The 72,089-nt window shown below is 39.7% G+C and overlaps 1 protein-coding gene and 2 long non-coding RNA genes across 7 annotated transcripts; all 3 read right to left on the bottom strand.

Annotated features, from left to right (window-relative positions):
* Nucleotides 1-3,244: 3,244 nt before the first annotated feature.
* Nucleotides 3,245-5,365, bottom strand: LOC143413055 (uncharacterized). The gene is made up of 3 exons (XR_013093621.1): nt 5,229-5,365; nt 4,676-4,779; nt 3,245-4,191 (listed from the first exon to the last, which is right to left on the bottom strand). It is a non-coding gene; the product is annotated as an uncharacterized LOC143413055 (long non-coding RNA).
* Nucleotides 5,366-5,924: 559 nt separating this feature from the next.
* On the bottom strand, nt 5,925-6,660 carry LOC143412928 (uncharacterized). The gene is made up of 3 exons (XR_013093437.1): nt 6,475-6,660; nt 6,284-6,370; nt 5,925-6,010 (listed from the first exon to the last, which is right to left on the bottom strand). It is a non-coding gene; the product is annotated as an uncharacterized LOC143412928 (long non-coding RNA).
* A 33,744-nt stretch (nt 6,661-40,404) lies between these two features.
* On the bottom strand, nt 40,405-70,034 carry itgb2 (integrin, beta 2). 5 transcript variants are annotated; one of them, XM_004569853.5, is made up of 16 exons: nt 69,951-70,034; nt 58,550-58,601; nt 58,256-58,353; nt 56,475-56,673; nt 54,424-54,594; nt 53,727-53,968; nt 53,016-53,174; nt 52,677-52,772; nt 52,497-52,586; nt 52,246-52,380; nt 50,007-50,203; nt 44,243-44,475; nt 43,131-43,350; nt 42,785-42,999; nt 42,143-42,309; nt 40,405-40,952 (listed from the first exon to the last, which is right to left on the bottom strand). In XM_004569853.5, exons 2-16 carry the CDS (start codon nt 58,596-58,598, stop codon nt 40,884-40,886), a joined length of 2,340 nt encoding a protein of 779 aa, XP_004569910.2. In that variant the 5' UTR covers nt 58,599-58,601; nt 69,951-70,034; the 3' UTR covers nt 40,405-40,883. The 5 variants fall into 5 exon arrangements, with proteins under 5 accessions (XP_004569910.2, XP_004569909.2, XP_004569908.2 ...); XM_004569852.4 differs by lacking the exon at nt 69,951-70,034 and adding an exon at nt 68,393-68,603 and having other exon boundaries at nt 58,550-58,604; XM_004569851.4 differs by lacking the exon at nt 69,951-70,034 and adding an exon at nt 68,393-68,603.
* Nucleotides 70,035-72,089: the final 2,055 nt, after the last annotated feature.

Genomic DNA, 72,089 nt, shown 5'->3' with positions numbered 1-72,089 from the left:
ACTTAAATACACCCAGAGAACACAGGGAGATTACACGCAGGTGGGGAACACAGCTGGGAGTGATTATCATGACGAGACTAGGGAGGCAAACTGAAAACACTCACATAAGACGCAGACCTTCACAATAAAACAGGAAACACATACACGCAATGACATAACACACCAACTTAACACAGACTGGGGGACACAGAACATAGGAACATGAACAAAAGAATACAAACACCCAAGGTAACCAAAACCACAGAATACTAATAGACTAAACATAAACACGGAGTCACAGACTCCGGACCATGACACTATCTCTACTTTTAAGATCAGGCTTCAAACTTTCCTTTTTGCTAAAGCATATAGTTAGCGCTGGACCAGGTGACCCTGAATCCTCCCTTAGTTATGCTGCAATAGACGTAGGCTGCCGGGGGATTCCCATGATGCATTGAGTTTTTCCTTTCCAGTCACTTTTCTCACTCACCATGTGTTAATAGAACTCTGTGCATTGAATCATACCTGTTGTTAATCTCTGTCTCTCTTCCACAGCATGTCTTTATCCTGTCTTCCTTCTCTCACCCCAACCGGTCGCAGCAGATGGCCCCGCCCCTCCCTGAGCCTGGTTCTGCAGGAGGTTTCTTCCTGTTAAAAGGGAGTTTTTCCTTCCCACTGTCGCCAAAGTGCTTGCTTATAGGGGGTCATATGATAGTTGGGTTTTTCTCTGTATCTATTATTGTACGATCTAGTGTACAATATAAAGTGCCTTGAGGCGACTTTTGTAATTTGGCGCTATATACTGTAAGTAAAATTGAATTGAATTGAATTAATAATGTCATAAATCCCCTTCACATGTCACTAAATAACTGCAGAACCAGATTTATTTTTCTATGGATATTTATTGTCATGCATGTTGTTGTCTCCATGTTAATATTCACAAGCTGATTTTGAGAGCAGAAGGTTTTAAATTCTAGTAAAAGACAGAATGAGTTAAGAAAAGAGTTTTTGTCTGCAATGAACAAACTTACAAAAATACAAAATATAGTGTAAGGTCTATAGGCCTGGAGAATCCCACAGACTGACCTGTAAATACTCAGGGTTTAGTGAAAAATATTATCGAAACACTTGGATTAGACAGGAAAAGGATGGACGATTGACAGGATGGGATTGCCTTTATCTGGGGTGAGAGTAGTGGCAGCTAGTGCTCTCAGGCAGTCGCCAACACATCCTCAATAAGAGAAATGCTGATAAGTGTACTAAGGGTTAAACACAGAATCATAATTCATATGTGATTTTGCTGCAAGGTAATTATGTTTAATGGCTTAACACTGATCAGAATCCATCCAGGTATAAGTTTAACACACAAGAGTGAGATTTGTTGTACAAAATGTCAGCACATCAAAAGACATTAACACTCTTTTCAGCTGGTTTTTTTTTAACCCCATTGGTACAGGAATAAACTGTGACTCAGCAACACAGTTAAAAAATACAATAAAGCTGCTTAACAGGAAATGATTTAGTGATGCTTAGACGTTCCTCTTTTTTTTAACTTTAAATTTTTTATTGGTGTATATGTACATGTTCAAGGAATGAAAAATACATAAAAGACTATAGCGGAGACCAATGGCCTCCATGAAGAATCATTCTGACTTAATGGTTGTTTTCCTTATTCTTAGTTTACTGGAGTGGTAAGTACAATGCAGTCATTTTGCAAACATTATGACCCCATAACGAATGATATGCTTGAAATACAGAAGCCATTTATTTCTTTATTTGTAGGTACTAATACTCAAACACTGATTCTGTCTGAAATAGTGATTAAAAGGTCTGGAGAATCCCACGGACTGGTCTGTATATATTTAGGGTTTAGTATTCACATGTATGCTGCTTGGCTGAGCCACGATGCTACAATAGGATTGCAGTGGATTTACTTCAATAGTAGTAGCACCTCTTACTCTCAGTCAGTCCAGTGCTGATTTATCATCTCCTGAAACGACAGCAGTGACTGTAGCTGGATAAATTGTGCACCCTGAAGACACTACTGTGTATTACTGAACCAGAGACTCACAGTAATCAGCCATCATCCATCCATCTATCCATTCATTTCCTCTTATCCTTCTCAGGGTCGTGGCGGGCACTGGAGCCTATGCCAGCTATCTTAGGTACACCCTGGACAGGTCGCCAGTCTGTCGCAGGGCCTAATAAGCCATCGGTACAGCTGAATTGGAACCCCTCGGTGCCTAAACAATTATAACATGCAGCGGAGGAGGAGCCCTAATACCACTGATGAATTCAAGAGAATTTAACTATGAAAAAAAAACAGCTTTGTGAAACTTTTTTTTCCTGAAAAGAATGAGTCAATGCAAAACTAATGACTTTAGTAACTTGGGGTAAAGGTTTTTATTGAATAAAAGAAAACACTCTGGATTTTGTTTTTACTTTTTTTTTTTTCATTAAAAACAAATCAAACTTTACCCAATGACTGGCACTTTAATCCATATTTCTGTGCATTCTGTCAGTGTCCATCTGTAATCAAACTAAACTTCCTCCCAGACTAATATGAAGACTTGATATATTGCAGTTGGCTGCAGCAGAAGAAGAGAAGTAGATTTTTAGTAGCAACATGTTCTCAGTGGCTCTGCTGCTGCTGGGTGACTGTCCCTGAACAGAAACACTGACAACATGTTTTCTCTACATGTATAAAGTGTGACCAGCTCACACAGCCAGCCTCTGTGATTCTGCAGCCACTTTTGATCTGGACTGTATGTGCAGGAAGTGAATGAACGTCCATTACCATTTCGCCCCCTGGTGGCTGCATTCCCACTGGTTTTCATGAAAGCTGCTTGGCGGTGTTAACGTTCCTGCTCTTGTACATATCACAGGCCGGGTATATCATTGTTCTATGGGTTTGCATAATCATGTGAAAAGACACAGAAGTCAAACTCTTTTTCTGTCCACTTTTCTGAAGATGAATCACAATGTTATATCTGTCAAACACATGCTGAGGAAACTACATTTCAATAATAATGCATCATGAAAATGTATGTTTTTAATGATTAAAAAAGCTGAAATAACAATGGCAAGACTTCATCATTTTCTGCTTCAGATTTTTAGCAAGTAGAATGCAAAATAAATGCGTTATGTATGTAAAAGCATTTTTTTTCTGTAATCTGTACAGTAGATTAAAAAAAATAAGAAAAACACATAAGTACAGTAAAATGCCCCACACACACACACACACACACACACACACACACACACACACACACACACACACACACACAAACACACACACAGCAAGAGAAAATAATCTCAGTTTTTCTACTAGAATAATAACAATAAAGTGAAGATAACATTAGTTTAAATGCTTTCAGCAGTAACAATAGCAAGTGAGCACATTTGCAATATGAAATGCAAATGCAGTGCAAATTTCAACCAGTACAATCCACTGTGTGCTGTTTCATGTCTGCACATTTTAGCTATGTGTCAAACTAAAAACATTCTAATATTGTATGGCAAATTACTCGATATGCCCAAATGTTGCAGACTGAAATGTAACAATTTTAACAGTCCTCCCTAGATAAAGCTCTTAGGTCTAATCTTTGAGATGCCAAAACACTGTTACAACCACTGAAAGAATCTAAACAGAACTCATGCAACAAACCAACATTATCAATAAAAATACCACAGAATTATTCAAAACATGGTGACACCATTTCCCCAGTGACGGTAATTATTGACTGAAACCACATTGAGCACACTGAAGCAGGCCACAGTCGTTTTCTGTTTTGTTTTTTTTATGACAGGTACTACAGTCTTTATCTTCTTCCTAATAAGGAGCTGTATTTGATTCTCTAAAGTAAAACTTTGTGCTGCGACTGTATGTTTATAGAAGTGTTATCCAAATAAAATGGGTCAGTTACTCGTTACTATAGGCATAGTTATATTTCAAGGGTTGTTTTTCACTAAATCTTAATACTTATTCAGAAAAGGATATATAAAAATGCTAATGAAATAACTATCATAGCCTAATTTGAAAAATATGTACAAATCTAATTTTCAAACAAATTCAGCTGTTACAGTAGTTTTTCACAGACCCATTGGAGAGAATTTTCACATCTTTCATCATTCCAGGAAGTTCCTTGATATCTGATATGAGCACAGTGCTCTCTAAACAACAGGTTGTCAGGCTGAAGAGATGCCCAGTATCTGGTGAGTCAATAAAAAACAACATTAATATCTTTGAATTAGATATAAAACAATATGGGAAAAATGACTACTGATAGGATGTTTAACCCATTGTGAATTATGGATACATGCACAACCCTCTGTCTCTAATAATAAATTGTTAAGTTGTTAAGAAAATGGATGGACGGATGATAGGATTGACTGTTTTCTCCTGGGTCTGTTTTTTTTTTTCTTCCATTATTCATCAAAAAATGTTTAGTTAATAACAAGTCATGTCCGGATAAGGCCAAAACAGTCTCTAAGATCTTCAGTTCCTGGTGTCTAGGTTTGTCAATGAAGTTATTTTCTTGATGAAATAACTTCACCAAGGAAGTACATAAATTAAAAAACATTACTTCTTTATTTATATAAAAAATATATATTTACTTAGTAAATAAATATTATTTATAAAAATATTTGTTTATTACAAATATATTTAATATATTGGTTGAACTCAAAGACTTACTGCAGAGTCAGAGGCGTTCCGTCTACCCATTTCCACGTGCCCTCTTGTTCTATGTCACTTAAACCAATCCAAGTCTCTTTCTGGGTGAATGAAGCGATGAAGTTCTGTCCAACAAGCACACAAACATTTGTGTTATGAATCACTAGACTCTTTTTATTTCTGTCTCTTTGGCTACAGATTCTCATCAGCTTTATACCCAATGCTATTTCAGTGTAATGGGGGAATTTCCATGTTTTGTGTTTTTGAATTATTAATAGTCGTTGACTTCATTGTAATTCATAGTTTCTAGTCTCCTGGTTTCTGTGTCTGTGCCTTCCCTGTGTTCCTTGTGTCACATCTAGTCATGTTATGCTTTCATGTCTGTTCTTCAAGTGTCAAGTCCACGTCTCAGTCTGAGTCTCATGTTTGCTGTTTTATTTTGATAGTTCCTTGTTAAACTAGTCAAATGATGAAATTTTTATGGAAACATTTTTATTCAAATTGGGGAAAGTCATGTTCATAACAACGTGGGGTTTGAAAGTCAACATTCATTAAAAAACAATGAACTTTGTACCTGTTCTTCAGGGCTGTCTATCACCACCAAATCTGCTCCTTGGTCTGTGCAGTGTTTTCTAGCTGAATGCCAGGAACCAGAGTTTTCAGAGAGGAGATAACAGCTACAACTGAACTTTCTCCATCCTGTAGGGCAGGTTTTCTCTGGAAGAAACATCAAATAAGAAATATTAAAGATCAACATGGAACATTCAGCAATACTTTATTTGGTCTCTGTTAATTAACAGGAATCTATATTTTATAACATCTATATATAAAAGGCCTTGTGATCCTGACACTGCAATGCAGAGGAGATGCAACAATGATGACAATGATTCATGTGAAACATATCCATGAAGATTAAAGTTTGCTTTCTTAAATTTCTGTCAGTTCAAATCAAATCAAATCAAATCAAATCACTTTTTATTGTCACATCACATGTGCAGGCACACTGGCACAGCACATGCGAGTGAAATTCTTGTGTGCGAGCCCCACAAGCAACAGAGATGTGCAAACACAACAACACAAACGAGCAAAATACAAGAATGGCCAACCTGAAACTAATAAATATAATAGTGTATATATTGTTCAGTTCAGATATAATGAGAAAATATTTCCATCTATCACTGGAAAACGGAATCACTGAATTTCAGTGTAAATTTTTTACAAAGACACACAACAGCTCAGACAAGGACTCACTCTGGTTGAACAAACTCTGCAGTCTCTCCAGCTCTTTGGTCATTTCAGCGAGGTTGGCCTTCAGCAGGTCTCTCTCCTCAGTCATAGAAGAAAGTTGGTTACTCACTACAGAGACAGTTGCATTTAGAAGGTCTCTCTCCTCGGTTATTGAGGAAAGTTTGTTATTCATTGAGAGATATTCAGCTGAATCTTGTGAGGAGTTTTTGTCCGAAATACAGATAAATAAGTAAAGATGTTTTTGAGAGACAAAAGAACACTGTTGCTGATTTATAATCGAGCTAATCAAAAATAATTTGGAATTTTGCCATTATGGAATGAAACATGTTATATATATAACAGAAGAAAACAACAACAACAAAGCAACACAACACAACTCACAGTAGAAAGCAAGAGTGAGAAGTCCAGCCAGCAGCCCCAACGAGAGAATAACAACTAAATAAAAGCTTCTCTTGTAGCTTCTTGGAGCTGAAAAGTTAAAAAAAATAAAAGTGGTTGTGGTGAAGGGGGGTGATAATAGTAATAACAGATTGAACAATGTAAACTTTAAATATTTGTAATTTCTTTCTTACCTGTGGGTTTTTTTATAGATGGCTTGTTGGCAGGTTTGACATAGCGTTCATTGACATAAATTTCCTCCATTGCATGAAAGGATGTGGATTATTTCTGAGCTCAGCTCTGTGGCACAGGACATGTGAAGTGTGAGAATCTCACTGGTTTCGGTTGATTCTAAAGTTTTAAGTTCAGAGGAAGTCCCCTAGTCAATATGTGGTTTATGCAGCTATGCTACCACTGAAACTAGACCTGTTCTTGAGCTGTGTATATATCCATATGAAAAGACACAGTAATGAATAGTGTAGATTTCTGACTAAGACATTTAAATCTTAAACCTTTAAATACTGTATAGTGCTGTGAAAATGTATTTATTAATGGGGCAGAGTAAGGCTCCTAACTCTTCCACCAACATTCAACAGAAAAAATATCAAAAATGTGAAAAAAGACACTAGAGCTCATGATAGTTTGATGCAGTATATTTTATTTTTCAGCCAACCCAGGTCTGCACTCATAAAAGACTGATTATGATCACTTTTTATTGTAATGCAATGTCTCTGTTTTTATCTGTTTTTCGATCAAAGGAAAACTATCTTATACAGCACATCACAAACATACACTCAACAAAAATATAAACGCAACACTTTTGTTACTGCTCCCATTCCCCATGGGATGGACGTAGAGACCTAAAATTCATTCCAGATACACAATATAACCATCCCTCCCAAACAGTGGTCACAAATCAGTCCAAATGTGTGGTAGTGGGCACATCTGCTATATTGAGATAATCCATCCCACCTCACAGGTGTGCCACATCAGGATGCTGATCTGACATCATGAGTAGTGCACAGGTGTACCTCAGACTGCCCACAACAAAAGGCCACCCTGGAATGTGCAGTTTTTTGCGCTATTGGGGGTCTGGGGACCCAGAACCGGTCAGTATCTGGTGTGACCACCATTTGCCTCATGCAGTGCAACACATCGTCGCATGGAGTCTATCAGATTGTCAATTGTGGCCTGTGGAATGTTGGTCCACTCCACTTCAATGGCTGTGCGAGGTTGTTGGATATTCGTGGGAACTGGTACACGCTGTCGTATACGTCGGTCAAGCACATCCCGAACATGCTCAATGGGTGACATGTCCGGTGAGTATGCTGGCCATGCAAGAACTGGGACATTCTCAGCTGCCATCTGCCCTGAACAATGTGAACCATGATTCATCTGTGAAGCGCACACCTCTCCAACGTGCCAGACGCCATCGAATGTGAGCATTTGCCCACACAAGTCTGTTACGGCAACGAGCTGGAGTCAGGTCAAGACCCCGATGAGGACGACGGGCATGCAGTTGAGCGTCCCTGAGACGGTTTCTGACAGTTTTTGCAGAAATTGTTTGGTTGTGCAAACCAATTGTTCCAGCAGCTGTCTGGGTGGCTGGTCTCAGACGATCTTGGAGGTGAACCTGCTGGATGTGGAGGTCCTGGGCTGGTGTGGTTACACGAGGTCTGCGGTTGTGAGGCCGGTTGGATGTGCTGCCATATTCTCTGAAACGCCTGTGGAGACGGCTTATGGTTGAGAAATGAACATTCAATGCACGGGCGACACATCTGGTTGACATTCCTGCTGTCAGCATGCCAATTGCACGCTCCCTCATTGCTTGTGGCATCTGTGGCATTTTGCTGTGAGACAAAACTGCACATTCCAGGGTGGCCTTTTGTTGTGGGCAGTCTGAGGTACACCTGTGCACTACTCATGATGTCAGATCAGCATCCTGATGTGGCACACCTGTGAGGTGGGATGGATTATATGAATATAGCAGATGTGCCCACTACCACACATTTGGGCTGATTTGTGACCACTGTTTGGGAGGGATGGTTATATTGTGTATCTGGAATGAATTTTAGGTCTCTACGTCCATCCCATGGGGAATGGGAGCAGTAACAAAGGTGTTGCATTTATATTTTTGTTGAGTGTACATCATACTGAGTTTCCCCGGGAACATTACCCCAACTCATATAACCTTTACAGCATGACCACAACATACCAATGACAACACAGTTTGGTGTAACAGATAAGGAAAGAGGAACAATAGATCAGTAATTTAAAACAAAAAGAAAGAAAATACACGTATAAACTCACACTTCTGAGTAGTCTTTTAGTCTAATTCAGTTCCCAGTTTTGGACTGTTGAGGGGTTTGCATAATTATCTCTAGCTGAGGATAGTTCTAGGTACAGGATATCTAACAAAGTGTTCAGCCAGTGTTTCACCAAGAGTTCATGTGGTGGGAGCCACCTCTGAACCACTAGTTTTTTTGCCGCAGTTATGCCTGCCAACCATATTTTGCTCACTTTCGTTGTCATTGAAAACCTGGAGTTGTCAAGTATAAGATGTAGTAGTGGGTCAACAGCATCTTTATTACCTTGCCCCAGAATAAGAACACTGCAGGACATTCCCATAGAGAATGATGCAAGGCGCTGCTGCTTTGCTGTTTTCTGTTTTAATTTGTTTCTGTTGTCGATCTTGTGTGCCTTTGAACTGAAATGTTTAGGCTTAGATATGCTCAAAAACTCATGAAATTTTGCACACGCATCAGGTCTGGAGAAAAATTACTCATTTTAATGGTTTCAGACATGGACAGGGCAAAATGGCTCAGTAGCGTGGACGGAATGATCCACAGTACCTCCTAAAAATTTCAAAAGAGCAGCCCCTGCACTATGTTTAATCTATGAGTCTGAAATTTGGCAGCCTGGTGTAAGATATTAAGATGTGCAAAAAGTCTGATAGAGCCATATGCTAAACCCAGGAAGTTGGCCACTTTGAATTTAATATGTAATTTTAGGGACATTTTTCATCCTTTTCTGGCCTCGTACTTTAACAAAGTCCTCCTAAGGTTTTAATCAGATCAACATGATCTTTGGTCAGTGGAAACTAAAGGCCTTGGTGTAGTTAAATTGCAAAGCTTTTGGGGTTTTGTGTAACAGCATAGTCACAGCGACACGTAGAGTTTTAGTCATTCGCCAACTAGCACAAAACTGCTGTAACTCTAGGACACTTTATCCAATTTCTCCCAAACTTCACAGGCACGATTAGAGCCGAGCCCCGAACAGATTGATATGCCAATAGTATAGTCATACCTGCCAATAGTTAGAGCGCTGAGTAGTGGGAAGAGGAAATGCACACTAGATTATAATCAACATTGATCTAGATGAAATCTTAACTGGCCATTCAACACACAACGCGCATCTGTGTGACATTTGCTCAGATGGCATTCTCCATTGCCACCAAGTGGAAATAGGTGTTCAGCATGGCTCGACACACTGGGCTCCGAGGGCCCTCTCAACACTGCTTGCAGCTTTAATTGTGATTGAATTTTTAGTATGCATTGTTAGAAATGCATACTCCCAATTGAAGAAGCCAGTTAAGCCCAACAAAAAGCGGCTTCTGTGGGTTTTTTGTGCTTTGCATGCCTTGCATGTAGGCCAAATTGTGGTTTTATGTATTCACTTTTATTGGTAGAACACTATTTTTGACATGCTGCGTGGTTGCCTTACAAGCTATACTGTGTCATCTCAATGAGCATTTAACCTCATCTTTGTTTTAGTATTTGCTGTGTTTAAGTCATTATTTTGTTTTTGTTGTTTTTGTTTAGTTTTTATTACCCTACAGTTGTGGAAAAATAATTTGAGCATTGAAACCAAACCAAAGGCTCAGCCATCATGTGGACACAACCTTTGTCTATTCAGTGGTTGGGAGTGAAATTCTTAAGCCGAAGCTACAAATGTGAAGTAAAAAAGCTGGATAAAAACCTTAAGAGTGGAGCTGACAAGTTATGATTCACCTGTCATAAAAAAAAAAGTAAAAAATGAAATCTTAGTTTCTAACAATTACATTGAGATATGTTTACTGCACTGCATAATTTAAAAAAAAAAAAGAAGCAGGGCAACAAGACATCACCAGAGATGTGTTTTATAAGAAGTGAATGTTTTCCTCGTCTACACTGTAATAGTTCAAAAGCACAAAGGCCAAAAAAATGCAAATAGCTGCAATATGAGAAATCCTGTCATCTTTCCCATCACTCTCAGGGGAATGTTTATTTTTCTTCACCTTCTTCATCCTCACTCACTTCTTCCCCACTATCCATTAGACAGACAGATCTGTAAGACACCAGATTATCTTGATAATTGTGAAAACCCATTTGTGTTCATGACATGACTGCTACAGTTACAGTATGTTGGTTGAATAGGGGTAACAGCAGTATGTTAAAATGTAGTAGATTAAGTTAGGATTATACAGCATATATACATATGCTATGTCCCAATTCAGGGGCTGCATCCTTCGGAGGCCGTATTTAAAGGCCGATTGGATCACAGACAGGCAACGAAGGCTGCTCCAAATGCATCCGACAAATGTGTCCTCCTTTTCCCCAGATTTCTGGGATGGGTCGGGTGTATCCTTTGTGGCCCAACCTATCCCAGAAATCATAGCGTGGCCCAGCCAATTCCAGTTTCCGACAATGGCAGCAGCTACTTAGTTTTAATATTACTCTTTCTGGAAAAGTGCTCTGAAGTTTTTTGAGATATCCGTTACTCACCAGCTCAATAGCTGACTGGGTGGTCAAGGCTCACTAAAGCCGGCGACAACACCGGACTCCCGGCACATCGTTTTCAGACCCCACACGGTCTTTCGCTCTGAGGTTAAACATGATATATAAGTCACTTAGATAACTTAAAAATGTTATTGTTTGGCTTTTTTCAGTGTTTTATTTGTTCCTGAGTAAATCAGTTTGGCTGAGATTAAAATGATAGTTTTCGCACAGCTGAATAAACGTCAAACAGAAAACTGATTAAGCAGAAGTGTGACATGGTAGAGAATTTACTCCAATGTCCTGTTATATTTAAGATAGCAACAAGACAGCGGTGACGCAAATCTGAAAGCTAGAGTGTCCCATTTCCAACCTTCCTGGTCTTCGGAGAACCCGGCCCACGTAGACCGCAAAGGCCGGGTCTTTCGAAGGATGCAGCCCGTGAATTGGGACATAGCTATAGAGAGGTCTAATAGTTTTGTGGATGTGCTGGTTGATTTAGTAATAAGTGAAAACATTTGTATGAGTGTTCAGTTAGGTGTGCTACCTACTTCAGGATACTTAAATTAGAACCAGCAAAAGCAAAATAAACTTGAAACTCGTGCTGCTAAGTTTGGACTGAGTGATTGGAATAACTAACAGATATATCTCTGTTCCCTGTATTCAGTCTGTCCACGTCTTTGTGTGCTTCTCAGGTTTCCTGTTTTATTTTGATAGTCCCTAGTCCTGTTTTTAGTGTGTTCAGTTTTGCTTTCCCCCAGTTGTGTTATGTTTGATTAGTTCCAGCTGTGTTTCCCTCCGGTTTCCCATTCCTTCACTAACCTCTGTACATTTAAGTCCTATGTCTTCTTGTTGTTGCATCATCCATCTTGTGTGTTCCGTGTTCTTTCATTTATGCCAAGTCATCAGTTCCTTGTTTGTCATCTTAGTTTCTAGTTTATATTTTGTTTGTTTCTAGTTTTTCTAGCTTTCTGAAGAACTGCAGCTTGTGTTGAAAAGCTTCGAGTAATGAACCTTTTTTCAACGCAAGAGTCCTCTCTGTGACATCTGGTGGCCAAAAATATAAAGAGCAGCTTGAATCTACAAAATAAAATGAACTGCTTCATTATGACTGCCCACTCTACAGAGCGGAGTTCACAATTCTGTCTGATATTGGGCCACCGTTATGTTGCTTGAGTAAAAAAATTGTTATGTTTATTTGTTTAATAAATAATTCTCATCAATGAACTTTCCTAGTGCTCCGATTACCACTGGGACCACCGTCACCTTCACCCTCCACATCTTCTCGAGCTCTTCTCTGAGCCCTTGGTATTTCTCGAGCTTCTCGTGTTCCTTCTTCCTGATGTTGCTGTCATTCGGAACTGCTACATTGATCACTACGGCCGTCTTCTTCTGTTTGTCTACCACCACTATGTCCGGTTGGTTAGCCACCACCATTTTGTCCGTTTGTATCTGGAAGTCCCACAGGATCTTAGCTTGGTCATTCTCCACCACCCTTGGGGGCATCTCCCATTTTGACCTCGGGACTTCCAGGTTATACTCGGCACAGATGTTCCTGTACACTATGCCGGCCACTTGGCTATGGCGTTCCATGTATGCCTTGCCTGCTAGCATCTTGCACCCTGCTGTTATGTGCTGGATTGTCTCAGGGGCATCTTTACACAACCTGCACCTGGGGTCTTGCCTGGTGTGATAGACCCCAGCCTCTATGGATCTTGTGCTTAGTGCTTGTTCCTGTGCTGCCATGATTAGTGCCTCTGTGCTGTCTTTCAGTCCAGCTTTGTCCAGCCACTGGTAGGATTTCTGGGTATCAGCCACCTCCGCTATCTGCCGGTGGTACATACCGTGCAGGGGCCTGTCCTCCCATGATGGTTCCTCGCCTTCCTCCTCTTTCTTGGGTTTCTGCTGCCTGAGGTATTCACTGAGCACGCTGTCAGTTTGGGCCATCTTTGTGATGTATTCGTGGATGTTCCTTGTCTCATCCTGGACTGTGGTGCTGACACTCACCAGTCCCCGGCCTCCTTCCTTCCGCTTAGCGTACAGCCTCAGGATGCTGAACTCCATGCATGGTAAGGAGCTTTCTTGTCTTTATGTCAGTGGCTTCTATCTCCTCCTTTGGCCAGCCTATTACCCCAGCAGGGTACCTGATCACGGGCAGGGCGTAGGTGTTGATGGCCTGGATCTTGTTCTTACCATTCAGCTGACTCCTCAGGACTTGCCTGATCCTCTGCAGGTACTTGGTGGTTGCAGCTTTCTTAGCGGCCTCTTCATGGTTCCCATTTGCCTGCGGGATCCCCAGGTACTTGTAACTGTCCTCTATGTCTGCAATGTTGCCTTCTGGTAGTTCGATCCCCTCCGTTCTGACTACCTTCCCTCTCTTTGTTACCATTCGACTACACTTCTCCAGTCCGAACAACATTCCGATGTCATTGCTGTATGTCCTGGTGGTGTGGATCAGTGAATTGATGTCTCATTCACTCTAAGGTTAGAATTATTATTTTATTAATGTACAGTGGGAGTTAGCGGTTGTTATGACACCACTGGCTAATACCTGGGGCTGCAGGCCCGTTCTCTCTGTTGTTAATTGGCTGTGCGAACCAGTGTCTCAGATTAACTGGTGATTGTGAATACATGGATAGACTTCGTTTCAGGAGACACTGCCAACAAAAGTGAAATAAGCGTGGTGAATAATTCGTCTTTAAAAATTACTATTTGGGCTCGTTTGTTTGCATAACTAAAAACAAAGTCTGCTGCACCACTACGTTTTTGAGAAAAAAAGAGCATGTGAGTTAAAGTGGTAATTAATATGATGTCACTAACATTAAACTGTTCTATAGCTATTCTACCAGTAGTTTGATATGATTTGGTCGGCCTTGCCACGACAGTATTTACTGTAGTTCACAGAGGCTTTTTAGTCTGATTTTGCTACACTGTCATTATGACCATCTAATCAGATTAACCTGACACAGCTGCACCTGGATTCAGTCTGCTAAACAGTCATCTTAGGTGCATGTCTTTTTTTGGTGGTGGGGGTGGTCAGTTTTCCTTTAGGTGATGCAGCAAGACTAAACCAGTGGCTGGCTAACATGAGAAGGAAGGACTGGACACCTGGGCCATCATCACGTCTTTGCGGTGCTCATTTTGAAGAAAATGACATCATCACAGACTCAAAGGTTAATAAAATCTATAACTATTCCTATGTAATATTATAAGAAAAAAACATTAAATATAAAGTTTCTCATTCTTTTTTTTTTGTGCTGCTTTAGGGAATCTGTTGCCTCAGCAGCACAGCAGTTCCAACAATTTTCAGTTTTCCATGTATTCAGGTGAGGTCAACTGGGAGAGGAGCAAGACGTAACATTTTGATAGGTACTGGCACAGAGGTAAGTGGCTCTCCAGGTTTATCAAGCGATGTGTCAGGGAACAGTAATGTTGGTCAAACACATACAAAATTCGACCACAACATGACACCAGGAGACCATAGTTACGCGTTATTACCAACCACATTAACAGAACCAGGCTGTATTCAAGAGGATCACTGCTACAACCTTGAGTCTCCAAAGTCGTTAAAGCGTAAAAATCCGGCTTCAGAAGAGATGCTAACAAAATACAGGAAAAAGCTGAGATTGCAATGCCAAAAGTCTAGGCGTTTAAAGACAAAAGTTTGTATCTTAAAGGATGTCACCAAAGTACTCAAGAACAAGCTCTTGATCTCAAATCAGTGTGCATCTTTGCTTGAGTCAATCAATGAAGTTCCAAAACACATCTTGCGTAAAATCCTTGATGGGAAAAAGTCAGCTAAATATTCTGAGGAACTGAAACAGTTTGTCACCACACTTCATTTTTACTCCCCAAAAGCACATGAGCATGTGCGTGAGAATTTTAATAAAGCGTTGCCACACAGTCACACCATTCGCACTTGGTACAGTAGTGTCTCAGCTGATTCTGGATTTACCGTAGCATCTTTCAGAGCACTAACAAGTCACGTGGAGGCAAACAGAGAACAGGGAAAGGAGACGGTGTGTGCACTAATGATGGATGAAATGTACATCCACAAAATGACTGAGTTTGCAGGTGACCGGTTCCATGGCTATGTAGATATAGGCACTGGTGAAATTGACAACACACTTGCCACCCAGGCCTTTGTCCTCATGGTTGTGGCTGTCAATGAGTCATGGAAAATTCCCATTGCGTACTTCCTCATCGATGGTATGGATGGATCAGAGAAGAGCCAATGTCATTCGGGAAAGCCTTAGCAGGCTTCATGAAGTTGGTGTTAAAGTTGTCTCCCTTACGTGTGATGCCCCTACGAGTAACTTTGCCATGATAAGGGAACTTGGCGCAGAGGTAAATATCGACAACATGAAGCCCTACTTCTTTCATCCAGAGAATCCCACACAAAAAGTGCATGTGATCCTGGATGCATGCCAGATGCTAAAGCTTCTTCGTAATGCCTTTGTATCTTCAATGGAATTTGAGACAGAAGATGGGAGGAAGATTAAGTGGAAGTACTTTGAAGCCCTTAATAAACTCCAAGATGAAGAGGGTCTACGACTAGGTAACAGACTAAAAATGGCTCATTTACAGTGGAGAAAACAAAAAATGAAAGTCCACCTAGCAGCACAGCTCTTCAGCAGAAGTGTAGCGGATGCAATGGAGTTCTGTGAACAAGGCTTGAAATTGGAGGAGTTTAAAGGTTGTTCTGCAACTGTGGAGTTTGTGCGCACTGTAGATGCAGCCTTTGATGTGCTCAACAGCCGTAATCATCTTGGAAAAGGTTACAAAGCTCCAATTAAGCCATCAACTAAACACAGGGCTGAGACAATCTTGAAGGATGCGGAAACCTTGCTTCGTGGGTTGAAGGTCCAGCAGTATGACAAGATGGTGCCACTTCACACCACAAAAAAGAAGACTGCCATATATGGCTTCATTGCTAATGGCATAAGTGCACTTAACATTTATAATGAACTTGTTGAGAAGACCGATGCCCCATGCAGGTATCTTCTGACCTACAAACTGAGTCAGGACTAGGGCTGGGTATCATCACTGATTTCTAGAATCGATTCAATTCCGATTCACAAGGTCCCGAATCGATTCGATCCACGATTTGATTTAATTCGATTTAATTCAATTTAATTCGATTTAAATCTGGGAAATTTTGACATTCAGAAATATTATAATTCAGATCAGTACATTTACATATTTTTGTATCAATAAAAAGGAAGCTGACACACGCAAGACTTTATCACAGGTGTAAGCGTCACAGCAGATGTCTTTGTGTCAAAGTAACTGAAGATAAAACACAGAAAAACATGAAGGTGATTGTCCTGGCCTGGGATTTTATAAAAATATTCTGCAGTACATCAAAAACGAAAGAAAACCATTAATCAACATATGAAGATTACCTCTGAAGTTACAGCGGTTTTATTAGAGACACGGTTAAGCGTTTTGCATTTTGAATAATTCTAAAAAGTTTAAATTTGTTCAGCATTGAACAGCAGAAATTAGGTTTTCTTTTCGGAAGAATGTAAAAGGGAAAAAAACAGCGGCTGACAGCGCTGTAAACAACAGTAGACTTGTGCGTAACAAGCAAGCGAATAATGAAGAAAGGGAAACTGTTCTTGAAGTACAGAGAGGGAGAGAGAGAGAGAGACAGAGGTGGGACCAAGTCATTGTTTTGCAAGTCTCAAGTAAGTCTCAAGTCTTTATCCTCAAGTCTCAAGTCAAGTCTCAAGTAATGTCAGGCAAGTCAGAGTCGAGTCTCAAGTCACTGGTGTAAAAGTCCGAGTCAAGTCACAAGTCTGAAACTTTGAATTTCAAGTCCTTTCGAGTCTTTAAAAAAAACAAAAGAAAAAATAATGTTGCAGTTATGCTAAATGTAAATATTAGACCATGTAATTTTAAAATCTGTGTTTTTCTCAACACATACAAAATAGTGAACTTAGAAAATATACACAAATTGTGAAATTGCACCTCTTTAAAATGCAGCTCAATTAAACTTAGCTCCAAGAATAATTTTCAATGACAGTTCTGAGATAAGCTGCATGTTATTCTTGGATGCGGTTGTAGGACCGGCTTTAAAATCGCATGACAAAAATATCATACACATTAAAAAAAACTGTATCACCAACGTAGCCTGGAAAACATTTGCTAGTTAGATGAAGTCAGCTATCTCATCTTAGCATATTTATATGCATATTTATAATTATACGGTTCTTGGAGTGAGTGCATACACTCGTGAAGTTTAGTAACTTCCGGTCACTGCAACAAGCCCAGGTACAGTTTACCGACGGATGGGTGCAGGACCTTGAAATGCACCGTGTAGAACGAAAGACCATCGTACGTATCATAAGTTTACCAGTCTCACAAATCGTCTTCATAAATACACATTCGTTAACCGTTTATTAATATAACCTTTGAGCTCAACGGTAATTAATTAGTAGTGGAAATAATTTCTGGTAGCATCACAGAAATGTAGCAGTGACAACAATATTGTATGCTGTAATCGTACTGGACAATTAGTGATACAAAAAACCTGTTTTATCCTGTGAATAAAAGTATGTGTTTTTGTCAGTGTACCATAATAACAGAAGCGAAACGCAATATTGTGTCAGGACAATTCACTATTTATGCACAATAAACAAAGGAGCATAGCGCGACAATTTCTGTTCAGCGCCAGACTTGCTTGTAACCTATATCACCAATTATGTTAAGAAAAATGACGCATTAACTACAACAGCAGACTGACCTTCGTGTAAATGCTTGGAGCAGACTAACCTGTGAGCTGGAGTGTTCTGGGACGTTATATTTGGTCTTTGAATGGCTGCAATCCAGGCCATCCGTCGCCTCTTTGTTACTTCGGAAACATGGCTCGAACAATTTCTCTTCAACGACGTAATCCGATAACAACCGATCTCTTTACCCGTCGGCTTCCCGTGGCTGTCATGCGACCGGCTATTGCAGTTAATAATACAACGGCTTCTTGACATTTTTGTGTTTCTTTTTATCGCTGTTTAACTGATTTTAATTGAAAGCCTGCGTGCGCTAGTACCGCTTGCCACGAGTTCCCAGAATCCTTTGCGGTTCTACCCGTGAATGACGTCACATTTTCAATCTCTATATAATATGCATGTTAAATTTTATATTTGGGGTGAAATATCAAGTCTTTTCAAGTAAACCGGTTCAAGTCCAATTCAAGTCCCAAGTCATTGGTGTAAAAGTCCAAGTCAAGTCACAAGTCTTAGAACATTTTTTCAAGTCAAGTCTAAAGTCATAAAATTAATGACTCGAGTCTGACTCGAGTCCAAGTCATGTGACTCGAGTCCACACCTCTGGAGAGAGAGCTGTGCGTCGCGGTGGAAGCAAAACAGTAAAAGTCAGAGTGAATTCATGACGATGTTTATGTGAAGCGTTTGGATCTTCTTTTGCTGCTGGTTCGGTCAATATTGTTTGGAGAGAGATCAAACTAACAGCTTTAGAATCGGCTCATAAAGGGCGTGAACACAAAGCGCGGACCCGCCGACAGATCAGAATCAGCGAGCTGTCGGCTTTCAGCCCCGACTGTGAGAAAGGCAACATCTAACTGATTCTGATCCGTGGGTCGCACTGTGTGTTTAAGTCTATGTGCAGAATCCGTGTACCTGCTCTCATTTACTGTCTTAACTGTTTGGTGGTTGTTGAAATTTTGTGAGATGTCACCAGAGATTCTGGCATTTCGGGCAAAATAAATTTATATTAAAAAAATCGATTCAGGATTTTAATGAATCGATTTTACGTTATCCAAGCCAGAATCGATTTTAATCGATGAATCGATTATAAAAACCCACCCCTAGTCAGAACCACTTAAAGCTCTTCTTCTCTACCATAAGAGCAAGAGGTGGGCACAATGACAATCCTAATGCCAGACAGTTCAGGGGAGCCTACAAACGTTTACTTGTTAGACACCAAGTTAAAACGGGTACAGGCAATTGTTTACTTCGAGACAACACATACATTCTTGATTCAACATCTGCAGCTGTAAATGTTGCTCGCAGAATGGAAGTGCACCTTGTGCAAGTAAATGACCCTGATGATCACTCGATTCCTGACCTCCCAGATGTATGCAACCTGTCTGAATACAAGGAGGCGGTGATCAGCTACATCGCAGGTTTTGTAGTAAAGAAGATCAAAGAGAAAATCACCTGCTTGCCTTGTTCACAGGCCTTGACAACTGAAGGTGCTGTGCATACTTTTATTAAGCAGAAAGACAGAGGTGGTCTCCAAAAACCTTCACCAGACATGGTTACTGTGTGTATCACAACAGAAAAATGCATTCAGAGGAAAATCAAAACCAATGGAGGTCAGCTACCCAGTGGACGTGGAGTCACAGCAACCATTGTCACCCAGGTCCTGGAAGAATGTGGTGAAAAAAACCTTTTCCCTCATCTTGAAAGCCATATGCTTGACACATGTGTTGAAGTAAACCACATTCATGTACTTGTGAAAATGGCCTCCACATCAAATCAAATCAAATCAAATCACTTTTATTGTCACATCACATGTGCAGGTACATTGGTACAGCACATGTTAGTGAAATTCTTGTGTGCGAGCTTCACAAGCAACAGAGTTGTGCAAAATACAATCATGTAAACGAGCAAAATACAAGAATGGCTACATCTGAAACTAATAAATATATGTACAATATATAATAGTATATGCATTTCTGGATGTGTATACTAAATATTTTTCTACGTGTGTGTGTGTGTGTGTGTGTGTACACATATTTTACAAATTAAATAGAGTAAACAATAAATAAAATATATAAAATAAATAAAATACACAGAGTGAGACATGTGCAAAACAGTGGCATTACTGTACAGTATGGGTACTGTAGTACACATGGTACTGCAAAGTCAGATTTAGTCACTTAGCAAGAAGAAAAAATTAAATAGCAAAAACGGGCAAGTTGGTTCGCAGACAGATGACCAAACTGATCCATTTTTATGGAGAGTAATGTGCGATACCTGATGCCTTTTAGGGCTGAATGATTTATTGACATTATTTCAGATTGTTCGAACATATATTGTATTTTAGATTAGAATTGAAATACATATAATATATACTTACTAACTAAACATATGGTCAAAGAATATAACAAATTTTGATTTGCTATCATAATCAGTTACTGCCAGTTATTCCTCTGCTGCCCATGGTTTACAGTCTGCATAAACAGGACTGAAGCATCAGCAGAAGAAACAGAAAAAATTTCTCTTGCCACTGTTTGCTACTTTTGTAATTGCTGATGTGAATTTGTGACAGGTTGGAGGCACAACATGACCACGACTCACCATTCAGAATCAGAATACTTTATTCATCCCGAGGGAAATTAGGGTTACAGCAGGCAGCACGCTAATGACGCATGCGCACTTACAAAGGAACCTTCTGACCAACTTTACACAAACATCACATTGGGCAGACATGTCAGAAAGGTAGGCTGATAGGAAAAAACAACGAAAATACACTACATGAGGTAAGAGGAGGAGAAAAAAAACTCCACTCAGACTGAGCTCCTAGTGGGAGAACAGTTTGATAACAGAAAAAACACCTCAGCACAAAAGCACATGACTATCAATACACCATAGAAACACAAGACAAGCAACAGGGGCGGGTAAAGGGTAAGAGAGAGCCGGTGTAGACAGCGCATCCGGTCCTGCAGCATCTGTGCTGGTCCAGTTGACTGCTATCTTTCCTGGTAGGGCACAAGCATCGAAGGCGTTGGAAAGGGAGGGGGGATGAGTGAGTGCTTATCAGTGTAAGTGTGTGTGTGTGCATGTCCATAGTTTAGCTGAGACAGTGTCCTCCAGCCAATCCAGGTGTCCTTGCATGGGATGGGAAGAATAGCCGTAACACAGTCATTATCAGGGAGTGATTGTTCGGCTCCAGCCTTGGGCCTGCAGCTGGCGCCGTGATGGGGATCCGCAATGTTTATGTTGGTTTTGTTAATTTCCATGCGAGCAGCCCAGGAGAATTTTTCAGGCTGCTCTTTAACACTCCGACACTGGCCTCTCGATCTCCCGTTGGAGAGTCGCGAGCCTCCCCATGATGGTATCAAACTTCTGTTCCATGGTGTTATCGTTCTTTTGATTCTGAGACCTCACAACTGCAGTGATCCGTTCCGCGATGTTTTCCAACTGTCGCGGCAGGCCTCTCTCTGATGTTTCCCCTCATACGCTCAATGGTGTTGTTTTGAGCCTTCACAGCAGCTGCAAGCGTCTCCAAGGTGTTGACCATATTACGTTCATTGTGAGAGGTTGCGCCTCGTTCCATTTCGATTCCAGCGGGCAGCCTTGGGGGGGTTTGAACAGCCGGTTCCGCTCTCTTATTTCTCTGATAAACCAGGGCTAAGCCATTCAGTGGCATATCCCTTTTATTCGCATTTGCTGTACACACACTCACAGCACAGCTTTCCAGCCAAACACATACCACCACCAACAACAAACACACAACACGCCCTAGTTCATTTATATGGAGTGGAGGAGTGATGCACTGATTGACCTCAGGTGCGCCAGCCTCCCCCACAGCCACGGCACGGATTACGCCCCACAACAGGATAGTTTTATTGCACTTTTCTATAAATAACAGCACTGCTTTTTCAATTTGAGATTTCACATAGTTCCTTAGAAGTGTTATTGTTTATTTCCTTGTCGGAATTAAAACTGAGAGTACGTTTTGCTCTAATGATTTTGCATTCAGTATTTAAAATTCAAAAAGTTACATTTAATGATATTGTTAATAAATTGTTATTGTTTAAATTTTTTTATTGTATTGCTGATGTGTATGAAGTATATGTATATCTGTACCTTGTCCTGTCTTAGTTTGTCTTGTTTGCCAAGTATGTCTTGTCCCGTGTTCCCACTCATGGCCCGCACCTTGTTGTGGTGAGTGGGCTTTCAACTAAGATGGGCTGTCATTCTGTTGTCATATGTTGAAAAGAAAGCAAAATGCTACTTTTTACTACTGAGATTAAATGTATTCATGTTTAAATACTGTGGATAATGTAATCTAAAGAAGTAGTCAGGGAGTGGTCCTTCTCACATTTCCTTCATCCAAGTTTTTGCACTTGTCTGTCTGCCTCTGTTCTAGGTTCAGTGGACATGCAGATGAGATGCTTCTGGGACGAGATGTGAAACATCTTCAAGACACTTAAAGAAGTCCAGATGCTTTTCTTTCCAAGTTCCTTAGACTACAATGACCTGGTGGACTGAGAAACTTCACAGACACACTAATTAATCCTTGCCAAATATCAGCTTAGTAGAATTGTATAACAAAATATGCTAAACGTCATACATACAATTTAATTATTCTCTCCTCTGTCTGTGTTTTTTTTTTTCATTTTCTTTAGGAGCCGTCTTCAGATTGAGACCTCAGTGGCAGTTAATGATGATGGACATGCCATCTATTTGAAATACTGACTTTTAAAACATGTTTTTTTATTATATTTGTCATGCAGACTGGGGGGAGCCAGGATCAAACCACCAACCTTCCAATCAGAAGATGACCAGCTGTACTTCCTAAACTACAGCCACCCCAAACTAACAATATAAGTCTTTCTTTAGTAATTAATAGAATAACAATGAATTTGAAAAATACAAAGGCTAATACACCACATTATGTTTCTTAAGAGAAACATGCAACCTCATGGAACAATAATATGTTGAGGACAACAGTCACTGTCTTAATATACATTTAATTGGCTTCTCTTAAAATTGTTATCCTGCTAGTGATAGAACTTACATGCAGCTTTTACTGTTATTTCACTGTCCTAGCATAAGTGCTATGTATTTAAGTTCTAAAGTTGTTAATCGTAGACTGCAGCTTCTCTTTTATTTTATGAAAGGTTTAGATGGAATTTTCTTGCATGTTGTCTTTAACAGGATTCAATAAAACAGTGTCATGAAAAGCAATGGTGTTTCTAAGCAGTCTGAAAATTTGCTGAATGTAAAATGCAATATTAAATCGAAATCATGCATGTCAGAGATGATTTAAAAAATATTTATTACAAGAACATTCAGCAGTAACAAATTTAGAAGGGAATGACAGCAAAAGAAAGAACAGGGGGAATAATTGTGAAATCACTGAAAAGTGTGATGGCTCCTCTGGCATTTAAAGAAAAATTATCAAATGAGTTTAAAGCAGAAAAAAAAACAGCATAAAGAATAAAATTCCTGATTCAGATTTTGCTGCCAAAATGTTAGTGGAAAGTCCAAAGCCAGCATCACCCTACTGGATTTGGTCTTTCAGACACAAGGCAATATTATTTAAAAATACATCATTTCCCAAAGGGGTGAAATGAACTCCATCATGCAAAAACTGGTCAGGATTCCCATATGGAAAAGATATACATAAATCTTATAAAGTTTGTATCTGTCTTGTGTGAAACTTGTATGAAAAGCATATAAGAGTGAAAACAGATATAAGATCCCTTGAAAAATTATATAATGAAACTTGTATGTTTTGGATACTTACTAAAACAATGTATGAAAGTAATGAGAAAGTGGCCACTTTCATGAGTAAATCATGTAAGCCTTATATGATTTACTCATGAAAGTGGCCACTTTCATGAGTAATCACATACAAGTTTTTACTATTTCTTTTCCATATGGGTTTCTATGCTTTATCTGTGGATGATGTACAATACAACCACAAACCGACAGAATAAAGTAGTCATCACACTGTTTACAAAGCGTCGAGCCTTGTCCACCTTCTTTGGATTAACACGCCTCCACTGGCATCGCTGGGTGATGGCAGAGAAAATGATTTTCATCTGCGGGAACTGCTGGTGGAGATCATGCAAGTCCTGCTTGATTGCTGCCACAAGCCTGACGCTTTTGACATTGCCAAGGTCATTTCCACCACAGTGGATCAACAGGACATCAGGTATCACTCTTCCTCGAAGACATTGGAAGAGAAAAGGGATCAGGTTTTGCCAAACCATCACACCCCTGCCAAACCACTGGACCTGCGCATCCAGACCTAGGTTGGTCCCAATGGTCTCCCTCGCTCGTGCTTCCCCTCGGCGGATGTAGCTGTCCCCAATGATGAAGATCATAGTTTCTGTTGATTGTGAAATTAATAAACAATTTTGTATAAAATGAGTTGCTGATTTTTTTTACATTTCTTTTTGGTAAAAGTAATATTCACTGTTTTTGAATTAACAAAGCTGTAGTGTCACTTTATTATAGATTTTTTTTTAAATTTAAACACACTTAGATCTTTAAGAAGTTGAAATAACAACCCATAATATTGCACTTACTCTTTGCTCGGGCAGAAGACGCTGACGTTGTAGTCTCCATTTTTGATTCCAGGTCTAACAGCAGAATAAAATAATTCAATATACATTTGAAAAAGCAGCGGTGTATTGACCCTGTGCACGAGAAAATGCTAACTTCCTGGTTTGAGACCGGATGTAGGGTTGTACATTTCCGGTAGCTTTACTTTGCGGTCAATTGCTACTGCGAAGATATACTCCAAAATCATGTCCAAAACTCGAAAACGGAAAGATCGCGTTAAGTTACAAAGAGCAGAAGGTGGGAACACTCACAACTGTTGTGTCACAAAAAATCTAATGATCAATTTTGACGTTTAAAGAGTTTAGATCGATCACTTGTTTACATCACTCAACACAAGCAGAACTGCATCACTGCATGCAGAAGACACATCGTCCACATTTGGAAGCACATCTCTGTATAGTGACTGGTCTTATGATTTAAACAGGCAAATGTTCAGCATTCAAACTACAGGTGAAGAATAGTCAAACCAGATGTTTCCCGTTATATCGATATCAGCTAGTCAAGTACACACCTACACAGCATGTTAACAAACCGTGAAAAAAGCCACACAAAAAATGAATGATTGCTGGTAACGGTTTCTATACATTAGTATTTACGAAGGGTATGTTGTGACTTACCTTCAAAATTACAGTGGTCCCTCACTAATAACGCGGTTCACCTTTCACCTCGTTGTTTCGCAGATTTTTTAGTGCAAGTTTGCATGCTTTTTATTTACATCCCATTGTGTCCTGCGTCCTAATCGCTGCAGACGATCTCCTCCGTGACGTCTCTCCTGTACAGTACAGAATTGCAGCATCGATCGCTAGCAGTGTGACTCTGAAGTGCAGTACTGTATGTCCACGATGTCCACGAAACATTTTGCACCGTCAAAAAATAAAATTGGCTACTTGATTTCACCTATCGCTGGTTATTTTTAGAACATAACACCCACGATAAACGAGGGACAGCTGAGAAATATAACATTTGAAATCCCTGTAGAACCTGAACCGTGTAAGCTAGCGCAATAATTTGTTTTGCATATGAAACGGGAGGAGTTGTACTTACATCTTATGCCATCAGCTTGTCACGGTTTCCTTCCACATATAGCTTTGCAAAAATTGCATAAAACGTGCTTGCAGGAACAAAAACGTAATATTCCAGAAACACACTTTGCCGATCCGATCAGCTGTTCGTAACACTTCCTACATTGAAATAGACTTCAGCGAGAACGATCGCATGTCCGCCATTACCTGCCCGAAACCGGAAGTGACGTCATTTTGCGGAAATGTAGTTTTCTACCATCAGGGCCTCATGAGCCCATACTGGTGTTTTTAAAAGTTATGTTTGACTTTATGACTTTCTGTGTCGTTTCTGGGATGCTGAGGACTCATATTGCACTGCTGGAAATAGTTTATTTTGATGCATATGCTGTTTTTTCCCAAATTTGCATTATAATGTTTATTTTCGTTTTTCCTGCAGTATATAAAAATTGGTGTATTTCAAAAATAAAACTATGAAGACACCCAAAATAAATTTCCTGTGGTGGGAAACTATTTTGTGCAACTTTTTTGTATTTACAGTTCTGAGGGATAAGCCTCTTAAATTAAAAAACTAGAAATATATGTTAAAAAAACAAAAACGATTTTCAATTTTTTTGTAGTTTATTGCACTTTTTTGCAATTTATGTAATTACTATGCACTTAATGCAGACATATTATTAAAATTTGGGCTATAATGGTTGTATTGATGTATATCAACTTGAAATGCTCCCAAAAATGGCACTACAACATGTAAAAATATAATATAAGCTCTGGCAGACTTGGTTCTATGGTAGGTCTTAAAGGGTTAAACGCTATTTTTCATTCCACATTCATTATACCATAAATTACTGCATTGCTCTACATTTCAATGTGGACTCATGGCCTTAAAATTGCATCCTTTTTTTATTTGTCCACGAGGTGGCGCCGTTTTTTCCAATTTTGGAGCATAGAATGAAATGGAGAAAAATTCCATATTTATTCCATAGACTTTTTGTTCAAATAAATGATAATTCTGTGTCACTATCAATGTTGGATCATGTGTGTGGTTTAAAAAAAATAAAATAAAAAAGTTCTTTATGTCCCCCCAAAAAAGAAAGAAAACAAAAGTGTGTCTATGTCTCACTTAAAAAGTATTTTCTCTTAGAAGCGCACACTGCAATAGAAACAAAATAAATATAAAAGCAGGGGCCAAAACCAAATTAGACTTTATTTTGTCTGCAAGCTCAGGTTGTTTATGCAGGTGCACTGCAGCAGAGGTTATAAGAATGAGCAGTAGCGCGGGAGTAGTCATTTTCAGGATGGCAAGATACTATCGCACCGAGCAAGTATTGGAAATGGTCCTGGACTCTGAGTGCCAGGATAGCTCCTCGTCATCCTCCTCCGAAGATTCTGGAGATGACACGGATTATTCTGTGGAAACAGAGCAGCCGGAGTCCAGTTCCTCTGAAGAAACCTCTGAAAATGAGAGCGAAGAGGAGATGGAGATGGAGGAAGCAGCATTGGGGTGGACTTTAAAAAATGGGAAAATCGTTTGGTCGCCCACAAATACGGAGACGCTCCGGTATGTTCCAGCAGCCACAGGTGTCACCCCAGGACCGACACACTATGCCGCCGCACGGATCAGGGACCTGATATAGATAGTTTTGCGCTCTTCCTCACTGATGAAATTGTGCAGCACACCGTGCCAATAACAAATCTGCACGGGAGACGCACAATTGCCACCTGGCGAGAAATGGATTCTGATGAATTTCGCACTTATGTGGGGCTGCTCATTTTGGCCGGCGTTTACCGGTCAAGAAACGAATCCACTCGCAGCCTCTGGGCTGAAAAATCCGGACGGGACATTTTCCGAGCCACCATGTCCCACAAGCGATTCCAACAAATCAGCAGGGCGCTGCGTTTCGACGACAAGCTTTCCCGACCACGACGCCGTCATGACAAGCTGTCTGCCATCCGCAAGGTGTGGGATTTGTGGACGCATCGTCTGGAGCTGCTGTTCAGCCCAGACAGGGACATTTGTGTCGATGAACAGCTGGTCCTATTCCGAGGAAGGTGCAACTTCAAACAGTACATACCAACAAAGCCTGCGAAGTATGGTCTAAAAATATGGACTGTGTGTGATGTGAAAACTTCCTATGCCTGGAGACTGCAGGTTTACACCGGCAAAGCTGGCGATCGTGCAGAGGTTAACCAGGGGATGAGGGTGGTACTGGAACTAACTGAGGGGCTCCAGGGAAACGTCATCACGTGTGACAATTTTTTTTACTTCATTTGCCCTGGCAGAAGAGCTACTGAGGAGGAAACTGGCCCTGGTTGGCACAATCCGAAAAAACAAGCCCAAGCTTCCGCCTCAGTTGCTCCAGACAAGAGAGGTTTTCTCCTCCGCCTTCACCTTCACTCTCACCCACACTGTCGTCTCTTACGTCCCCGACGCGGCAAGAATGTGCTATTACTTAGCACAAAACACCGCACTCCTGATGTAAGCGAGGAAGAGAAACGAAAGCCCGTGATAATACAGGATTACAATAGGTGCAAAGGAGGTGTCGACAACCTTGACAAGGTAGGTGTCATTACGCATCAGTTACGCACAGATTTATTAATTCTTGCTCATATATTCTTGTGTAATATATATATAGGTTTTATGATTTCGGGTTTTTTGTGTTTTTTCGTTAGGTTGTTGGCACCTATTCCTGCAGGAGGAAAGCAAACCGCTGGCCAGTGGCCCTCTTTCACAACCTGCTGGACGTCTCACTGTACAATTCCTACGTGCTGTGGACAGCAATTGACCCATCCTGGAAACAACAGAAAGCATACAGGAGGAGGCTGTATGTTGAAGAGGTGGGTGAAGCTTTGGTAAACCCACACATATTGAAGCGACGGTGCCTTCCACTCATCAGGTGCTTCAGACTAGTGATGTGTCGGTTGCAAACGAAATGGCTCTTAGAGCCGACTCCTTATCGCAAACCGTGTTTTTTTTTTTTTTTCTTTCTCTCACCCTCTCTCTCTCGCACTTTTTTTCCGCTTCATTCCGCACGTGAGCCTTGTGCTTTGCGCTGCAAATGGGGGGAGGGGCGGTAGTTACACTCGCAGTAGCACAGGAACAGAGCGGGAGGGAAAGACAGAGAAAGAAAGCCAGGGACAACATCAAATTAGAAAGGTATAGGTATAGTAATCATTAGTGATGTGCTGATTTCCCTTCCGATCCGATACCAAGTAAAATCCAGGGTGGTATCAACGATACTGATCCGATACCGATACTCTGTTCAAAAACTTAATGTTTCATTGTATTTCATGTAATTGTAATAATAATATAATAATATAGCTTCACAATGATTACAGGACATCAGACTACTTGTTCTTATTGCTTAATGATGCAGAATAATCATATAGAAATAAAAAACCTGAAGTTATTTGAGCATGTTGCCTGCCTGCAGCACTAAAGGACTCCCTGAGAGACGTCTGTCTTGCCCTAACAGCACCTGTCTCTCTCCTCCTCTTCAGTTCGCCTCAACATAAGCTCATCATATTCTGTGATATGATTTACTCTGAGGTGTTTGACGAGGTTAGTGGTGTTGCCACAACACCTCACTGTCTTGCCACATGTATCGCAAACCGCATCTTGGCTGTTTGTGGAGGTAAAATATGTCCACACATGACTTCGTTTACGCTCAGCCATTGTTGTGAGTGCGCACGACAGGTGCAGTGTTGCCAACTTAGTGACTTTGTCGCTATATTTAGCGAGTTTTCAGACCCCTTAGCAACTTTTATTCTAAAAAACAACTAGTGACAAATCTGGTGACTTTTCTAGTGTTATTGGAGACTTATTTATGACAACTTTTTGACGTGAAAGCGCATATCGCTCTTCTCAACAAGCAGCAGGTGCTGCTGTGGGCACCTCGCCTGTACCAAAGCGCTCACGGGCAGAGGATAGTCCTCCCCCAGCTGCTATCAGGGCAGGAGATGTTCCCACTTATGCGTCCAAACTGCAAATGAATCGCGTATGAGTGAAGCCTCTGCTCCCGCACTGACTGTAACACAGTCAGTTCTTCTTTTACTGTTATGTTGTTTTGTGGATCACAAGGTTTAAAACTACTTAAACACACACACACACACACAAAGTAACTCCACCAGAGTGCCTATTTCGGGTCACTTTTGCCAGTCCAAGCGCAGGTAAAGGAATAAGGTTGGAATTGTGACAAAAAAACAAAACAATAATCGCTAAAAAAAAATGTAATTTGTAATTCTAAATAAATTCTAAATGCATTTAGGACTTTTTTTACTCACTTTATGTCTCTTCTTTTTTTCTCGCCTACAACGTGGGTTACAATGATATTAGCATGACCAATTACGCAAATTAGGCGATGACGTCGTTTAGCGACTTCTAGAGACTTTTAGCATAGCCAATAGCGATTTTCCTTACTGAGGAGTTGGCAACACTGGCCAGGGGCTGCGACACATTTATACAGCCGTATTTCGCATATGACTATGAAAGGCGTAAGAAGAAGTAGTTTCTTCCAATTTAGACGATCCAAATGATATAGTTTCTTTCCACTGTGTTCCTGTTAATGAAAAACTACAAATTTACCCCAAAGTACTAAAATATCGATATTTTAATATGAGAATCGATTCTAGAACATAAATTACTGGGATCAGAAGAATCGATCCGCACACCACTAGTAATCATCCACAACTATTTTCAGTTGCGGATGATAAAGGATTCAGAAAGTTTATTCATGCAGGTCCATATGACAGAATATGCATCTTCTGTTTGTTTTCATATTATAATTTATATTTAATTGTGTTGTGGTTTGCAGTGTTTTGTGTTGTTTCACTTTAAATTTGTAAAAGGAAAAAGCTGAAAATTTTAATAGTTAAAGGTTGAAATATGAATAGTTGGTTTTTATATTATATGATTTATTTATTACATTTTATGGAGTGAAAAAATAAAAATATATTTACGGTGGCCCATAGAGACAAAACACGTAAAAACTCCAAAACACGTAAAAATTCCATAGCACGTACAAACTCCGAAGCACATAAAAACTCGAAACACTGAGCTTTTGTTACCTACTATAATACCTACTACCAACGACCGGATTTGGTGTGTGGTAGTAACAGGTAAATGAACATTTTTTTAAATTATTTGAATATATATGAGTGCTTGTGTGTAAATACACAAATAATACACATATGCTTTCAATTGTGTTATTTAAGTGATCTAGTAGCTCTGTTTTGGAAGTTCAGTTAATGCTAAAAATGTGTTTTGGAGTTTGTACGTGTTTTGTCTCTAGGGGCCACCACATATATTTATATATAAACATATATAAATAAAACCACTTTTTTTACATTAGTAATTCCTTTTCTGCAAAATTATTCATTATTGTTAATAATAAATTAATTAAAGCAACAAAACAACCTGAAGAGCCGGTTCGGAGCCGAAAGAGCCGGCTCTCTTTAGTGAGCAGAGCCTTTTTTCTTTTTTAGTGAGCCGAGCCGAAAGAGCCGGTTCTCTAAAAAGAGCCGGAAATCCCATCACTACTTCAGACTTTGTGATGAGTGCGCAGGGTGCTGCTGCAGGCATTTACAAAAAAATTTCATTTTATTTAGGAACACAACAAGGTAATAAGTGGGGTAAAAGTGAATCACATAATGTACCATTATATTGAATTACTGTGCCCCTGTAAAAAAAATAATGATGGATCAAAACGAATGTTGGTGCCAATCTTTGACCCATCTAAAGGACTAATTATAATAACAATCAAATATTATTTCAAATGTATTTTATGGAAAATGTTTAAGTTTTTTGGTTTTTTTCAGCTCAAAAAAACCCCCGGTGCACTCATGTAAAGAAACTGGGATTTAAAGGGTTAAAACCCCCGAAATATAATTAAAACTTTATATGAATATTTCAGGCAGAAGTAGATTTAAAAGACTGACTCATTTAAAGTGGAAAAAAAATTAATATATAACATTTATATAGCACTTTTTGTAGCGGGTCCGTTTTGGGTCCCTAGGGTCACGAGTGTAGGTTTTTTTTTTTAAATTTGCTCCTGCTAGTGATGTGCGATACCACTGATTTCCATTCCGATCCGATACCAAGTAATATTCAGGCTTGATATCGATGATACTGATCCGATACCGATACTTTGTACAAAAGCTTGTTTTATTTATTGTATCTCAAATTATAGCATCATAATGATTACAGGACATCAGATTACTTGTTCTTATCACTTAATAATGCAGAGGTCATCATATAGAAATAAAAAACTGAAGTTGTGCGCTATTTGAACACCTTGCCTGCCTGCAGCACTAAAGGACTCCGTGAGAGACATCTGTCTCACCCTAGCAGCACCTGTCCCTCTCCTCCTCTTCAGTTCGCTTCAAAATACGCTCGTCGTGTTCTGTGATATGATTTACTCTGAGGTGTTTGACACGGTTAGTGATGTTGCCACAACCATACATGCCAACCCTCCCGAATTTCAGTCCCCCTCCCGAAAATCTCCCGGAGCCACCATTCTCCCGAATTTCTCCTGATTTTCCACCCAGACAACAGATTTGAAAAACCATATTGCAGAATTCATAGCGCGGCCCAGCCAATTCCAGTTTCCAACAATGATGGCAGCTACTTAGTTTTAATATCACTCTTATTTCTCTTTCTGGGTCGCAAAAAAACTTTTAACATATTTTCAGGTGAGAATGTAGCTGTGTAAACTTCAAATATCTGAGCCGACCAACACATCGTCTTCAAACCCCCGCGGTCTTTCACTACTCGGGTTAAACATGATATATAAGTCACTTTGATAACTTAAAAATGTTATTGTTTGGCTCTTTCAGTGTTTTATTTGTTCGTGAGTAAATCGGTTTGGCTGAGATTAAAGTTATTAGATTAGATTAAATTAAATTTAACTTTATTAATCCCTCGGGAGGGTTCCTCCGGGGTTTTCACACAGCTGAATAAACGTTAAACAGAAAACTAATTAAACAAAGTGTGAGACGGTCGAGAGTTTAAGTCAGCGCCCGGTTATATTTCAGATAGCAAGGAGCAGACGGCAGAGTTTCACTCCACCGAGGGAGCTCGTCATGTACTACCCGGCTTTCTTTAGACCATGAAGGCCAGGTCCTCAGGTGGAAGCAGCCTCTGAATTTGGACACCACCGCTGTTTCCGGGCCGGCCAATAATAACGGTGACATTTAACGTATTTTATCCGATAAATAAACACTGTGAAATGTATTTATCACCCCAAAACAGCCCTTTTGAGCGTCTCCCTAATTCTGAGGTCTCAAGGTTGGCAAGTATGGCCACAACCAGAGATGGGCAGTAACGCGTTACTTGTAACGCGTTACTGTAATCTGATTACTTTTTTCAAGTAACGAGTAAAGTAAGGGATTACTATTGCAAAATCGGTAATTAGATTACCGTTACTTTCCCGTAGGAACGCTGCGTTACTGCGTTACTAAAACCGTGATTTTTTTTGCGAGAATGTCTCATGACAGTGACGTAAGCGAGTGCGCCGTTAGTGACAACAGCTGTGTGCAGATCAACAATGGATCACATATCGAGTGCGGGAGAGAGTATGAGCGTGCAGCGTTTAAAGTGTGGAAGTACTGACCTTACTTTGAGTTTGATTCCATAAAAAGTGACAAAAACATTAGCGTCCATCGTGCGTGGGAAGAAAACTTCTTTTTACAGCGAAAAAAACCCCTAAACTTCCGAGCAAGCACCGAGTAGCTACGACGTGATGGGAAATTCACAGAGACACTCGCGCGGATTCTTCAACTGACCGCAGCACACCTGCACCAGGGTAACCCTCCGCCTACCCTGCTCCTGCTTTACAGGTGAAAATAGAGCAAAAGGACCGCTGAGTCTTTGACTTTATTTATTTTCTGCTGTGTTTTACTTGCATCTGTTTGAAAGAGTGAGTGAAAACACAAAAAATATTTTATTTTATGTGCTGGAATGTGTAGAAAATAGGTTTAAATGTTAAACTAATTTATTCAAGTCAGAGAATGTTGCATATAATTAAATGTTTTGCTTGATGCATAAAGTTAAAAGATTAAAACTAATAAAACAAGTTAAAAAAAGAGACTTTTCCATTTGATTACATTTTGTATGATGGATTATGTAGAAAAAGTAGAATTGGGCTGAAAGATCTATCACTTTATCACCTCTTCAGGTTGTAAATCGTGTTTTTAAAAAGTAACTAAGTAACTAAGTAACTAAGTAATTAATTACTTTTGAAAATAAGTAATCAGTAAAGTAACGGGATTACTTTTTGGGGGGAGTAATCAGTAATTAGTTACTGATTACTTTTTTCAAGTAACTTGACCAACACTGGCCACAACACCTCACTTTTTTGCCACATGTATCGCAAACCACGTCTCAGCTGTTTGTGGAGGTAAAATACGTCCGCACAATTACGCTCAGCCATTGTTGTGAGCGCGCACGCCAAGGGGCTGTGAGACATTTATACAGCCGTATTTCGCACATGACTATGAAAGGCGGAAGAGGAAATAGTTCCTATGAATGTAGACAATCAGAATGATATAGTTTCTTTCCACTGTGTTCCTGTTAATGATAAACTACAAATTTACCCTAAATTACTAAAATATCGATATTTTAATGTGAGAATCGATTCTAGAACATAAATAATTGGTATCGGAGGAATCGATATTTCAGGATCGATCCGCACATCACTAGCTCCTGCAAAAAAAATAATGATAGATCAAAACGAATGTTGGTGCCAATCTTTGACCCACCTAAAGGCCTAATTATTATAACAATCAAATATTACTTCAAATGTATTTTATGGAAAATATTTAAGTTTTTTCGGCTAAAAAAAAATGGTGCACTCATGTAAAGAAACTGGGATTTAAAGGGTTAAAACCCCCGAAATATAATTAAAACTTTATATGAATATTTCAGGCAGAAGTAGTTTTAAAAGACTGACTCATTTAAAGTGGAAAAAAAATTAATATATAACATTTTTATTGCACTTTTTGTAGCAGGTCTGTTTTGGGTCCCTAGGGTCACGAGTGTAAGTTTTTTTTTAAGGAAGACATAAGGGTTAAACATAAATATAAGCATATATTAAATATGCAGATGACTCTGTTACTGTCATCTTACTGAAAGAGGGTGAAATGAGCCATGGTCCAGTCACTGATGACTTTGTTCAGTGGTGGGAGGAGTCTGCAATTGAACATATCTAAAACAAAAGATATTCAAGGTTCAAGGTTCTTTATTATTTGTCACATGCATAGTTATACAAGTATAACACACAGTGAAATGTAGCCTGACACGCTCCTCGACATGTGCAAAAATTGGGGGGGGGTGTAGAGGAAGAACATATATATATATATATATATATACACATAGTATATACACTGGGTGAATGTGCAGTAGTACATTCACCCAGTGTAATATGGTTATTGATTTTAGGAAACAACAAAATGGGCATGGAGTCACTTTAATTAAAGGTCAGAAAATAGAGCAAGTGCAATCATAAATTTCTTGGGACCATAATCAATGAAAAACTGAACTTTGATGAGAATTTCTAATCAATATGTAAAAAGGGTCACCAGTACCTTTACTGCCTTATGAAACATGCTCTTTTCCACATTGACCAAAAAATTTGAACTTTGTTTTATTGTATTTTTTTTTTGTGACAGGAGAGACCTGAGACTGGGACCTGTCCCTGGTAAGGCATGGCTGGGTTTTTCCCTTTTATAAGCACGGGTCATTCTCTTGGGTGAACCTGTAGCTGTGTGAGTGTCTGGTCCAAGTAGGGTTGCCAACTCCCTGAAAAATAAATAAGGGACACCTCGTGGCCAGGGCCGGGCAACCCAGTTCACCCTTCCCAGTGTGGTGAATTTTGTAGCTCTTTTTTTGTGTGTGAAATTATTTTTTAACCATTTGACTTGAATTTGATTTAAGCAGATGCATATTCTTTGTGATATGACCATATGGGAAACAAATGATCATTTAGCCATTTATTTTTAGCTCAAAATGACAACATTAACACAGTAAAACAGGTCTCTTTCTTAAACAGAAGCCTGTCATGCTTAACTTTTGAGAATAAAAGTAAATCTTTCTTTAAAAGAACTCTGTCCTGCTTAACTTAAAATTATATAAATTAATAGAAAGCAATAGAACAAAAATATTCTTGTAACAGTGCACATATAGTGCATTTAGTACAGTTGGCTTCAGTTGAGGTATTATTTCAGCTTTTCTAATGCTAATCAGCTGCTCCTGTTTGTAAACCCACTTGTTCCCATGATTACGCATCTTAACTCATCATCATTATTCATCTATGTATTACTTTTATGTATTAGTGATCTATTTGTTGTAATCATCTATCCTTGTAGTTGTTTATTACACAAAATAAATTATAGTATCACACTTCTGGCCACATAGCGCTGATATTCACTGCACATGCCCATATTAACCTTAACCAGAGGGTTTAAAAAAAACAAACCAGTGTTTACATACCATATCTGCTTCTGCCGTGGCCTGGTGGACCAAAAATTGGTTAAGGGTTCCCCGAGCTTTCACTCCCCTCTTGTTCTTCATGTGCCCACCACTAGAAGCATGCCTATGGAAAAAGTGCGCCGGCACACAGTGCAGTGCGCTTTAAAGGTGTTATCGTGCATTTTCCCAGCCAGGTGTTTCCCTTTTCCCATTCCTCCCTGTACTTTTGCAGCCTTTTTTTTTCTTTCTCTGAGGGGAACAAACATTGCTGCTCTAATGCTGGGCTTACACTATGCGATTTTTGGCCCATTTTGAGACGATTTTTGAGTCGTGCGACCGATTTGGTGATCGGCCCGATTTTGGCCTTCATCGTGAATCGTGTAGTATACGTGGGGTAACGAGAAGCGATTAACATCTCATGACCAGCTCCCGATCATCAATCACTCGTGAGGGTGTCAACACAGCCGCTCACACTGTTCACGCGCAAACACGTAAACGTCGGTGAAAAAGATGGAGCAGCACGGCTGTGCAGCGTGTGATCTGGACACAAGCGATGGAGGCACAACTTGTAGAACTTTGGAAAGCTCATCCGAGCCTTTTCGATGTGGCATCACAAAATTATCACGACCACAACAACCGTGAAAATAGTTGGATTTACACTGCTGCTCAATCACAGCTGCCTGATCAATGTTTTTCATTAGCAATTTAGCAAAGTTGATGGTGGTGGTGTGTCTGTGTGAGTGAAAGACAGAGAGGGAGTGACAGATTTTCTGTTATAACCTTCATTTTATGGACGCACAGTATGAGCACTCAGGTTGCATCAGAGCATCGGGCGGTATAGTGTGAGACCTGCATCGTGACCTACCAACTTCTAACCCCTGCGAGTCAATCGTGCAGTTTGAGCAGGAACTGAAAAAATCGCACAGTGTCTGCCCAGCTTTAGGTGTATTGTCGTCCGAGACTTGCACCGCAGTGTCGGCGTTTGTTTCCCTGTTGGCCATTCTTCTTGTTGTGGTCATCTGTTGTCTTCCGGTATTTTCTCCGTAAGCGACCTTTCCTCGACCAATGAGATGAGCGGTAATCTGAATTGTCAAACTCGAATTGTCATAAGTGTGCTATCAGCTCATTGGTCACAAAGCAGGAGAGGGGCTGGGAATTATGTTTTCAAACAAAGCGTTAATTCCATAAACATTTATAGACTACTTTTGGTTCTCACTGTATTGCGGGACAAAGTGCGTCCCTTATTAGCTCAATACGGGACGTGTACTTTTGTTTCTAAATACGGGACGATTCCGTTTTTTAAGGGACGGTTGGCAACCCTAGGTCCAAGCCATGCTATCTGGCCTTTTAAATTCATCTATGACGGCTTGAAGTGGGTTCCATTTGCGACATCCATGCAAGATGTCACAAAACGTTTGCGTGATCCCAAGTTCCTTTAGCAAAATCTCGCAAAAGTTTATCTTCATTGCTTTTCTCTAATGTCCCTTGCGGGGCTCTATAACTTCTCCTCCATGTCTACTTTTGCAGGATAAAACGTTGTAAAAACAGCTCTGTCCCTGTTGCTGTCACTGAACTCAAAAAAAATTGTTTTTGATTTCATTTATTTTGCTTAATTACTAAATATATGGTTTGTCAGGTTTCATTAGCACAAAAACAAAATGTCCATCAAAGGTACAGGAGCGCAGGGAACAGTTCATAAACCCTCAGGGGGCCGACCCAGAGGCCGACCGCACAGGAGTTCATGATCAAACAGTTCAGGGGGCCGGCAACGTGGAAAGTGGTGGCAGCGACTAAGCAGGTCCAGGGGCCGTGCGGACAGCAGTGGTGGCGATGCAGACGAAGCAGGTCCGGAGGTCGCCCACGACGGTGACGTCCGGCTAGTGGGCCTCAGAAGATTGACCTTGACCTTCGACCTGGTCAGTGGAATCGGTTAATGTTGCGTACAATATTAAGGGAATGTCAGACTTGGTTTCTCACAGATTCACTCCAAGCAGAGTGTGCTTATAAAAATTATGCTTATAAAATATGTATATTATTGGTGCCTATGCTATGTACTGTGTTCATATATTGTTCTACTGTATGTGTGTGGGGGAGTAGCTTTGGTTTTGCCTTTATTCATTTCCGTTTTTTTTAAAACTGTGTTTGCAGGACTTCCAGTTTCATTCAATGTTTCTTTTAAGGCAGCTGAGGGCCATCCAGTGGATCTCTACTACCTGATCTCTACTACCTGATGGATCTGTCATACTCCATGTCATACTCCATGAAGGATTTTATAAACCTTACTATTTCTTTAATTCCAGAGTTTGGTGCCTTTGTTGATAAAGCAGTCCCTCCTTACAGGGAGCCACAGCCCCATCCTCCTGGGCAAGAAGCAGGTATGGAGGAGATAAAAAAAAAATCACTTGTCTTAAACATTGCAAATTAGGTTTGAATAAAACATCTGTGGGAAACCCCTACAAATGTGATAAGGCTAGCCATCTCTGACTTTCAGTCTCGAACTAACACGGTGCCTTATTTAAAACTCTAGCCTTTGTGATAAAGCAGAGATTCCTAAAGTATTTTTTGTTATGTAAACATGCACAAAAACACTTTTATTTTGTCCTATATCATCCATTTTATGTGTAAAACTGCTTCTTTTTTTTTGCAGAAAAGCTAGTGCACTGCATCTCGGGGCTAACAGTTAAATGATCTAATGCTTATTTGTCTTTTCTGAACAAGTTTCCTCTTAAAGTTCACTCTGAGAGAATTTTAAGCTGCTTCGGCTCAGCTCTGAAGAGAATCATTGTTCAAACTTGGTTCTGACTTCCAGTCAGTCAATCAATTAAAAAATATTATTTTGGATTTCAAAATTTTAATTTGTTTTATCATGTACCTATTTTCAGTAATATCAACTTTAAATAGCAGGAAATTAACTAGCTATTTAATTCTTTTCTTTCTCTTTTTTGCCATATTTTTCAAGAAACCTATATTTGACAACAGCATAATAAAACACCTCAATGTTTTAGGGGCACCTATATGGCCAGTCCAGCTCCTCCTTGACCCCCTCCCACTCTAAGAAAAGTTACAACCACCCATCACCTCCCTTGAGCCGGGTGTCAAAATTTTTAGGGTATTAGTTTAGGGTGTCAAACAATACATGTGTCCAAATTCATAGGCTGCATCCTCCTGAGGACCCGTCCTTCGCGGTCTACGTGTCTTTTTATTAGTTTTATTCTTTTAACTTTATGCATCAAGCAAAAATTTAATTATATGCAACATTCTCTGACTGGAAGAAATGTGTTTAACATTTAAACCTATTTTCTGCACATTCCAGCACATAAAATAAAATATTATTTTGTGTTTACACTCACTCTTTCAATAGATACAAGTAAAACACAGCAGAAAATAAATAAAATCAAAGACTCAGCGGTCCTAAGCTCTATTTTCACCTGTAAAGCAGGAGTGGGGCAGGCTGCTGCGGTCTGCTTCTCTCCACCCCAGGGAAAAGGGTAACACTACCTGGGTCTGGGTGCAGTTTCCCCCTCCAGGGGCAAGGGTACCTAGACCCGGGGCTTAGAGTACGCTTGGGGAGTGTGATTGTCTGTACAGTGTCTCTTTGTGTCTGTCTCCATGTTGGGTGAGTGCTGAGTAATTGCATATGAGAGCATGAGGGTGGGAATGGATGTTTGTATCTGTGTGTGCCTGTTTGTTTGTGTCTATATGTCAGGTTGGGTATCAGACGCCACCTCTCTAGGGACATCTCAGGCCCTCCATGGTATGGAGGCCTGTCTCCCCCCACCACTCCCCCTGCCAGTGGCAGACGCCCTCAGACATCGGTACGTTGGTGGTTCTTTGTGTCCGGGGATGGGCGTCCAGGTACACACCGGCTCACTCCTGGTGGCTGCTTGTCAGGGACTGGAGCCTGGGGCTCGCTGGGGCCCCTTCGGCCCCCCCTGGAGGACGGGGCTGTGGCTCCCCCACACCCTCTAGCTGATCATTACATGAAGGAACCTTTTAAATACAAGCGCGCTCATGCTCACAGGTGTACACACGGGTGCTCACACACACAAACTACACCCTTTTTGGCTCCTACCTCCAAGCACACTGTGCACTGTAAATCTTACGTGCTGCATAATAATATTCAATATTTAATATTTACTGTTATATACACATAGAGCATCGCGATGGTGTTGTGTTTATTATATTGCTGTATTGTTTGCTTGTTTTCTCTTTTTTTTTTGAGGGTCGAGAGTTTATTCCAGTGTCCTGTTATATTGTAGATAGCAAGGAGCAGACGGCTGAGCTTATTAAACTCCACCGAGACAATCTGCAAATTTCATTAAAAGTGTAATAAACTATCATCTTGTCTTTATTTTTAGTTAGCACATGCCTTAAACACTTCAAGCTGTAAGCTAATGATAGTTATATAAGAGCAGACGCATGCTGGTGCAATAAGCTGTACGTTTTACGTCCGATGGATGCATGATCTGATTAGTCAACTAATCACAAAAATAATCGGTGACTAGAGTATCAAAATAATCGTTTGTGGCAGCCCTAGTAATTATACACCCACTCACTGTCACAGTATAAAACCAAAAACTTATTTTTTATTACCAATTTTCAACATCAATATTATGTGAAATATCATGGTTTTATTACCAAAACTGTACACATGTATTGCTTAGATTGCAGCAAAACAGAAACAAGCATCACTACCTTGGATGTTTTATCAGTTTTCTGATAATTCAGTGGAGAAAACTTGTATGTCTATTTACTGATCGATAGATACACATGTAGATACATGGATATATAGTTATACATACAGTATGGAATAAATTTCAAAAAAATTATTTCTGAAAAAATAAACAAGCAAAAGTGCATAATTGTTGGACTATGATACAATTAACAGCATTCACAAATAAGAAAGCAAAGAAGTCTATATTAATACCAGTAAATGCATCCATTAGCAAATGTGTGCATATTCTTAACCTGTGAGCATTAGAAAGAGTCAGACATAACTTGGATAACTGTCTGTTGTGTGTACTGCAACAATAGCCCTCAGTCTCCACCAGTGAATGTAGGATTGGCCACAGTGGTGGTGGCAGTCTGGAACAGTGGATTGTCAGCCTGTAACAGAGAGAGCCGAGTAATGAGAAATCTGTATCTTATTTATCTTTTTTATTCATCATGACTTGAAGTTTCAAAGTAAGTTGAAGTAAGCTTAAATCATTTGACGAAGCAAATTATAATACGATACACAGGCTGATCCCAATATGCTGGACATGTGTTCATCTTCTAATGTCAGTCACTTTTAACTTTACAAATTTTCAAACCCTGTTAATCTCAAAGAAGTGACTGCTACTGTGGATCAGTGAGTCACAGCTACATTCATTGTACTGCTGCCAGAGCAAGCACAATCCTTTTCAATGTTTAAACTAATAAAGCCTAGAGACTGGTTGGCAACCACTAGAAAAAAACGATGTGGTGGAGTGTGGTCCATGACGCGGCTGTGTGGGAGGTCGGCGCACCTGAGCTTAATCAGCACATCACTCTTCCCCTGCACATAAATGAACTAGGGCCTGTTGGGTTGTTGTTGTTGTGGATGTGTGTGGCTGGTAGCTAGGGAGCTGCAGTCGTGGAAGTGGGTGAGCAACAACCGAAATAAAGGAAAATGTTGCAAAATGTTGAACTGTGGTCGTGCCGTGCCTCCTGCCTGCCACAAACAAGTACTCTGCAAATACTTGTGAATTACTTTACTAGCCAAACAGTAATGAAATTGAAAAAGTGCATTGCAACCAGAAAAAAAACAATGTTTGCTTTCAGAGTAAAAGATTTGCCTGACCACTAACCCTCAGAAGGAACAACTTTTATTTTGATGACAAAAATTGTCTGTTTACACTTCGTGTCACACTAAATCAAGTTTCACTACTGCGCTGAGCGTAAATGGCAAGCGTTGTCAGACAGTCTGCTTGTTTCATGCAGACTGTCTGTTTTCCCAGTTGTTTATTTCTTGCTTGAACTTGCAGCGCTTGCTTGCAGTGCTCCCATTACTCACTATGGACAGGAGCTGACGGTCTGGGATTTTTAATCCATGTAATAGTGATTCCGACAGGTATTAAGTGTTTTTGTAAGGACAGTTTAGTTTTAGTTGACTGAAATGTTGTATCTGAATTACATGAATCAAGCAAACAAAAATAGTAACTGTAACAAGAAAGTTAGATTAACATGAAACCAACACAGTCATTGTCCAAAGAGACCAATCTGAAATGTGTGACAGCTATTTCTGTTTGCACAAATAACTCAGAATGATGCCTCACCTCTGCCCATTTGGACTTCTTCTTTTCATTCTCAAACTTCCTGAACTCTTTCAGGTCTTTCATGTAGAGGAGTAATTTAATAAGCATCAGCAGCAGAATACCGATGAGGGCCACAGCTGCGATGGAGCCTCCGATGATAGCTATGACATTAGGCGGTTTTGGACAATCTACAGAGTTACAAATTAGACAAGTTTGAACACTGAGCTGTAAATGAATGAAATGTAGAAAATGATAACACAGACATTATATGATGAGGATCAGATTTGACTGGTGATCGAGTTTGATGATTCATAAAAATAACTGTTCCAATAAGTGCCTGGAGGGGTTTCAAGATGGCTACTGAGTGGCAAATTGTGTTTCTATCAGGGCTTTGAATCTATGTCTGCTGACTTTTCTTAGCCATGCTAGCATAGGTAGCTCTATGAAGCAGGTTGGGCTCACAGAGTTGATTTAAAAGCTGTTGCTGGATAAACAGACAGTATATTTTCTGGCCTGCAAGGTCCTAATGTCCCCCAGTCAGCACATCCCAGCCCTGTGCGGATCCTCAGTGTGTGCATTGTGACAGCACAGTTATTACTGCAATGAATCAGTGAAACTGTTAATAAATTAAGACTGTTTTTTGTCATTTCATCAACATCCTACCTCTTTTCATCATAATTTCAGCCTTGTAGTTATCCTCTCCAACCAACTGAACCAGCTTAAATGTCATCCAGCATCCCTCGCTGTCTTTCTGCTTACACTCCTTGGGTGAAAGGGTGAACGCTTCCTTCACTATTGTAGAAGAAATGGTCTTACAAGCCTCGCTACAGTTTTTTTTAAAGGGACCTGATTCAAAGCCGAGGCATTCAATGCAGTTCCTGAAAACACAATTACATGTATTAGTTCAAAATTCAAAGTCAAAGGTTTTGTTTTTTCTTTTGCTTTACTACACAAAACAGTGAACACCACGTTTAGAGGAAAAGCTCCGTGGAATTAAGAAATCACTTACACTTTGGTCTGGCACGGGTCAGTGCAGCCAGGACATTCCAGGCAGTGAGGACGCTGATATCCCCCTTTACATTCACACTGATTGCACTTGCAGATCCCTCTGCCATTGCAAACACTATTGTTTACGGTACGGCAGGCCTCGTCAGAGGTCTTGCACTGACAGGCAGAGCCTTCAAAGCCAGAATTACATTCACATTTTCCACACTTGCATTTACCTTTTCCTGCAAATAGTAAGAACAAAATATTTTTTTGCAGCAAGGAGTCTGTGCCACATGACAACCAAGAACATAAAGAACATCACCAGCAAGAGACAAAACCTCTCCTGATGCCTGTGGGTTCACCACATAAAGCACAACCTGACTGGAAACCCACACACACGTTCCACAGCACCGTCTGATTACTTTTGAACCCAAAAACTTTGAGCAAAGTTGTAAACCTATTCAAATTACCACAGAGACACAGCACTTTTAAGACAGCATCTATTATTTTGTTCCAAACCAAACAGGCTAAAAGTAGAATTCAGTTTGTTTGTATGGATTTTAGGAGCATAGTGGAATAATCACAGTGGAATAATCACAGTGGAATAAGAGATGATTGGTAAAGTTAAGATGATGTTCAAATTAAAGACCTGTAATGGAGTGAGTTTGAGCCTGTCCACACATTTAGAAAGGTGTGAGGCCATTGTGAAACACTTTTTCCATCATGGCAGCACAATGGTGCTGTCCTGAGTTTGATTTCACCACTTGGCCTTTCTCTGTGTCTGTGTGGGTTCTCTCTGGGTACTCCAGCTTCCTCCCACAGTCCAAAGACATGCAGTTAGTGGAGTTAGGTTAATTGTTCATGTTAAATTGCCCTTAGGTGTGAATGTGAGTGTGAATGATTGTCTGTCTCTATGTGTTAGCCCTGCGACAGACTGGCGACCTGTCCAGGGTGTACCCTGTGATAGGCTCCAGCCCCCCTGTGACCCTAACAGGAATAAGTGGAAGAGGATGGATGGGTGGATGTTTCCATCATAAAAATGTTTGCACAAGAAAACAAAGTAACTTATTTTACTTTTTTATCTTGTTTTGATATAATTAGACCTTCTTTTGAGGAGAATGACTGCAAACCTACCTCCACATTGTTGGTTCTGAAACTTCTCACAGTGGTCATCGTCACATTCACAGTAGGATCCATAGTATTGGCTTCCACTATCTGTGTTGTGGCACTCGCACCGGCCACACACACAGTCTCCTCGACCCTCACACTCAGTGCCATTATCCTTCTGACAGGATGCTCTCAGGGTGTGCTCTTGTTTGTTCCCAATTTTGCAGTTACAGAACTGACCAACGTGACCTTCTTTGCAGCTAAATAAAGAAAAAATTTGAAAAAATACATCAAAAAATTTGAACATTAATAAATAACAGAAAATAAAATTTGCCACAAAATATTTGTTCACTTCCAAAAATTAATACTGAGGAATCTGTTAACTGTCCCATAATCATACACATTATAATCCATAGATAACTCTATTCAACACACCACAGCACACAAACCATTTCTAAAACTACAAACACGTTCACAATTTTACCTTTGATCTTGCCAGTAATGCTTGTGTGCTATTAACACCCTACAATACTCACCAAAAGACTCAAAAACAACACAAACGTCCACAAATCTACTCCAAACTGAACCTGGGAACAATATGCTTATTTGCACACCTCAGTTATATAGGTATTGAATATATCTAAATTATACTATATTTGCACATTTTGTTTATTTGTTATTTGTTATTAGCCATGAGGGCAGTGAAGACAGGCAGATGATGAAGAGAAGAGAGTTCCTGTGTCTAACACTTATTATTATTATTTCTGGTCGCACTCTTCTGTGCTGGACCAAATATGGCGGCAGTCCCACAAACAGCCACAAATAGCCAGGTGAGGCTAAGGTCCAGTGTTGCTAAAGGCTGATGGGTGTTTGTGACCAGAGAACAATTTGCGTAAGACAGTTTGGAACAAAAAGTCCAAATGGAGTAGAGCTCTGCTGTGTGTCAGCGTGTGAAACTGTAGCAGGAGTAAGAAGCATTAACTTATAACCTTAAACAGCCTGTTGGGGACTGACTCTGTGTCAATGTGTCAAATATTTACTTACTTTTGGTCAACAGAGCTTAACAGCTGTAGTACTCTTATTTAAGTTTTATCATGATAGATAGTGTGTTTACGGATGGCACTATAATTACAGGTAGAGGCTGATAACTGCATCAAGCAATGACATAAACAGGGACAAAGTTTCACTATTTCCACTGGTGATCTGTCACAAATAATTCTCAAAATACTTTGTGAAAAACATAGTTTATTAAACACTTTCTGATGCATGACTGCAAATAAATGCTCACTCCTCCTCCAGCAAACCTCTTTGGTGTGAGGGAGTCTGTCCTCTAAATGATGCTGGTGACTTTTTCGTCTTTCACTTGTGCAGATAAAGCTGTGTGGATTGTGACAGATGGATGTGTTGTGTAAACCTAGCAGACTTTTTATCAGAAGTTCAAAGAATGGACACAGTTTGACATCATGACAAAAATGAAACTATTAGACAATTTTAGGAAACAAAGTAAAATATGAAAATGTTGATTTGATCACACCATCACTAATATCAACTTACAGTAATTATCAAATAATACTAGCCTTTCTCACTCATTCTTTATCCTAATGTGATTGCATCTTTGATGATGAGTCAGGTGAGTCTGCAAACAAATTTATCTGATAATAGTAGTGTTTCAATTTTCATCCGGGTGTAACGGCAGTCTGGCGAGGAAGGAGCAGCTAGCAGGTCCAGCGGGCATGTGGTGTGGAGGTTAGCCGGACAACTTGGAGGCCAGTCAGTTAAATAGACCTTTATTTGTTGTTGGCAACATGAGACCACACAAGCCAGGTCTCCACGGCTCTACTCAGTCCATACATACATGTGTGGGGACAGGTAGGCGTTGGCACCAGACCGTTACAATGGTAAGGTCTCTCTCTGAACAGATTGCTCGCTGCCACTGCACTCACACACACACTAGGAGACTCCCACAACTACTACAGTAGTAGGGCAACCCCCGCTAGTGGTGCTATAACACAATAAGAGTTGTTACAAGGGTTCTCTTCCTCTAAACCTCAACACCTCAAAAACATGAATGTTTTCATAAGACCTGACTTCCTGTCCCTCACACTGCTAAACATTTACACAGTTAAGCTGAGAACTAAGTCAGAAGTGTTTATCCATGTGCTTGTCAGTGCAAAGCAGCTCATTGTGGATGGTGCAACTTCCAATTAGTTGTATGATTCTTCTTGTGGCTACTGTGAAAGTGTGTTTTACTTCATGTCCATCAACCTGGTCATCTCTCCTAAACAGTCCAGCTTCTTCTTCTTTATAACTCTGTCTGTGCATTTTCTCTTACTTAGAAACATTGCTGTAAAGAATTCTGTTGTAATGGTCACACGCAAACTGACCTTTTCTCTTTTTAACTTAATCTGCCAAGTAAGTTTTTATCCCTCAGCTGTAAAGGCTGATCGGGTATCTCCTTCACCCCAGTGTGGATACCGAAGTTTGTGAATGCAATAACTTGAGAACAAGGCGACGAAGGACTTTCTAGTTGATACTAGAGATGGACCGTATTACATATCGGTCCAATACTGGCCTAAATTACTGGATCGGATATCGGCGAGAAATAAAAAAAGTAAGGAACAAAACTTGCGACACGGCGTAACTCGGCTCATAACCGTAGCACGTCGGAGCAGTGTGCTCACGTGATAGAGCGGCTGTGTGTATTTGGAGCCTGGCTACCAAACCAGCATTTCATCTCCGAGAAAGTTATCCCAGAGAGCAGTAAAGCAAGTGTGTAAGTTCATTTCTGAATGTTTGTAAAGCATTCCCACGTTAAGCTTAACAACCGATATATGGAGCGACTGCCTCTCTCTTTCCCTCACCTTCCTGCTGCTACTTCAATCGTGAAACTGCTTAATGATCAGCTGATCGGCTTTTCTGTCACGAGTCCGTCTCTCTTCTTTGTTTTTGGCCCACTTTGTACCAGAAAATGAAACCAGCAGCACGTTTAAGCTTGATAAGCTGTTGTTAGAATTTATTTAATATTACTTTCTAGACCAGGATCCTTTTCTAGCTGACGGCTGGTAACTGTGCAGGGGCGGATCTAGCAAAGTTTAGCCAGGGGGGCTGATAGGGCATGAACAGGGAAAAGGGGGCACAAAGACATACTTTTCTTTCTTATTCTCATTTAAAATGTCGAGCTTTTAATAAATAATTATCTGAATCTTACACCAAAAATTTTAATCTGATGTAAAATGTATAGAAGTCCATTACTGTATATAGTAACTGTTAAGTCTAACATATCCTAGTAAGCTATAGTACTTTTTCCTTTGGGAAGGTACCATCTGTGCAGTCTGCAATTCTGTTGAAGAAAGATGTTGAATCTATTTAATTATTCTTGACAAATAATTTATTTCTGTGCATTTTTTTCACACTGCATCAAATTAAATTTGATTACATCGATTAAGCATCATGAGGTGGAGGGTGGGGGGTGGTTCCCTATTTTTTTTTTTGCTGAGAGCTTGCAACCCTATTAGTTAGGTTGCTTAATATTTCTGCTAAGTACTCTTTAAAATACCAGAATAGGAAGGATGAAGTAGGTTTAAGTTTATTAGATTGATCAGTATTGCTGAACTATGAAATATTTTGGGCGCAGTATATTTTTTACATACAGGTATAACAGAATAGCTTTAGTGTTGTTGTTTATTTAAACTTGAGTATAAACTTTTTTATGTCCGATACAGATACCGATATCATAAATTTGGATATCTGCCGATACCGATATGAATCCGATATAGTGTTTTTTAATCAACAAAACTGTTTTTTAAAATATCTTGCTGCATTTTGCAAGTCTGCAAGTTCATACTCAAGTTTAAAACAACAACTACACTAAAGCTATTCTGTTATACCTGTATACAAAAAAAATATTTCATAGTTCAGCAATACTGATCAATCTAATAAACTTAGACCTACACCATCCTCCCTATTCTGGTATTTTAAAGAGTACTTAGCGTAAATATTAAGCAACCTAACTAATAGGGTTCCAACTCCCAGCAACAACAAAAATAAATAAATAAAAAATAGGGAACCACCCCTCACGCTCCACCTCATGATGCTTAATCGACGTAATCAACCTTAATTTGTCAGGCTACATAATGTCAGGCTACATTTCACTGTGTGGTATACTTGTATAACTATGCATGTGACAAATAAAGAACCTTGAACCTTGAATTTGATGCAGTGTGAAAAAAATGCACAGAAATCAATTATTTTTCAAGAAATATTAAATAGATTCAACATCTTTCTTCAACAAAATTGCAGACTGCACAGATGGTACCTTCCCAAAGTAAAAAGTACTATAGCTTACTAGGGTATATATATTAGACTTAATAGTCACTATATACAGTAATTGACTTCTATTCATTTTACATCAAATTAAAACTTTGGGTGTCAGATAATTATTTATTAAAAGCTAGACATTTTAAATGAGAATAAGAAAGAAAAGTATGTCTTTGTGCCCCCTTTTCCCTGTTAATGCCCTATCGGCCCCCCTGGCTAAACTTTGCTAGATCCACCCCTGCACAGTTACCAGCCGTCAGCTACGTAGAAAAAGATCCTGGTGTAGAAAGTAATATTAAATAAATTCTAACAACAGCTGATCAAGCTTAAACGTGCTGCTGTTGTTCAGCCGCTGGTTTCCTCTTTCTGGTGCAAAGTGGGCCAAAAACAAACAAGAGAGACGGACTCGCGACAGAAAAGCCGATCAGCTGATCATTTAAGCAGTTTCACGATTGAAGTAGCAGCCGGAGAGCGAGAGGCAGTCGCTCGTTAAGCTTAACGTGGGAATGCTTTACAAATATTCAGAGATGGACTTACACACTTGCTTTACTTCTCTCGGGGATAACTTTGTCGGAGATGAAATGCTGGGTTGCTAGCGAAGCTCCAAATGCTATCCAGACCACCGACAGGTCCCGCATGCCACAGCCGCTCTATCACGTGATGCATACTGCTCCGACGTGCTAACGTTCTGAGGTGAGTTACTGTGTGTTGCAAGTTTTGTGAGGTGCTTTCGTGATATTTAATGGATCGGATTACATTTTTTATTTTTCTCCGATATCCGATCCAGTAATTTAGGTCAGTATCGGACCGATACCGATACGTAATATCGGATCGGTCCATCTCTAGTCCTTATGTTTGACACCCCTCTTGTAGACTCTTTCACTTACAATACAAAGTGCCTTGAGGCCACTGTTGTTGGGATTTGGCGCTATATGAATAAAACTCATTTGAATATTGTGAACTGAAAGGGACACTGACCCCTACACCTCTTCTTGGCTATCTTTAGAAAATGTGGCTTGTGATGGGAGAAGAAATTACACGTCTTTTCAGACCAGGACAGAGAAGTACAAAGAGCAACAAAGTCAATCTTGTGTGATGACAAAGGACTGCCTTGACCTGTATTTATGATATCTGACATGAGTTGAGACTGATCACAAATGCTGGTGACAGAGAAGAAGCAAAGCTCTAATCCCAGGCTGTGTTTGAATTATCCACTTGAAGGCTGCCAATCTCTACTTCAGACAGATGCAGTGATTTACTGAACTAAAGAAAGGGGCATTACTTACAGTGTAAAGCAGCTCTGGTTGTCGGCATTAACAGGAAAATAAATGTCACCATTCTTATATGTTTAAACAAATGACTGATGCTGGTACTTTTCTGGCAGACAGAGCAGGCTGCAAACAGCTTTGACGACATTTAAGTGGATTCAATAACATTTTCAGTCGATACCAAAACACTGAGAATCAGAGCTTACCTACAAATACCACAGCTGATGCTTCCACTCATATTGCAGTGTGGATGGGGGTCAATAATGGGTCCAGCAGTGTCACATTGGCACTTACATGTGGTATTTATGGTCACTGTCAGCGTGTCTTTAATGCCCCGTGGACTGATGGTAAAGAACTTGTTCTCCATACACGTGTCTGCGGTCACCGTAATTTCAAAAATAACCTGGAATGGGAATTCAGGTGTTGTGAGTCACAAGTGCATATAGTATAACAATACTCTAAACTGGTCAAAACAAGAGATTCACTTTGTATAACAGTATACAGTGGTCTCTCGCTATAACGTGGTTCACCTTTCGCAGCCTTGCTGTTTCGCAGATTTTTTTGTGTGCAATTTTGCATGCAGTTTTTTTTTTGTTTGTTTGTTTGTTTTAAACAGCGCATTATGTTCTGCGTCCTGATTGGCTGTAGACTATTGTCAATTGATCTCGTGCCATATCTCCTGTACAGTACAGAATGCGTTCAGCTTGTCAAATTTACATAAATCTTAGATCGCTAGCAGTGTGACTCTGAAGTGCTGTACTGTATGTTTGTAAGTTTTCTCCCCAACAAACACAACAAGGTCGACGAAACGTTGTCACCTGCGGGAGCCTTTGGTTTCATTCTATAATACTGGACTTATTTTTCTACAAGGTTTGAACTTTGTGTTTAAACAAGAGAGAAAAGTGTGAAAATCTTCATGCCTGTCTGAGAAAAGTGTATAAAGTGTGTAGTGAGGGGTTTTACAGCCTTAAAACATCTATAATAATTGTAAAAAATAAAACCATGTGCAACCGTGGCAAAAAGTTAGTCTAGAGCCCTGTAATATATCAATGATACCCAAAGAGCTGTGTATACATTTTTAAACATTATTGGCTCTCAACATTTGGCTGTTCTGCCCACGTGGTCTAAAGCTTGCAGGTACATGCACTAATTTGGTTTTCAACTTGATTTAAACTGTCTTGTTAAGAGTCAGCCCATGGTACTCAGTATTAGAATGATACTGGTCTATCTGGACCACTTTAATAAAGAGTGACTACCTAAGTTACTCTCCATGAGTAAGGTTTATCGTGTGGATGGATACCACATCAGCATAATGGTTTTTATTACATCAGGCAATTGAAATTAATAATTGGGTCTGAATTTAATTGTTTATCAATGACAAATCACAAAAATGACTTTTGTGTACTGACCAAAACAATACTGCACAAAGTGGCTGAGACAAAGTTCTTCCACCGCATGGCTGGGTTTGTCCTTAGAGTTTAGGCTGAGGAGTTAGCTTGGTTGGTTTTATTTAAAAAAGCCATTTCGAAGGTCAAGTCAAGTCAAGTGGCTTTATTGTCATTTCAACCATGTGCAGTGGTACAGTACACAGTACTGTACTGTGTGCCTCCAAGACCATGTTGCTATATATGGCAGTCAATCAACAGGATGACATAAAGTGCAAGTGTGCAAAAATTGCAAGAAAAAAACAATAACAAACCAGTGCAACACCAGACAGAACAGAATGATACTGAACCAACAGTGCAATAGAAAAGTGCAACAATGGCAGTAGGTTGTGCAAAAAGTAAGCATTTTGCAATAAAGGGCATCTGAGAAGGATGTCTTCAGCCCACCTACCATTTAAAGTACTCTCCCAACTAGGTGAAAACTCTGTGGGATCCTGGACTTGGTGAAAAGGTTAAAAATTCCATATCATATTCTTTCAGATCTCCTCAGCAAGGTTGGAGGGTCAAAGTATCATTAATGCTAAAGGAGGCCGAGGAGTAACTAAGCATCTGAGACAATGAGCAGGAAAGTGCAGGACGGACAGGTGAAGAGGCCATGCTGCTAGCGAGTCTGCTACGAGCTAAGCTAGCAAAACAGTAAAGACACAGTGAGTGAAAACTGGCTATAAATTAGCGAGCGAGTACACAGAGAGTGTGCTTCGGATGAAGCACATTAAGGTTTTATTATGAAATAAAAAGTTATCTAAAAAATTTTAATTAAATTATTATGCAGATGAGCTACTCAAACACACCACTGTGTGTTGGAATAGGAACAGGAAGTGATACTCTACCGCAGAGAGGGCAGTGTTACCAAGTGACAGCGCCACCCAAAGGATCGAGAATTAAAGATTCTGAGCTACAAAATAGGTGCCACCAAGACTTGGACCACCCATCCAGATCAATCCAATGTTCACTGACATGTGGGTGACATGTGACTATGAAAAGTTCAAAGAACACTGACCTCATCTCCCACGTGCACTTGGTCACAAACCCCCTCTTTCTCGCTTTTTTCTCCATTCCTGCATATCGGCCTGTAGACGACTCTCACTTTTTCAGGGAGATTGTCATGAGTTATGGTCACTTTAGAGGATAATGCCTGTCATGAATTTGAAAAGATGGTAAATGGTCTGGTAAAGATAATGAGAGAGAGAAAAAAAACCCACCTCCAAATCATTAGAAATATTCCACTCATCACAAAATGTGTCAACTTACATTGTAGGCTCTTTCAATCAACTGAACAACATTCTTGGAATCTGATGACAGAACTCCAACTTCTGATTTTGGAATCATCTTTGAGAGTTCCTTGGAAAGACATGAAATGTAAAATCAGTCAAGAGTCCAACTATTTTTGCCCCACAAGCAGATAGAAAATGAAAGGTACATCTTATTTACCTTGTACACAGACTCAACATTTTGTGTCACTGCAAAAATCGTCTGAATCCTGTTTTTTTCCAACTGCATAGCAAGCTGTCCAACAGAGGGGTAGTCCTGGAGATTTTTGGAGAGTGGAGAAGAGATGGAAAAGAAAATAAAGTGATATGTATGTGTGTGTGAGGCGTCAGCGTATATATAAATGCAAGTATGGATTTTATGTCATTGTTTTCTGTGCAGTCTGATTTTTTTTGTCCTTATTCAAAACAATTAAAAGAGAGGGGAAAACATTGGATGCTTATAAATCTGATCCATGTTCTTCTTAGAAGCTGAACAAAACTCACATGATTCCATACATACCATCTCAGTGCTCTTGACATAAAGATTGTTTTCCATGTAACACTTTTCATCATTGGGTTCCAGTATACCGGCCAGCTTTCCGTCCCCAGCCATATGGAATCCAGCATCAGTGGTAAGCACAATCAGCCGAGTGCTGTTGCTGTTCCAACCAATTTTGTCCTGAACAACATATCAGGGAGCATTAAGACCCAGTCAAATGCTGTCAAAATCAACTTTGGCTAAAAAAAAGCTGTATTTACTTTTTTTACCCTGAGAAAAATACATCTAGATCGAATTTCTCTAAAACATTTAGTTATGAACATAACTGCTGTGTGAGCCATGTTTGGCTGGATGGAACTCCATTGTTTCATCCTGTTTCCAGTCTGTTAGCTTTGACTTTTCAGAACATGTGACAAGTCATAAATAAGTAGAGGCCTACATGTTTGGCTATATGAGCTGTGAGCATTGACTGTGACGAAGTTTAACCACTGCATGTGTGTATATGTGTTTGTGCATCTGCTGCACTGTGGTGCTTGTCTCTGTGGTGAGCAGGTTAGACTCAGATCAGTATGTACGACTGACCAAGAAAGCTTGTAATTAACACTTTATTTAAAAGCGACCATCATTTACATTTAGAACAGAGGCCGACCTGTTCAGATGCCACCAGATCAATGATAAGGGATGTGTGATTTAAAGGACGGCACTGTATGGTCTTAGCAGCAGAGGTCTTACCTCACATACAGCAGCCTGCATCATGGCATCCAGACTCCCCTCTGGAGAGTCCAGATTCCCAGAGATAAACTGCTTTTTCACTTCAGCTTCGAAGTCATTCTTATTTGGTGTCAAACTAAGGACATGTCTGTAGCCAAAGGCAGGCTGACACTGCTGGTCGTTCTCATCACACGGCTTCTTCAGTTTTTCCTTGTTGGTATTCGTGTAAGGAAGGACTGTTTTATCAACAAAGGCACCAAACCCTGGAATTACAGAAATAGTAAGGTTTATAAAACATACTAAAAAGCAACAGTATAGGGCAGAAAAGATAATACATTTTGTGTTAACTCTTTGTTGACAATGGACTTGAAATTAATTTCTGACTTAGTTTCCATTCCTACCAAAAGTGACTGGGAGAGCACAAACCTCTGTAGGACAACCTCCTCCCTAATGAATGAACACCACTGTGTCGTTAATTAAAAGCTCTCTGTAGCCATATTTAGCTACTGAAAAGCAGGAGGTACATGTTACATGAATCCACCAGCAGAAGAGCCCTACACTCCACAGTTGATGCACTAATGCACTATTATAGCAATTTTAAAGACACTGACTAATTTGGATTTAAATGTTCATTCGTTGCTCTTTGGCTGGAGTTCCTGTCCACAGTTAGTAAAATCTGTGTATACCAAGTTGGGAGATTATGATGTAATGTTTTTACCTATTCTAGCATGGTTTGTGATTTTTCTCAGTGCAGCAAAAAGATCTGTTCCTAGTACTTGGACATTTGCCAGGTCATCCTTCATGGAGTAGGACAGATCCATCAGGTAGTAGAGATCCACTGGATGGCCCTCAGCTGCCTTAAAAGAAACATTGAATGAAACTGGAAGTCCTGCAAACACAGTTAAAAAAAAGGGAATGATTAAAGGCAAAACCAAAGCTACTCCCCCCCATACATACAGTAGAACAATATATGAACTGTAAATAGTACATACAGTACACAGCATACATAGGCACTAGTAATATACAGTGGGGCAAAAAAGTATTTAGTCAGCCACCGATTGTGCAAGTTCCCCCACCTAAAATGATGACAGAGGTCAGTAATTTGCACCAGAGGTACACTTCAACTGTGAGAGACAGAATGTGAAAAAAAAATCCATGAATCCACATGGTAGGATTTGTAAAGAATTTATTCGTAAATCAGGGTGGAAAATAAGTATTTGGTCAATAACAAAAATACAACTCAATACTTTGTAACATAACCTTTGTTGGCAATAACAGAGGTCAAACGTTTACTATAGGTCTTTACCAGGTTTGCACACACAGTAGCTGGTATTTTGGCCCATTCCTCCATGCAGATCTTCTCGAGAGCAGTGATGTTTTGGGGCTGTCGCCGAGCAACACGGACTTTCAACTCCCGCCACAGATTTTCTATGGGGTTGAGGTCTGGAGACTGGCTAGGCCACTCCAGGACTTTCAAATGCTTCTTACGGAGCCACTCCTTTGTTGCCCGGGCGGTGTGTTTTGGATCATTGTCATGTTGGAAGACCCAGCCTCGTTTCATCTTCAAAGTTCTCACTGATGGAAGGAGGTTTTGGCTCAAAATCTCACGATACATGGCCCCATTCATTCTGTCCTTAACACGGATCAGTCGTCCTGTCCCCTTGGCAGAAAAACAGCCCCATAGCATGATGTTTCCACCCCCATGCTTCACAGTAGGTATGGTGTTCTTGGGATGCAACTCAGTATTCTTCTTCCTCCAAACACGACGAGTTGAGTTTATACCAAAAAGTTCTACTTTGGTTTCATCTGACCACATGACATTCTCCCAATCCTCTGCTGTATCATCCATGTGCTCTCTGGCAAACTTCAGACGGGCCTGGACATGCACTGGCTTCAGCAGCGGAACACGTCTGGCACTGCGGGATTTGATTCCCTGCCGTTGTAGTGTGTTACTGATGGTGACCTTTGTTACTTTGGTCCCAGCTCTCTGCAGGTCATTCACCAGGTCCCCCCGTGTGGTTCTGGGATCTTTGCTCACCGTTCTCATGATCATTTTGACCCCACGGGATGAGATCTTGCGTGGAGCCCCAGATCGAGGGAGATTATCAGTGGTCTTGTATGTCTTCCATTTTCTGATGATTGCTCCCACAGTTGATTTTTTCACACCAAGCTGCTTGCCTATTGTAGATTCACTCTTCCCAGTCTGGTGCAGGTCTACAATACTTTTCCTGGTGTCCTTCGAAAGCTCTTTGGTCTTGGCCATGGCGGAGTTTGGAGTCTGACTGTTTGAGGCTGTGGACAGGTGTCTTTTATACAGATGATGAGTTCAAACAGGTGCCATTCATACAGGTAACGAGTGGGGGACAGAAAAGCTTCTTACAGAAGAAGTTACAGGTCTGTGAGAGCCAGAGATTTTCCTTGTTTGAGGTGACCAAATACTTATTTTCCACCCTGATTTACGAATAAATTCTTTACAAATCCTACCATGTGAATTCATGGATTTTTTTTCACATTCTGTCTCTCACAGTTGAAGTGTACCTCTGGTACAAATTACTGACCTCTGTCATCATTTTAAGTGGGGGAACTTGCACAATCGGTGGCTGACTAAATACTTTTTTGCCCCACTGTATACAGACACATAATTCAGATTGTTGTGATAGGGTGAGTTCATGCAATTTTTATAAGCACTTTCTGCTTGGAATGAATCTGTGAGAAACCAGGCCTGACATTCACTTAATATTGTAGGCAACATTAACCGATTCCACTGACCAGGTCGCAGGTCAAGGTCAATCTTCTGAGGCCTCATTTGGACAACTTGCCCATTTTGAGATGCAGACAGAGGATCATCCTTGGCAATGTTTCGTTTGTTTTTAGGGGAGATGATTTCATTCTCTTTGCAGCCTCTTTTGATCAACTCAGCTCTGGTGTTACAGCGCACTGCATCCTGTTCTCCATCTTTGGTGAAATTCTGCATGAAGGGAAGGAGACAAAAAAGAAAGTTCTTCTTCATAATAAATCTTGATACATATCACTTATCTGTGTCTTTTGCCCAAGTTTAAAAAGAATTTTGTCAATAATCCTCAAGTCAAAAGGAAAAACATTTTCCAGCGGCTTACACTCACTATAGTAGTGAGTGTAATGTACAGTATGAGCTCCATCAGGACAATATCACAGTCACATTACAATCACCACTTATTATAAAAGTTATAAAAGCACAAAAGTTTGCCTGATCGGTATTATCACATAATAACCATTTAATGATAAAAACGCATAATGTTCATAGTTGACCTCTGAGTTTAGATCCACACAGCTTATAGCATGAAACTGAAAAACCATTGTTAACATTTCTAAGATCTGCACCACTTGTCATATATATTTATCACTGCTTTCAATGGTCTGTATCACAGTGAATCATGGAACTGTTCTCATATCTCCCCTTTCATAAAGCCAGGTCCAGTGTATCCCTAAAGCACCATTCCTTTGTAATATTAGAACTGGACAAAGTCTTGCTATGGGTACAGCCAGTTAGCAAAATGTGGTTTTTGATGCAGCCTTGGTGAAGTACGATAACTGTAAGATTTTTTTAAAATGGGATATGCCATTTTTCCAAAAGTTTTCACGACGTTTACACTGCTGGGAAGGGTTAAGGAAAACCTCTAGAACATGGAAAACCTGGGCGTTATCAGCCATGTGTGTGGGTATGGTGGTTGTGTCTAACAAAGACAACAAAAAGCTAGGTTTGTGTGAGGATCTATCTGATTTGAAAGAGTATGTGCACTGTAAACTGTGCATACCAGCAGAGCAAAAGTGTTGTGTGAACTTGATGCCAACATGGGGTTCTGGTAGATTCCACCATTAAGTACCCAAATTCAATTACACACTTTACACTGTCTTACTATATCTTTAACTATCATCTTGGATTACCTCAAAACCAGAACTTTTCAAGCACATGAAGCCTGAAGAGGGGCTGGAAAACTGTGGTATGTTACATTGCTGATCTGCTGATATAACGGCAGGACCAGGAAGAGCATGACACTGGACTTAAAGTTAGTGGAATTAGTGATTACACAGTGTAGTCTGAATGTGATGCACTCCATCTCTGGTGCAGAAATATCCAATATCTAATAGTCACCCAAGTAACAAAACGTGCCATCATAGTAAGAAAGGAAGCTGACCTAATGTACTGGCAGTGGCTCAGTCTTACAATAAGTTCTGGATGTGAACCTACGATAACCTGAGAAGCAAAATCAAATTTGGTTGCAGGAAGTGTGAAGCAGCATGTGGTGTTTGACAGAATGGAAACCACATCAACTAATTAGAAAACTTGAGGGTCTATTGTGTGGATTGAAAATGAACTCAGCTGCGACTGAGGTGAAACACACGAGTGTGTATTTCTACTTATGTATTTTAATGGTATAACAGGTAATTACTGACATGCTACCACGGGTTCAGCAGTGGATTAGAGGACAGCTTTTCGTTGTAGATAAAACGCTCACGTTAGCACTAAAACAGAGACAGTATTTAGACTTTACATAAACTTTCTTTCTCACCAGTGTTTGGCACCATGCACAGTATGGCCCAGATTTTATACAGTCATCACAGGAGTTGATCAGTGACTTTGAGCAAACTTCGTCTTGTTGGCACAGCCCTGGAAAGAAACCCCCAAAAGTGTATCATGTATATCATGTTTATAGAGTCATTGACAACCTCAAAATCATAAACCGCTCAAACGTACATTTTACACATGCAGTCATTTTATTAAACATCACATTAAGTAAAAGGTAAAGGTTGATAAGGTTTATAAATTTGTGAATAAATATTGTAATGTAGTATTTATGCTTTACCATGTCTTCCCATCAGCAGGAGAATAAGTAATGGCATACACCGATCCATGTTCTGCTGGAAAAAGACAACAGTCAGCGGATTTAAAATTGCAGAATTTTCATAAAGGCAGAGACACAGGACAACTACAAAACTAACAAGATCCTATAAAATACTTCCTCATGAATTTGCTCACGCCCCAAGTATCTCTTATTATTTCCAAAAAGGTGCTCTTATACTTTGTAAACTCTGTAATATATTGTATTATTTAATGGATTCTTGGACCAACTGTAACCCACATCATTTCTTTAGGGATTATTAAAGTATTCGGATTCTAATAAATAAACCTTAATTGCTGATGAACCTTTCCTTTGTCTTCAAGCATCTGAACAGAAGAGCGCTGAATGCTACAAGCAGCACAGACAACAGCACCACCTTCAGGTCTGTAGCTGCAGTACATCTCGGCAAGTTGCTGCGAGGATTTGCGTACAGTTTGTGTACAGTTTGACAACATTGATTTAAAATGGCTGAAAAACTATACAAAACACACACACAAATATTCAGCTAACCATTCGTGTAACTGCTGTAACAAGAAGAAACATTTTACAAGTGTCCTTACAGCAGCATTAACTCACAGACTACATTAAAGACCATGCTGACATGTGTAACACACCCAACTTTCAGAGCTAACAAATATAATACCCAGTGCAAAGGTTTCCTGTACTCAACCACAAACCACCCAGTTTTGCGAAATGTGTCAGTATTCCACACCATAAAAGGTAAAGGGAAGAGTGAAGTGTTAGTTCATCAGTACATTTCCGCTTTCTGAAAAAAGTGCTCATGAGAAAGAAGGAAGCATTTCTCTCGTATGTGTCTATAAATGACTGACTCCACCAGCCTAAAAAGACCTTATCAAATGAGACAAATGAGGTTGGAGAGACTGAGGTGGTGTGTGAGACTTTTTCTAAAGCCTTATAGAGCATCATTTTAGTCTGAAACAAAAGGCCTCAAATTATCATTTGACTTAATTCAACACAGACAGAACACTTTGTGTTTACAGTTTAAAATTCAGTTGAATCCAGTGCGTGATGCAGCATCATCTGGCCCTAGCCCTACTGTGTGCTAATTAAACAACTTGACTGAAAGTGTATGCACCATACACACACACAGCATGAAAAGCTCACATTAGACTGTATTAGATTATAACATGAGCAGAAGAAAAAGAAACTTGATCATGAGCACACGTTACAATGCACTTCCGTGAACAGAACTTTATTGCTCACCCTGTGTTAACCGCTTTTTTATTCGATAAGATTCTACTCTAACTCTCCAGGTGACTGACGAGACAGATTTTAAGGCACTGATACTGATATGAACTGCTCTTAATCTGAAATTTAACGAGGATTAAGAAAGTGTTTTGTTGTGACTTTCTTTCTTCCTGTGTTGTCACTGTTGTTGTATTTAATGAGCTGGAGAAAAGTTCCAACCTGTTAACAACAAACATGATTCTGTTTAGTAATAATGTTAAATGTAATCGATTCAATATAGTCACTTCTGGCTCAGGAGATACGGTGATCATAACATTCCTATGTTACGGTCAAAGATACCACAGTGGAATTAGTTGTTACTAGTTGCAGCAAATGTAGCTTAATGTAATGTGTTTTCATTTAAATGACACTCAGACATGTGGAGGCTACGACTTAACTGCTGCTCTTTCTGTGTGCATGTATCTATCATCAGGCACAAGAAATAATCAGATAGTTCCTTTGTGAAGCTGACATATGATGCAGAAAACAGGAGGGGGTGATGATACAGCTTTGTATTAACTCCACTTAATACAACACTGACACAGAAACCCGGTTAAAAAATTGTGCAACCCTTTCTCAGAAAAATGTCAAGCAGTCAACTTCCCCCCAAAAACAGAAGCTTCTCTTCCGCACGCTGCTTATTATAACTTTAAGTGTCACAAAGCAGTGGTGTGGCTGCATTACATTAGTCTGGTTCTCTAATATTTTCTCAGTTTTTCACTGATGGTATAAACTATAAAGTTCGTTTTGTTCTTCTATAATAAACTTGCTTTTTTAATGTGAGAAGAGGCAACAGAATAAAATGTGACATGATTCATTAGAGGTAAAAATCTATTTTCAAACAGAAACAATTTCTTGAAAAAGCGCAACTTACCAGAAGCAGGAAGATTCAGCTCTGATAGCTGGCTGACAGTTACACTGAACACTATGTGGATGGCGAAACTCCGCCCTCTTAACAGGAAATGTGAAGCAACCAGTGTTAAAGAGAATGCGATGGGCTGGGCGAAATATCACAATTTGATGTTAAATATAGATGCTGCTAGGTAGAACAGCAAATGTGACACAGATGTGACTACACAAAGAGTACTCATTTTGTGTGGGTGTATACATCTAAAATAGAAAAATAGAAAATACATCTAGAATGTATGAAAAATAATTCAAACGAAAGGAGTATATTAACTGAACACAAAAGTACTCTAGGCACTCTTTTCCCTGGAAATCTGAAGTAAAAGTGTAACACCAGTTGTTGGGTTGTGTTACTTGTTAAAGAAAGTGTTGTTGTTGTTGTTGTTTTACTTTTAGTTAGACATTGCATGGTAGTATGCCTGCTAACTCATCATTTCAGGGCTGTTTGGGTTGTTGATTTTAACCACATCTAAATAGAAAGAACATTAACAACCACTATGTCACCTGTCCCAACAGGAAAACACAGCACTGGACCTGCTGTATGCTCTTAATGCATACACTGCCACTATATCCCACCTGATATCTAAAATAAAAACAGCATCTCATCACATACGTTCATAGCGGTACCTCTCCTGAGGAAGGGCCTGCTCTTTTCAATTTAATATATAATCGCACCAAATCAAACAACAATCATTTGAAGGTGTGCTATATTATATATTCTACAAGAATACACAGAAACCCCAACAATTAAACATTTCCTATGAGCCAGCACTTGGCGACAGTGAGAAGGAAAAAAACTTCCTTTAAACAAGAAGAAACCTCCGTCAGAGCCTCGCTCAGGGAGGGGCAGCCATCTGCCATGACCAGTAGTGATGTGTCATGAGCAGAAGCATCAGCTCTGTAGTGAATCAGAAGAGCCAACTCCCATCGAGTGAGAGCCAGGTCCCCACTTTTTTTTTTAACAAGGTTTGTTGTGTTGCCACATTACTTAACTGCCTTCCCACATACATCGCACACATCAATTTCTATGCTGAAATTGTGGTCTAATGTTTTGTGCCTCGGTTTCTCATTGGCTCAGACTCCTGCGGAGCTGCAGCAGGGACATAAATGAGAGACGGAAGGCCATTTTAGTTCCTATTAACAGAGTATTGCCGACTATCCTGCTAATTGCAGAGTTCACTTTTGTCTCTATGTCATATTTACGATTAAAAATCAAAAAAATTAGAAAAGTTTAATCATATTAGACATTGATATTTTCATATGGGAATTGATCCTGCAACACTGGTAATGAAAGCATCGATATTTCAGGATCACTACCCCTCAGTCAGTGAGTGAGATGGTAGACAGCGGTGAGGAGGAGAGCCCGAGTGCGTCGCAGAAACACATAAATATGACTGACACCAGTAAACGAAGCAGCATCTAACTGCAGTTTAAAGAAGAAGCAGATACTAACTAAGAGGAGAAACCGCATCAGCCCATCCGAGCTGAGGCATTTGTCAACCTGCACTGACAACAGACTGTTTGGCTGCTGAGTTTGGTTCTATTTCTGTTCTGTGGATTTGTTTGTAGTATTTTGTTTTTGTGTTAAATTATTAAAAGTTTGATAAAAATATTAAACAAAAGTAAGAATGCCTGCTTTCGTATCAGAACAAACAGACAAAATTACAATTATAAGGCTTCTCATTAAAACACTAAATGCAAAAAAGTTTATCAGCACACAAAGCATTCATATTTGCCAAGTAAGGCTAAAATATGAGGCTAAGTTTTTTGGGTTTTTTTGTATTTTTATTTAGTTATTTATTTTTTCTTTCTGTTTTGCTTCTTTTTCCTTTCTTTTTTTCTTCTTTCATTCCTTTGTATGGATATTTTAGTTGTTAAAAACCGAAGAAAAAGGAAAAATATATGTAGTAACAAATAGCTGAAGTTGATGGTATTGTACAATGATTCCTAATGTCAATTAAAAAAAAAAACAAAACACAAAATTAATCTGTTACCTGTAGGGCTGCCACGATTAGTCGCCTAGTCACGATTACGTCGACTATCAAAATCGTCAATGACTGATTTAATAGTCGACGCGTCTTTTGAAGCTTTGTAAGATCACAAAAGACGCAGGAATAAGTAGTAGGATTTAAGAGTGTAATAACGGACTGAAACAGAAGATGGCAGCACTGCATGTACAAGGATGCCAGCTGCCGTTAAACCCCAAAGAAGAAGAAGCTGTGTCCCAGAATTCATAGCGGAGCCCAGCTCAGTGTCCAACAATGGCAGCAGCTAGTTAGTTTTAATATAACTCTTATTATTCTTTCTCGGTCACAAAATAAACGTTTAGCATATTTTCAGGCGAGAATGTAGCTGTGTAAACCTCAAATATCTGCTCAGTTTATCAAGACACCACATATTTTCAAAAGCGCTCCGACGTCTTTTTAAGGACAAAAACCTGTAGAAAGTGTCAGAAACAAGGCAACATAAAAAGAGCATGTAGAAAGAGAGCATACAGAAACAAAAATCTGAAAATAAGTTTCAAGGACAAAGAAAAACAAGTGCAAGTTAATTGGTGTACTTGCAAGGTACTTGCAAGAGAATGCAGCTAATTCTGATCGCATGAATACAGATGAAGATGACTTATCATGCTTAGATTTTCATAGCATAACGGAAATGGACGGGAAAAGATTACGGATAACAAAAAAGAAGTCTGGTGTAAACCTGAAAATGGAGCTGGCTCAGCTTTGTCAGGATTTCGGGCAGGTCATGCCAGACGTGATAGTTCACGCTGATGGACATAGGAAGTGTTACAAACAGCTGATCGGATCGGCAAAGCGTGTTTCTGGAATATTATGTTTTTGTTGCTGCAAGTGCTTTTTATGCAGTTTTTGCAAAGCTATATGTGGAAGGAAACTGTGACCTAGGACAAGCTGATGGCATAAGATGTAAGTATAACTCCTCCGGTTTCATATGCAAAAAAAATTATTGCGCTAGCTTACGTGGTTGCAGTGCTACCGGGATTTTAAAATAGTTACGCAAAATGGAGCGTGTCCGCTCCAACCGGCTTTAAAGGGTTAAATAGTCCACTTAACCAAACAATTTCTCCTCTGGACTATTCCATTCAGTAGGTAGGTAAGATGAACATTATTATATTCAAACCTCTAGTACTCCTCTTTACTGGCAACCTAAACTCTGTGGTGTAATCAATACATATTACAACAATAAATCTATTTCTTCATAAACCCTCTAAAATCAACTTTATTAAATTATAAGAGTTCTTCCCCTTCTGCACTTGGTCTCTTCCTGTGACCTCAGATGAACCTAGAAGCTATAAAGCAGGAAGTAAAACTACATTTCCTCCTTTTGTTTCTGGAAGACAGGTAGGTAAGGTAAGTTCTAAACAATACAAATTAACAGTTGAAATAAAGAACATTAGTGATGGCCAAATGAAGCTTTCTGAAGCATTGAAGCTTGTATTGAAAAACGGTTCATTACTCGGAGCTTTTCAACACAATCCTCTCTGGTGACATCTGGTGGTCAAAAATATGAAGAACAGCTTGAATCCACAAAAGAAAACCAACTGCTTCGTAATGATTGCTCACTCGACAAAGTGGAATTCTGTCTGATATTGGGCCACCGTTGTGTTGCTTTAAACGTGTATTTTTTGGGGTGACAAAACTGCTGTTTATTACTTTAATAAATAATTTTGACCAGTAAACTTTCCTTGTTTAAATATGCACCATGGTGTGGTCTTTCTTTGCTTGTGACTTCTTGATGTTGGTAAATACAATAATTGAAAAATACCACGTTACATATAATATACATATAATAATGTACAACACATTATGGAGTATGCTTCTGCTGTGAGGTCCCGCCTCCAAGTACTTATGCAGTTAATCGCTAGACGGGTGTATTTATAAATAATATTACATTAGGGAAATTTTCCTATACATATTTTTGACCTGGGGGTAGAATTGATTGTGAACTGGAAAGGGAAAATGCTTATAAACTTGCAAATTAAAAACATGATGCATTTAAGGTAACCCTTTTCCATTTGTATTTAAGAAGAAAATTTGTTCCACTGTACGATGGCCGAACCTGTTCCTTTTCGTGGAGATAATTTCTCCTGACTTAAGGAAAATCCCTTCACATGGAACAGAGGAGGCTGGAGTGCACAGAAACTGGTAGAGATGCAGTTATACATTCTAACTGGGCCCCACCAACTATCACCTAAAGAGAATAAATAAATTAAATTGCTGCACATTTTGCAGACTAACAGTTTAAAATTATTTAAAACATAAAATATATATTTTTATAACATTAAATGTAAAGAGTCAAATAGAAGTCTTTCTAAAGTTATTTAATGATATTTATATTATGAAAAGCAGATTTTTGACATTTGAAGTTTTTCCCGTTGTCAGATAAAATAAACACGCACAAAACAAAAGCAAACAACAAGAACACAAAGCTGGAAAACCCACCCGATTGACCAAAATCAACTAAAAATACTCCCACACAACAGAAACTCCTCTATTCCTCGCTGGCTCCAAATCTCTCAATAGAAATATCAGTGGTTTGCTATCTGTAACCATCAAAACGCTCCACAAATCCCGCGAATGTTTCACCTGCTTATAAACCATTGAATCAGATACCGAAGCAGTTAGGTTGTAAATGAAGCTTCAGACGTCACTGATCACGTGATTCTGGCCAAACGAATCAAGCTTCGACACAGTGCTTCTGAAGCAGTGAGTTGATTTTTTTGACACAGGCACCGGAGCGTCAGCTTCAAGCGGGCCATCACTAAAGAACATGTTAACTTAACAAACTTGTAGGAATTGATTTAAACCAAGATCTTATATTATATAATCTGTAAAAGTGCAAAACATAAACAAACCCGGGATAGTAGATGTTTGCCTATGGCAGACTATATATGAAATATGGTTAAATCAAAACAAGAATGTTAACTAAGAATATAGACAAGTGGTACTCTCACCCACTTTGTCACAACCTCCTTCAATCAAATCTACAAAGCGAAGTGCAGATGCAGAATAAATAATTTAGCACACCTTCAAGCAAGACACCAAGGAGTTTTGATGTAGGACAACAAGTGTTAGTACGTGATTATTGAGAAGCGAGTGGACACCTAGACAGTCAGTAGAAGTGGACCACTGACGTCTGACGTGGACACTGGAGACGTCATACTGATCAAATATTGAATGTTCAACCAAAGACCCTGATCAGCTGACATCCAACAATCAAGACACAGTTTGTTCACCAGGAATTTCTTGTTGGTTATCTGCGCGTGGACACTTCACTTTTGTTTATTATCTGTTTAGTCAAAGTGATTAATGGTTCACGAGTTAACCTATATCTGCATCTTTGATATAAGCTACACTGATGCAAAGACACAACAACGGTGACATTCCACCACCAAACTCCCAGCATGCACCAGAGTGAGTGAGAGAGTGACAGAGAGAGAAGATGATGACAAACAAAGATGCGTGTTCCTGTCAGTGAACCCCAGGAAGGCTGCTGGTCCAGACAGAGTATCTGGCAAGGTGAGGAGAGCATGTGCCCACCAGTTCCCCCACAGCGGCTGCACTCCCTGAGGGTCCTCAGGAAGTACAAACTGAACTCTAACCTGCACCACAGCATGGTACGGCAGCTGCACTGAGTTGGACAAAGTGAGACTGTAGTGTAGTAAAGGTAGCATATAAGATCATTGGCTGATGAGCACAAAGCCATAACCACCCTGAACTCACACATGCACTGAAGACACAGTTTCACCCCCCATTCCAAGGATTTCCCTCTATAAACCACCAGTGTGCAATAACCCAAACTGTATATAACTCTATTTATTTACATATTTATTTTCTTTCTTTTTTTTTTTTTACCAGATTGTATTTTTGCACATTTTTATACTTTTTCTGTAAATACTGTTCATATGTATATAGCCCCCCACATGTTTGCACTGAGATTCTCTGTATCTCATTGTACATCTGTATAGTGAGAATAAAGGCATTGTATTCATTTAGGATCACGTGACTAAGCCCACTGTCACACAGGTCGGTGTAAGAAAATGTGTATTCTTGACCAGCTGACAAAAACCTCCTTGTGACTTTGGTCACCAGCTTATTGCTGCAGTCTTAGTCTGAAGGGAAGTGAGTTGTCTACAGTTCTCTGAGCTATAGTGAAAATGCGAAAGTACAGCCAAACCTGAAATGGTGATTGTTTGCTTTTAAAGTCAAAGCCGGAATAGAGAAAAATGCAGATCAGTGCCTGCCAGTAGTCAGGATTAAAAACCTCCAGTTCATGCAAATGTATAGGGTCATCACGAGGGCTTCAACTCAAATTACTTAATTATATTTTTTAATAAATTTTTTTTTTTTAGTCGTCATCATAAACACGAGTCTTTCACCCACATTTAAACCTAAAACTGACCTGCCAAACATACATACCTATGAGCAAAGTGCAAATGCAAAATATGGCACCATTAAGCCGTTTACTGAGTCAGTGATCAGCTACTACCCCTTTTGTTACTGGGGCGGTGTTACTGGGGTTGTTAAATACACACACACACACACATACATACATACATACATACATACATATATATATATATATATATATATATATATATATATATATATATATATATATATATATATATATATAATTATTATTATTATTATTATTATTACAAACATAAGAAATAAAAATACATGCAGCACATAATGTAATTGTTATGAGGTATTTCTGATGGTCCGGGCATAAACAGGAAGAAAAGGTGTAGTCTATTGATTACTGGGTAGTGGAAAGGGGGTGGGATTAAATAAGTTTATGCTTCTTCCTGCTCCTTTTTGATCATGAAAGCTTTTTGTTGTTGTTGTTGTTGTTGTTTTGCTTTGTTTGTCTCTTTTTATTTCTCCGTTGTTGTACTTTAAAAAAAAAAAAAGGAAGATTCAATTCAATCCCCGAAAGGGCAACAAACCAACACATTTTTCCTGATAATTATCCTGTAACTTTACTGAATAAAGAAATAAAACCTCCAACATTTCAGGGGCAGACATTCGTTATAAGAACTGTTTGTGAACTAAAAATCAAGAATGACGGATACTATTTGTCCGTGACTTGGAAAGCCCGGTGCGTGCTCGCCACGCAGGGGAAACAAATTCTCTCGGGGATATCTACCGTGAGGTTGACACGACACCTGGACGGGTAGCGTTCCAGAGCAACGAGAGACGGTCAAACCCATGTGTGGTACACTTGCTTTTCAGGAGCTGCTACCGACAAACCAGGAAATAACAGCTGAATATTTCATCTGTGATACTTATGAGGTTGTGTGAGGATATGCTGAGCAGTGCAGCATCAAAAGCAATGAATTCGAAGGAAAAATGAGGACGGAGTCAACAACATCCGTAAGTTTTAAACACCGATACACAGTCCATCCTCTCTTTCAAGGCTCACTTGGTCAGTGGCGTGATGACGTAGGTCACGTACCTTCACGGCGAAACTGTGCCACCTTGTGGTGACAACTGAAATACTGCGTTTCAGTTAAATAACAATAACTACAACGTAGCCCAACACATTTCACAACTAGAGAACACAAATTGAATATCTCAGCATTTTTGGTCTTGACCAATAAAATAGTAAAAACTGTCTCGACTTTACCTGGTGATATTCTCATGCACGAGGCGACCGCGAAAACGCCAAACAAACGTCACCACACCGATTCAGTTCACACGACGGTAAGAGCCAACGATCTGGAAAATCTTGTCTTCGTTTTTACTCCTCCGCATTTTGTTGCTCCGATTCACAGCGTTCACAACTAAAGTGTGCAGTTTGGTTTGTGTGCACTCAAACAGAGTCGAGTCAACTACTGCCACCTGTAGCCAAGTGTCACAGACTACAACCAGACACACATCTCTGTCACCGCGTTTTTATTCCCGTGTCATGCACAATACATTTGTAACTTTGCGTTTTTCGTTGTGGCGTCATGCAAAAAAAACTTTAAACTAAGTGAAATTGTATTGTGTATTTATTTTTTGCCCTTCATTGGTAAGAAATACCTAATTGTAGCTATACACAAACTTCTAGAAATCACCACTCCTATTCACAGATGAAATAGTCAGTGTTTATTTCCCTGTTTGTCGGTATCCTGAAAAGCAAGTCTACCGCATTTCTGTTTAACCGTCACCAGTTGATCTGCGACTCCAGTTAATCTCGAACACCGGACACGCTGAAGGTCTCAATAAAAGAAGAAAACGAATATTAAACGATGAGAAAACTTTGTGTTGTGGTACGGCTACTAAGAATAAGTATTAAGTTTGAATCTGAAACGAAACGAAAACCGAAAGTGAACGCCTTGAATTGGGTTTCCTGAGTTGTTGTTGTCGTTGTTTTTCCTTTTACTAAGAGTCAATCTGGGCTTCAATCAGTGTTCAGTATTTTCGTTTGTTTACATCCTGGGTGTTGGTTTGAAGTGTTGAGGACAAATAGCAAACTGGATCTGAATTCACTTACTCTAATATGAAGATCAGGATAAATGGTCACATAAATTTGGTCATCAACTCTGTATGTTAACTCAGGGTTTTCCCTGCACTTTCATAGGAAAGGGGTGGTGTTGGCAGTATCTGACCAGTCTAAAAGGGGCATTTCATTGGTCAGCTACATCAGAGATATTATCTAATGGTGGTTAAAAATCTTTATAATGATCTTATAGCTGGAGTATTACCTGCTCTGGAGCAGCAAGGAGTGAACCACCGTCAAAGAATAGAAAATCCAAGGTTAACCCAGAAGTAGTAGTGTATCTCCCACTATTATTATTATTATTAGTAGTAGTAGTAGTAGTAGTAATAGTAGTAGTAGTATGTTAAACTTGTTTCTGTCTTACCTCACTATATTGTGCAGTTGTTAATATTTAGATGGTTATTCCTTGATTTTGATATTAAATGATTTTATAATAATAATGTTAGTGCACTATAGCATTAATAGATCACCATAAAACAGAACGCCTGCACTGTTCTTGCTGTCCTCATATCACATTTGTAGGTAGACTAAAGGACTTTTCTATAGGAAACAGCAGGCTAGATGGAGCACAAAGAAACCTTATTGCAATAGCAAAGTTATTCAGAACTAAAGCTGCTTTCCAATAGCAGGTTGGTAAAAGTCAAAGCCTCTGGAGGAGACTCTGACAGCACAAAAACAAGAATGTTGCGTTAGCACTCACCCTGCCTCAGCTCCACTTTTCCTCTTTCTGCTCTCAACACTAAATGGAGGCTGAAAGGACTTTCACCTTGGCTGCCATTTTCTCCTCCCATCTGCATTGACAGGAAATATTTTTTACCCAAAACTTTATTAGCAAGTATATACAGAACATCTTAATGTCAGGAATAAAAGGGAATAACAGTGGAGACATACTAAAAGAATAATAACAGAACAATAATACAAAATAAATATAATAGATAATCACAACTTTACATAACATTTCTGCAACATATCATTCATTTTAATTGCCTCTTTGTTTGCAAGTACTTTGACTGTGGTGCTGCATTGGAGAAGTTCTTGACAGACGTGATTAATATGTGGTTTGGTGAATATGATATTTTCCCAGGAGCAGCAGAAGTTGAATGAAGCAGGTGAAGTTTTTTTTTCCTCAAAACATGATACAGTGCCCTCATTGAGTTATTTGTTAAGTTTTCTGCCTAATATAATGTTGTAAACAGTGATGGGAATAACAGTGTTACAAGTAACACTGTTACTAACGGCGTTACTTTTTTCAGTAACGAGTAATCTAACTAATTGCTATTTCTATCGTTACAACACCGTTACCGTTACTAACAAGAAAAAAGCGGTGCGGATGCGTTACTATTTTTTCCATCTGTCTTCCGCTTACTGGGAGGTAGGAGGGCAAAAGAATCGCACGAGTGCTGCTGATTGGCTGGGTAAGAGTAAGGTAGTCATTGGAAAACCAATCAGTGGTAGACTTGGGCAGATGTTCACATACAAACAGATAGCACAGTAACAAAAATCAATGGATAATTCGAAGTTAGCATTTTTTTAAGTGGCGGTACAGACATTTTTCACTCAAAGAGATAAAAGGCAAGAATCTGTATGTAAAATGTAGCCTATGCCATGGAACAAAGTGCCTTTCCACATCAGTTACAAGCAATTCAAATCTTACGAAGCTCAACGGCACATGCTTCAACAAAACTGGTCGCCAAGAATGATGGTGTTGATGCTAGCAGGCACAGCTCAAACCCAGGTGAGGCTAACATGAGCTCAGCGAGCAATGGAGATGGAGTGACGCAATCCAAGCAGTCTAAGCTCGATTTCTCTTCTCCACAAACATCTGTGACTGTGACACAGACTGAATTAAACAAATTGATAGCCAGGTATGTCGTTGAGAACATGCTGCCTTTATCAACAGTCGAGTCAGATTCCTTCAAGTCTCTTATTGCCAAGATACCAGCAACATTCACTCACACTATGGCATGTCCCACAAAATAACATCAACTGTGATGGACAATGGCTCTAATTTTGTCAAGGCCTTCAAAAAGTACCAGCCAGTTTAGGAGGATGACTCTGAGAATGATGAGGATGAGGTAACTTTTACAAACAGTGTTGGTGATGATAATGACAATGATGATAATGTAGGTGTGATGATCACTCTGCCGCCACACCAGAGATGTGCATCGCACACATTAAGTCTTGTTTCTTGTAATGATGTTGACAAGTGGCTACTTTCACAATCAGAAACAAAGGCAGTATATAGAAGTGCTACCACAAAGTGAACAGGGTTATGGAACAAGGCCAGTCGTTCAACAGTGGCTGCAGAGACAGTGGATGGCATTATTGGAAAGAAACTGCTAGTTCCTTGCACTACAAGATGGAATTTGTTTTATGATTCCTTGCCTCAAATCTGTGAGATTTCTCTGGTTGAGCTGAACACCATCTTCTCCAAGTTTGGGTTGACCGCCATGACAGAGCGGGAACATCAGTTCATCAGGGAGTACTGCACTGCCATGAGGCCACTTACAGTGGACCTGGACATTCTTCAGGGAGAAGACAACACTTTTTATGGGATACTGCTACCCACACTGGAGACATTGATGTTTAAGACCCTGGAGTTGAGCAGTGACCTGCAAATTCTTGAAAATCTTCCAGAGGCAGTCGTCACAGTAAGAACTTTAAAAAGAACAATTATGAAAAATTTAATGTCAAATGCAATATATTTTTAAAGATGCACATGATATATAATGTGGTGTGTGTGTTTATGTGTATAGATAGGTTGTATAATATATGCTTTACATACTTTACTTTCAGAAAACAAGATTTTCAGAGGTGTTGGAAAGTGAAGATGCTCTCT

This window comes from Maylandia zebra, linkage group LG16, assembly GCF_041146795.1.
Source record: "Maylandia zebra isolate NMK-2024a linkage group LG16, Mzebra_GT3a, whole genome shotgun sequence".
Taxonomy (NCBI): domain Eukaryota; kingdom Metazoa; phylum Chordata; class Actinopteri; order Cichliformes; family Cichlidae; genus Maylandia; species Maylandia zebra.
Note: the sequence above shows the minus strand (reverse complement) of the source record. Positions and strands in the feature narration are given on the sequence as shown.

Excerpts from the sequence above, each read along its gene's own strand:
- itgb2 (XM_004569853.5), bottom strand. The coding sequence starts at position 58,598 with ATGGATCGGTGTATGCCATTACTTATTCTCCTGCTGATGGGAAGACAT. Across the intron at positions 52,381-52,496 it reads TGATTGAAAGAGCCTACAAT|GCATTATCCTCTAAAGTGAC; the intron begins GTAAGTTGACAC and ends AATTCATGACAG. Across the intron at positions 42,310-42,784 it reads TGAAATTATGATGAAAAGAG|ATTGTCCAAAACCGCCTAAT; the intron begins GTAGGATGTTGA and ends GTAACTCTGTAG.